The sequence below is a fragment of the Phyllostomus hastatus genome, unplaced genomic scaffold, assembly GCF_019186645.2.
Source record: "Phyllostomus hastatus isolate PE091 unplaced genomic scaffold, TTU_PhHast_1.1 phas_contig_477, whole genome shotgun sequence".
Lineage (NCBI taxonomy): Eukaryota > Metazoa > Chordata > Mammalia > Chiroptera > Phyllostomidae > Phyllostomus > Phyllostomus hastatus.
This window is the reverse complement of record NW_025333889.1, coordinates 1557769-1623947: the sequence shown is the minus strand read 5'-3', so window position 1 is coordinate 1623947 and position 66179 is coordinate 1557769. Positions and strand designations below refer to the sequence as shown.

Genomic DNA, 66179 nt, shown 5'->3' with positions numbered 1-66179 from the left:
CCCTCCAGGCCTAAGGCCCCCCCACTGTGACAGCTCAGTCTCAGCCTGCCACTCCCTTTCGAGGCCACCCCTGCAGGAGGGGTCCCTGCAGCGGCCGGGCCCCACGTCCAGTTGGCGGCACCGAGGCCGGGAGAGCTGACCCGTGAGGCCGCTGCCCCCCCTTGTCCCTCAGGGGCACCCGGGGTCAGCGGGGGCGGGGCTGCAGCCCTTGGCCACCCACCGCCAGGCACCCCTGGTCACCTGACGCCCACACCCACCCGCCGGGGGTCGAGGGCAGCTCAGGGGCTGTAGGGACACGCTCGTGCCCCAGTTTGTCCTGGAGGAACTGCTGAAGTAACTTATTTACTCATTATTTTATTGAACGTTCAGGGGTCACTGCTTGGTTAGAGGTCGCTTTCCTGGCGCAGGTGGCGCTGTTAGTGGGGCCCGGCTGGCTGCTGGGGTAGAGGTCAAAGGGCGCTGCCCATCAGCCGGGTGCCCGGCGTGGCCGCTGAGATCAGGAGGGCGGCGGGCAGCTGCCCAGCTGCCAGGGAGCGGGTCCCACCCTGCCCCTGGCTGAGGACCCTGGCCCGTCCCCAGCCCTGCCGCGCTGCGGTGCCCATGGCCAGGGCCATGTCCAAGCAGGGTCTCTGCCCCGCCCTGCGTCTCCGGTCCCCGCGCATCTGCCGGCCCCTCTGGCCGCTGTGTCCAGCACTCTTAGACGGACAGGGGTCCTCGGTGCTGCCCTGACTCCCTGAGACGTGGGGAACCGGCCCATCTCGGGTTTCCTGGCGCTTCGTCCGGTCTCCTTGGTGACGCCACAGGACTCGTGAACACCCCCAAGCAGCCTGGGCTGCAGGTGCAGCGCCCCGCCCCCACTGCAGCTGAGGGCCCCCAGCCCGCCCACCTGCTCCACCTGCGGCGCCGGAGCGCCGGGCGGGCTCCTCCGCCTCCGTCGGATCCAGGGCCCCTGGGCCCGCATCCTGGGCCCACGGCTGGCACAGCCAGAGGCAGACCCTTGGCCGTGGAGGCTGGTGTGTCCCGTGAGCTTCCGTCCGGAGCTGGGGGAGATGTGGGGTCAGGACCGGAGCCTCCCCTTCCCCTCCCTCAGTGAGCCCCTGGGACGCCAGGGGGAGCCAGCCACTCGCCGCTGGCTGGAGCCGTCCCCCGCCCGGCCACCTGCTGCCCGCGGCCAGGTGTGGCCGGCGGCTGTCAGCTGGGGGCCGCGGCCGCACAGGCTGCGCGCCTGATACAATATTGATGGAAATGCAATATCCAGAGGTCGCCGGCGCCGGCCTCTCTCCGTGTCGGGCTCTGGGGAGGTGGCAAAGGCCTTGAGGCCCAGGAGGGGCAGCCTGGGGACGGGGCTGCCCAGGCGGAGGCCACCCGGCCGGCGGGAGGTGCCCCCTTCGTAGGCGGGTCTGCAGGGCCGGGGGCGGGGCCTGCCTCCCCCTCCCCACTTCGGCCGTGGCCACGTCCTTTGGCTCCCTGGGCACCCTTGTGCACAGTCAGGGCTGGGACAGGGGCAAGGGGCCCCCTGCACCCCAACTCCCTCCTGTGGGGCCCGTTTGCACGAGGTGCTGGCCGGGTGGCCGCAAGGGGGAACTGCAGCCTGGCGGGGAGTGTGGTCCTGCCAGTGGGGGCTGCACCTCCGCACCGCAGCCAAGCGACCCCCCTTCCGTGCGTCCACCGCCCTACTTGCCCCTACCCTGCACTCATTGCCACCAGGCGGTGCAGGCAAGTGCTGCGCATCTCTGAGCCTCGACTTTCCCGTCTGTAAAATGGGAGCAAGGAGCCTAGTTGCAGGTTAGAGGAGGCGCCCACCGAGCGCCCAGCAGGCCCAACTCCCCTCCCCTCCAGGTCCGGAAGGGTCCTAATACCGCTTCCCATTACAGATGGGGAAACTGAGGCCCAGAGCGGGCAAGGGGCTCCCCTGGGCAGCCCGCTCCCCCGGGGACGGGCAGGCCTGGCCAGGCGGCCAGTAACTGAATCTCAGCCGTGGTGACCGGTGTCCGGCACCCCTTTGCGGGTCATGATTTTCCCGGCCCGGGTGGCATTACAGGGCTGTAACCCGGCTCGACACCGCTGTCCTTGATGCATAATGCATGGCCGCCGCCGCGCCGCTCAAATCTCACCAAAAACCAGGGGAGGGAGGCTGCCCGCTGCGGGGAGGGTGCCCGCCTAGGGGCGGCTGCCCAGTGCGGGGGGCGACGCGCCCACTGTCAGGACCCCGCAGGTCCGGACCCAGTGCCGGACGGTCCTCGGGTCCTTGCCGCGTCGGTTCGTGTCTGGGGCCCAAGTGAGGGACATGGGGACGGGGGACACGGGGGTGCCCGCCGCCGGGGAAGCACCGCAGCAGACCCCCGTCCCGGCACGGAGACTCCGCAGTGACAGTGCAGTGAGGCCTGTCCCACGAGCCCGGGCCCTGCAGGCACCCTTCTCAGTGCCTGGCCCCCCCAGGGGCCTCCAGACGCCCAGGCAGGGGGCCCGAGCCCAGGGCTGCCTCCCCAGAGCTGCTGCTGGGTGCAGTCAACAAGGGCTCCGCCCCAGAAACAGGGTGGCAGGAGGTCCCCCAGCCGCGGGTGCCACCTGGGGCCCATTGTCCATCCCCCCAGGTCCCAGACCAACTCCCAACGCCCTGCCTCCTCCCTCTTCCTCCCCCCGCCCGGGAGGGGCAGAGAAGGTTCTTGCCCCTCCCCCCGGAGCAGGTTCCATGGGGGAGGGGCCCAGGGCCCCCAGGAGGGCAGGGAGCCGGGCAGGCGGGGCAGGCGAGCGCGGGCACTGGGATGGCCCTGGGGGGAGGCCCCAGCTCAGCCCTCTGCGCGTCAGCCTGCGGCTGCCAGCTCGCCCCCAACCCTGACCCCACAGGGTCCGGCTGACCCTGGCGGCAGCTGCTAAGCCGGGCTGTGTCTGCGTCACGGACGCTGGAAGGAGACAGGAGACGCCAGGGTCTGGGACACAGGGCAGAGGGCAGGCGTCATGCTTTGTGGGGTGTCCTTGCCGGCCCCCAAGTCCCAGGGTCCCCCGGCGGCAGCTACGCCCACAGGAAGTCTGCGACACCGCTGCGCACCCCGCACCTGGCAGCCCTGTTTTAGAGCCAGCAGGCCTGCGCCCCTCCCCGCAAGCGTGCACGGCCTTGAGAAACGCCGGCTGGGAGAGGCCAGGGGTGCGAGAGGCCCACCGCCGGCCTCTTCTTCCCCTGCTGGGGCCCCTGGACCACGGCACCAAGGAGCAGGGATTCGAGGGGCTTCCGGGCCCGGCAGGAGCCAGGACTGGGGTCCCAGACCCGCTGCGCCCCGGCTGTGGGGCCTCGAGAAAGCCCCTTGCCCTCCCTGTGCCCCGGGGCTGCCTTGGGGTGGAGGTACCGCACGGGGGTTCCCCTGGGAGGTCTCTCCCTCCGGTGCAACCCTGCAGGGAGATCTCGGGTGCCCCCCCTCCCATAGGGCCCACCTCCCAGGCCCCCGCACCGCAGAGGGGTAAGGTGCCTGGTAAGGGATCCCACAGGCGGCCCAAGCCCGCCTGGCCACCTGACACCTTTGCCTTCAAATATTAACGCGGTGCTCCCGTTCCTGGGGGGACGGCCGCGACAGCCCCCGGCAGCGCAGGGCGGCCCCAGCTCCCTGAGCTCACAGCCCGGCCCCTGTGTTGACCAGGCCGGGCACGGGCCGGCGCTCCCCAGCCCGCTGTGCGCTGGGGCTCCCGGATTCCCGCAGGCAGCGAGGCAGGAGGTGCGTGGCGGCGGGCGGGCGGGTCTCAGGCGGAGCTCCTCCTGTGCAGTGGCCGCGGTGCGCGGGGAGCCCTGGACGGGAATGTGACTGAGGGGCTGGAGGAGGTGGGTGTGACGGGCACCCCTAGGTGCTGGGGTGGCCAGCTAGGGAGTCCACCGCCTTGCGGGAAGTGGGGCTGCCCCACCCGTGGGTGCGTGAGGGGACGCCCGGAGCAGCCGAGAGGTTTGCCCCGGCGGGACAGGTGCAGACAGAGCTCTGTGCAGGATGGACATACACAGACCTCTCGCTCCCCACGATGAGGGGCGTCAGGGCACGGCAGGGCCAGCAGAGCACCAGAGGGGGCTCCTTCCAGCCGGGCCCTCTGTCCCACCCCCTCTCCCCAGCAGCACCCTGCCCTCCCCGAGGCCACACCCCACCCCAGGTGCCCGCTGCAGGGAGGGGACCAGGCGCTGTGGTCTGCCGCTGGGTGGGGCGCTCCGAGGGAACACGGCGCACAGCCCTCCTCGCCGAGACGGAGCCGGGGCCGCCCTGCGCCCAGCCGGGAGCCCAGGTGGCCGCCCGCTGAAAGAGGGAGCCAGACGGCCTCCAACGTCCAGCTTCAAACCACAGGCCTCAGGGTCCTGGGAGGCCAGCTGAGGTTCCTCCTGGAGACTCCCTCGGCCACCTAGGCGGGGACGGGCGGAGCCGGGGAGGCGGGCGCAGCCCTCCCGCTGACAGCAGCCGCTGCGTCAGGGCAGCCTTCGCGCCCCGTGTCCCTGGCTCAGCCGGCCCGTGCGTCCGTCCGCCCGGCCAGCAGACGGTCAGTGCCGACACTGAGGCTGCGCGGGGGGCCTGTCCAGGCCAAGGCTCGTTCCAGCTGCCCCCTGTCAGTGCTTGGGGGCAGGAGAGGCGGCGAGGACAGCACGGCGACTTTTTTGGACACGGGGCAGAGTGTGGGGGTGAAGCGTGGGTGCCCTGCGGCCCCCAGGCCCCCGGGCCCAGCCCTGGCGGTCTGTGTCCAGGGGGCCCTGGGGAGGGTGGCTGGGCAGTGCGTGGTGGGTCCCGGGCGCAGCACTGCCGCCGCTCTGAGACGTGCTCACAGCCCGGGGCCCTGCTAACGCTGCTGAGGAGAGTTCCAAGTTCCTAGTGGCTTCCCCCTGAGCCTGGGGGCCTGGCACCGGCCTTGCTCGGGGGGGGGGGCGCTCCAGGGGGCCTGTGTCAGCACAGAGGGCAGGGATAGCCCGGGAGGGTGTGCGCATGTTGGTGCACGTGTGCGCGGGTGCCGTGTGGGGCCACATCTCTGGCCAGGCCAAAGAGACGTGAGCTCAAGCCGGCCACCGGGTCCCGACCCCGCCCCTGGAGCTGCCTCTAGAGGGAGCCAGCGAGCCACACCTTCAGGCAGGGGTTCACGTGGTGGCGGTGGTGACTTTGGGGGGCAGGTGTGTGGCGGCACTCAGACAAGCGCCTGGGGTGTTTGGGGAGCCCTGGTCACCTGGTGCGGGGGGGTGGAGAGACACGGGGCACAGGACCTGGAGGGGTGCGGCCCCTCCTGCTTGCTTGGCCCCCCCAGACCCGTTCCAGGAAGCTGGGGCCAGACTAGACCTCTGGACACCCCTGCCCCCGCCTGGTAGCTCAGGCAGCCCAAGCCCAGGCCCACATGGGCCCCCAGTGACCGGGCCTGTCCCCCCCCCCAGGTGCCGCTCCTGATGGCGCCCCCACCCCCGCCATTTCCCCCACCTCCGCTGTCGGCTGCCAGGCGCCCCCCGGAGGACGGGAGACGGGGCTCAGGTCTCGGGAGCCCCAACTGTGAGTACCCCTGCCCAGGAGGACGGGCCTGGGTGCCAGGAGTGGGCACTGCTGGCCTCACCCTGAGGCCCTTTGGGGGGGCAGTGGAGGGGGGTCAGTGACTGACTCCATGCTGAGGACTGGCCGGATAGGGCTGGGGGCCTCCCGCCCGCCGCCCACCCCCCACCTCGTCCAGGTTTCCTTCACGGTCCCTGCTCTTCCAGAGTGAGGTCAGCATTTCCCACGGTGGGTGCCAACCCCTGCCCGGCCCCCAGGGTCCCTCCGTGAGCTCGGAGCCCCTGGGGCCGGCCCTCCATCAGCACAGTCTCGTGGGGCAGCTGTGCCCCCTCTCTGGGCCTCGCTGCCCAGAGGTACCTCCCTCCCGGAGGAGCCAGGGACATGGCCCTTAAACTGCGGGTCACCTCCAGTTAGGGGACCGTGACCAGCATTCATCAGCGGGACAGAGCCGCTGAGCGAAGTCCGCGGGCCCCCGTGTATGGAGGGTCAGCGTCGGCCCCGGGCGTGTGGTCCTCAGGCAGCCGCGGGGGGCCGTGCGGGCCTGGGTGGGATACAGAGCGTGTTTCTCCTCGGGCCGTGGCCCTAGGTGGTCTGCGGTGGGGCCAGGGGCACTGGGGGCGGCAAAGGGCAGGCCCTGTGGTTGGATGGGCTGTGTCCGGCCCCCAGACCACTGGCTGTAGCAGGGGGGCGGGGAGGGGCGGGCAGCACCGACCAGGGCCAAACGCAGACTCTCCAACCAGCCCGTGTGCAGAGGCCCGAGGACGCCCCCAGGGTGAAGGAGTTCGCCCAGGGCGTTTTTGGGGGGTCAGGGGCTGGCTGGGTCTTTGGCCCCACGTGGGGTGCGGGCCCTGCCCCAGGTCCCAGGTCCTCGACCCCCGAGCCCCTGCGCTCTCCGGGAGCCCCTCTGACTCCGGCCCCTCTGACTCACAGCGGCCGCGTCTCTCGGCCCCGCCTGGCCTGGCCAGCCGGACCAGCCCCTCCGGAGGGAGCAGATGAGCCTCGCGGTCCCCCTGGCGGCCACCACCACCAGCACGATGGCCGTCCCTGCGGTGCGTCCTCCCCGCTCTGCCGCCCCGTGTCCCAAGGCCCCCAGCCAGCTCTCACGTCCTCCTGCCTGGGCCCGGCGAGGTCTCCCTGGGGAGGTGACCCCAGGTCACTCCCTTCCTCCCAGGCAGGGGGGGCCTGGGGTGACCTCTGAACTCAGGGTGCTTCCCACCCCTCCCCCAGTGCTGCTGTCGTGACGCAGAGAAGCAGGCAGACGTCGGTGGGCAGGGTGGGCCTGGCGCCTGCTGCCCTCCTCCTTGGGGCGCCCAGCCAGCCCGGGACCCACAGGAGGGGGCACCCTTCCTTCCTCATCCTTGTCCTGGGCACGGGCCATGACGCTCAGGGCCCCCGCCCTCGGAGGGTCGCGGCGTGCACAGTGCATTACAGGCTCCCACGAGCCCCGAGGTCCAGCCGGCCTCCAGGCTGGGTCCGTGCAGCTGCGCCCGGTCGGGGTCGCCCATCCGCACGGTGTCCTCTGGGCAGCTGCTTCCCTGCCGGACACAGCAGAGCCGTGGAATGTCTCTCCACCCGCACATCCCCTGGGCCCCACGAGGGACACTGCGGGCTCCTGCCCTCAGAAAGCCCACACTGACCAGGCCGGGCGTGCTGTCTGTCGTCTCCCCTGCCCCGCTGGCGCCCCCACAGCCCCTCCTCCCTGGGCAGGGTCCCCTGGGGCCCTGAGAGATCTACTCACACCCTCACAGGGGGCAGAAGCGGCAGTGGGGAATGCCCCAGAAGGGCTGGCCGCGCTGCAGCTGGACGGACTGCCCTCTGGTGACCTGGACGGGCTGGTGCCCACGCGGGACGAGCGCGGCCGGCCCATCCCCGAGTGGAAGCGGCAAGTGATGGTGCGGAAGCTGCAGGCGCGCCTGGGCTCAGACCCGGTGGAGGATGCTCAGGTGGGCGGGGCGGGGCGGGGCCAATGGAATGGGAGGGGCGTGGTCAAATGGGGAGGGGTGGAACCAGAGGTGATGGACAGAGGGGGCGGGGCTTTGTCCTGGTTGGTGGACGTGGAAGGAGTGGGACCCTGATCCCACAGTTGAAGTCCTGAGGCCCAGGCCCCCCACTCCTCGCCCCTCTGTGGCCTCAGTTTCCCCTTCTGCCGCAGTCAGAGGGCTGTGAGCAGTGCCCCGCCCCCTGGGTTACAGGTGTGATCCCCACATGTCCTCTGACCTAGTGGATTGCGTCCCCTCCTACCTGTGCCAAGCCCTGCTCTGGACAGCGCAGGGGGCAGCCCTCCCCACTGGCACCCGTGTTCCAGCGGGGAAGCCTGGGTGTGCAGGGGAAGGGTGACGCCACGCACCGTGGGGAGAAATGAATCAGGGGCAAGGGGAGGGGCCGTTCCGTGGGGTGCTCAGGCCGCCCCTCTGGGGGGTGACCCTGAGCAGGGGCCAGAGGGAGGTGGGGATGTGGGACCAGCGATGCCAAGCAGTGGGACCGGCGTGTGCAAAGGTCCGGGGGTAGAACAGGCCGGCCCGCGGTGGAGCCAGGAGGAGGCGGGAGTGGCGTGAATGGGGGTGGTGGGCAGAGGTGAGGTCAGAGGGGGAACAGGCAGCCATCACGGGACCCCGGCGGCCGGGCCTCTGGGGAGGCTTTGGAGACCTCCACGGAGACGGCTGCAGTTTGACCTGGCTTGTCCCAGGCTCCCCGGGCTGCCCCTGGACTGCAGTTCCGGAGTCCGACCCTAGAGGGAGCCAGCTGTGCTGGGAGGAGCGGCTCCGCAGGGCTGGGCATAGAGCAGCCCTGTGCAAGCCCCTGATGCCAGCCACACGCGGCTGCTGAACTTCATGAAAATGAGATGCACACCGATGCCCGCCCAGCACAGTGGCCGCTCCCGCCCCGGGCAGCCGGGCCAGAGAGTCCGAGCCTCGGTGCAGAGAGTGCCTGGGGCCCTTGGGCACCGGGAGCGAGCCCCCTCGGGGAGCTCCCGCCCAGGGGAGCGCGGCCCCTCGCGGCCGCCCCACTGACCGGCCCTCCCCGTGCCCAGGACGACAGGGGCAGTGCAGGCCGCGTGGAGCCAGCCGCCTGGCGGTACTCGCAGACCCACCAGGCCATCCTGGGCCCCTTCGGGGAGCTGCTGACGGAGGACGACCTGGTGCACCTGGAGAGGCAGATCTCCGAGCTGCAGCTGCGGCGGCGCTGCCAGGAGTACGAGAGCCAGCTGGGCCGGCTGGCGGCCGAGCTGCAGGCCCTGCTGCCCCAGCCCCTGGTCAGCATCACTGTCAACAGCCACCTCCTGCCCCGGGCGGCCGAGTGGGAGGGCATGGAGGCCCCCGGCCCGGGGCCCGAGCCCGACGGCGGCGAGGGGGCCGCGGAGACCGCGCCCCGCGGGCAGCCCCTGCCCCTCTGGTGCAGCCACGTGGCCCGGCTGGTGCGGAGCATGTCGCTGCTGCTGAAGGGCATGAACGGGCTGGTGCAGGGCGAGGGGAAGCCGGCCGCCCAGCCCCCGCCAGAGGCCCCCGCCGGGTCCCCGCAGAGCGAGGCCCAGCGCGAGATCCAGGAGTGCGGGGTGTCCGTGCGGACGCTGCGTGGCAACTTCGAGGCGGCCCCCGGCCTGCCCTGCGCCCCAACCCTGGGGCCCTGCGAGGCGGGAGCCCAGCCCGGGCAGTGCCCACGAGGCTGCTGGCCAGGCCCCCCGCAGCCCCGGGGCGGGGGCCTCCTTGGAGGGGAGCCCGGGCCGGGCGACACGGAGGAGGCCAGCGACTCGGGCATCAGCTGCGAGGAGGCCCTGTCGGAGGCGGGCGCCGGGCACAGCCCCGACCTGGCCAGCCTGCGGAAGGAGCGCATCGTCATGCTCTTCCTCGGCCACTGGAAGAAGTCCGCCTACACGCCCGCCCTCAAGACGGCCGCCTGCAGGACCCTGGAGGCCCGCCGCGCGGGGCCGCGGGCCCAGGAGGCGGCCAGGGCTCCGGGGCCGCCCTCCCCGCTGCCCGGCGAGGGCCCCCGGCTCGGCCACCTCTGGCAGCAGCGCAGCATCATCGCGCACCTGCTGGGCACCTGGAAGGCCGTGCTGGCGCACGTGCCGGCCCGGCAGCTGCGGCGGCTGAGCCGGCGGCCCCGCGGCCTGCTGTCGCCCGAGCAGTTCCTGCCGCACGTGGACGGGGCGCCGGTGCCCTACGGCGGCCTCACGCTGGACCTCTTCATGCTGGGCTACTTCCAGCTCCTGGAGTGCGACCTGCCGGCCGAGGAGCGGAAGGCGCGCCACCTGCTCTGCTTCGAGGTCTTCGAGCACCTGGGCGCCCACGGCTGGGAGGCCGTGCGGGCCTTCCACAGGGCCGTGACCGACGAGGTGGCCGCGGGCCGCCGCGCCTGGGCCGACGGCTTCGAGGACATCAAAGCCCGCTTCTTCGGCCCCCGCCGCGGCCCCGCCTGGGACGCGGAGCCCGGCCGCACGTCGGGCCTGACCCCGCTCGGCCCCCCGCCCCCCACCGCCACCGCCCCCGGGGGCGGCCCGCCCAAGCCTGCGGCGCAGCGGCCGGGGCCCAGCTCCCAGCCGGGCAGCTTCAACAGCGAGGACATCTGTGGCTACATCGACCGCAGCTTCGCCTTCTGGAAGGAGAAGGAGGCCGAGATGTTCAGCTTCGGGGACTGAGGCAGGCGGGCGGGCGGCCCCCCCGGGGGACGGGGGCCAGGGGGGCCCTGGCAGGGTGTGGGATTTCTCCTGCCCACGGCCGGGCAGGCGCACACTCAGCACGCTCCCCGCGCCCCCGGCCCTGCCCCCGACAGGGGTGCCCAGCCCCGGGCTCAGGCTCAGCATCCCTCTCACCACCGAGTCCAGGGGGCCCTCCCAGCTCTCCTTCAGCCCTGGAGCTGACGACCTGCCATCCCAGCCCCAGGCCCCTCTGCCCACTGGTCCCCAGGCCCGGGGCACGCCATGACCAGCTTTCCACGGGCCCTCCGTCCAGCCCTGGTGTCCTGTCCCCCAGTGTCTCTGGCTCTGCGGCCCGGCCATGTCCAGAGCCTCCGTGTGCCCCACATGGGTCCTGCCTCGGTTTCTTCTGGTGACCTCAGGCCTTGTCCCTCCACCTCCCCGGCCTCTCTTTCCCCACCTGTGAAATGGGAGCGGGGCCGCGAGCTGGGGAGAACGGGCCTGCCTGGCCTGGCTGTCCACAGACGCGCCCTCTGGGCCCGGGAGGTGGGCCACACACACTTGCAAGCTGGTCTCACGCAGTCACCTGCTGACACGCACGTGCCCACCCCACGGCGTCCCAGGGGACCTGGTCCCAGAGAGAGGGCTCCCTGGGGGGCTCCTGCCCCCGCTGGACAGCCTCTCCTGGGCCCTGCCTGTGGGCTCCTTGTCGTGAGTGGGGGCATCTGTGACAGGGGCGGTGGCTGGGGGGGGGGCAGCTGGGAGGAGCTCTGAGCACAGGGGACCCTCAGAGGTGAGCCTCGGGCCCAGAGGGCTCATGGCCGGGGTGGACACACACTAGCTGGACCCTGATCACCTGGTGCCACTGCAGCCTTCCCCGTGAGGGAACGAGGAAAGGGGGTGGCCGCCCCCTCAGGGAGCCTCCAGTGCTGCAGAGCGTCTCGTGAGCAGGTGGCGAGGGGGGAACAGAGCCCCACATGGCTTGTCCCCAGACCCCAGGGCAGCCGGGGGGTGGGCCCCACCAGCTGGGATAGTGGCCCAGGGGACTTTGGGGGACGGTGTCCTGTAGCTGCTCAGTGGCCCCAACAGGGGCCCCAACAGGCAGTGTGTGGGGAGGGAACCCTGGGACCGTGCTGTGGCCACCACGTCCCTGCAGCCAGGCCCCTCGTGACAGGTGTTCTGCACAGCTTGGGGGGGGGGCAGCCAGTGAGCTGTTGGGTGGCCCAGAGCCCCCCCGCCCCCGCAGCCAGCCCCTTGGAGCCCCACGGGGAGGCATCAGGTCGGTCGGGCGTGCTGGGTGCCGAGGCCGCCAGGCCCGGGACGGAGGACGAGGGTTTGCTGAATAAAGACTCTGGATCCCGGCTGGTCTGCGCGCCGTGCTTGCTGCCCCGGGCCGGCTGCCGGCGCCCAGAGCGGGTCCCAGCAGGGGGCGCACGTGCTCGTCCGTCCAGTAGGGGGCGTGCTGCCCTGCCACCCTGGGGTCATGGGGGTGGGCTGAGGTCGCCCTGGCCCGGGCCCCTGTCCTGGCACAGCAGTGGCACTCGCCCGCCTGTGGTCACCCTTCACGGAGCAGCTTCCCACGAGCAGGCACCGACCCCGGGCGCCCACGAGTGTCTCCACGCTGTCCCCCAGCGCCTGGCCCCAAAGCGTGACTGAGGGGACTGCCCGGGGCTGGCCAGCGGTGCGGGCCTGATGGGGGGGGCCGGGTGAGCCTGGGGTGGGGGCGTCAGGAGATGGGGGCGTCCGGTGTCTCGGTCCCCGCGGGGTGCCTGCACCGCCAACACCACTGGCGCTGTTCCCAGGGGCCAGGTGGAGGCGGGTGGTGGGCACAGCGTGGCCTCAGAGGTGGCCTGCAGGCCGGGGCACTCGGGATGCCCCTGGTCAGGGGGCCGGCACACCCGCCTTGGACATTGCCACCTGCTCGCTGGGCCTCGGCCTCAGTTTCCCAGCATAGGGTCTGGGCCGAGGCCAGCAGAGGGCATCTCCCGGACACCCTGGGTTCCGGGAGGGCATGGGGTCGGGCGCGCTGCCAGGAGACGGGTGGTGGAGGCTCACAGCCAGGCCTGAGGCCCGGAAGGGCGGGGGGGAGTCCCCTCAGGAGCCGCCCTGCTCCCCGGGGTCTCATGGAGGCACGGTGCTGGGGGGGGGCAGCCCTACTCCCTGTGAGCCCCGGGCCAGCGTCCCAGGTGACTCGATGCCCGGCAGCCTGGGGCCCAGCGACCGGCAGCTCGAGCACGGGGAGCAGGGCCCGCGGCAGATAGACGGCCGGCCGGGCCACACGCGCAGCCCTGGGCCCGGGTGGTGCCCCCCACCCCCAGCTGCAGACCCCAGTGCGGCGACCAGACACAAAGCGAGGTGGAACCTGGGGCTTCCCGAGTCAGGAAAACCCCGGAGACAGGAAGCCCTGCTCGTCCGCTGGCTCCCCGGCCCCTGGCGCGTGCGGGCGGACCCTCAGAGCACAGCCGCACCCCAGGCAGCGGGGGGCCCGAGTCCACCCACCCGGGGGCCGCAGTCCACCCGGCACCTGCATCGGCCACAGGCTCAACACGAACTCAGACAGCAGCCACAGCCCCGGCGGGGCCCCCCCGAGACCCCGCCCCCGGTCATCCCGCCCCTGTGGCCCCCCACGCTGCACCACGGAAGTGACGGAATCACTCCCATGCTGGCGTCACGACTCCCGGCTTCGCTGCTCCTGTCTCTGGGGAGGCTGCCACCACCGTGTGGGGAGAGCCGGGTGCAGAGGCCGCCCACCCGAGGGTGGCCTTCAGGCAGCTCCCTGGTGCCCCCTGAGGACGGATCCCGAGGCGGATCCCCCCAGACACGGCGAGACAGTCCCTGTTTGTGAAGTTTGGACACCAGACCGCGGGGCGTTTGTTATGCCGCCGCGGCCAGCGAGCGCACCGCAGGGGGACACAGCAGCTCGCCAGAGACCAAAACTCTGGAGCGACGGCCCGTCCCCCCGGCGGGTTCTGGCCCCAGAATTCTGAGGGTCCCTCGGGTCAACAGGCTGGGACGCTTCCCCCAGCCAGAAAGGTCTGCCCTGAGAGGAAATGCCACAGCAAGTCCCCGGGGGGAGAAGGGACTGTCCACTCCAGTCCTGAGGGCGTGGTCAACCGAGTATGGGGAGGAAAGGGGGGAGCTCACGGCACCCCGAGTCCCAAATAAGTCCCGGGTGCAGTAAGAGGGGCCGTGAGCGAGCCAGGCGGCAGGACACCCGCAGAGGGCGCGGGCGGGTGGGGTTGGCTGCTCGGGGACAGGCTCACAGCGCCAAGGGGACAGACAGGCGCGGGGTGCAACTGGGACCCCCCTGGAGACAGGGCGTCCCTCGCCCCGGCTGGGCACCCCCCCAGGGCTGCAAAGATGACCACACGCCTTAACTCTCCTGTCTTCCGGGGAAGCAGTCTCAGAAGTGACACCGGGTCAGTGACCGCATGTCGTTTCCGACTCCCTGCGGGGCTGCGGGTCCGTGTTAGGACCAGGTTGCAGGCACGCTTCCCGCAGACCGGTCACAGCAGAGACGCGTTGGCGCTGGTGAGACGAGCCAGGACACGGCGTCTGGGCGCCACCAGGGGGAGACGGACGGGGACGGGCCGGCGAGTCTCGGCTTTCCCGAATCTCCCCTGCATGCACGCGCGTGTGTTGTTTTCGTCGTGAAGAGAAAGCAGCCGCGTGTTTTCAAACCCCGTCTGCTCGGCGGCGACCTGCTGACCAGGATCCGTTTTGAGGCCCGGTGTCAAGTGACCCGTCATGCGAGCCCCGTGTCCCCGGGCGGCCTTCGCCCCGTGCCCAGGCGGGGCAGCTCCTGGCGGCGGCAGCCTCTCCTCCGGGTCCCCGTGGTCCCTTCCTCCGGCGTTAACCCTCGGTGTCCTGCCTGGAAACGGGGTGGGGGGCCGCGGGGGGCAGAGACCGGATTCTGGGTTCCCCTTCCAGCACCCCCTCCACGGGGGCTGGGCACAGTGAGGGCTGGGACATCCAGCGGGTCCCCTCCCCTGACCAAGGCCGGGGGAGGCTTCTGGAATAGTCCAGGGCAGGGACAGGGCCCGGAGCTGAGCGGGCCAGGCCAAGGCGAGGAGCACAGCAGCCCGTGAGGGGCAGAGCGAGGAGGTGCCCGTGAGCTTGTGCTGAGACGGGCCATCGTGCGGGGACGGCGGCGGGGACTGGTGCACCGCTGGGCTGCGCAGGCCAGGAGGGCTCGCAGCCGCCTCCCCAGCAGGTGGCGGGCCCAGCAGCCGTGCTGGAGGGCAGGCGTCCTCTGTCCGGACCCACACTGTGGTGACACCCTCCGCCCTTGAGAAGTCACTGGACGTGACCAGGAGCCGGGTTGTCCCCCGGGGGCCACCCGGGCCTCTCAACGCCGTCGGAGCCCCAGCCAGCCCTGGCGGACACTGATGGGCCTCCCCTGGACACGGCCCCGCCTGCCGCTGCCGCGCCCCCACACACACCCAGACGTGGTGTCACTAAGGCCCTCGTGGGTGAGGGGGCAGCGGCCCACAGGCGGCAGCTCCCACCCGGCCGCCCCAGGCTGCGGCTTCACGCTGACCGCAGGTGTGGGAGGTGCCCGGAGACCCCTCTGGCTGTCCCGGTCCTGGGGCCTGTGAGCCCCAGACGCCAGGTCCCCCTGGGGCCGCTGCCGTGTTCCCCGCTGGCCCCGCTTCCCGGCTCTCACAACTAATGAAGGTGCCGGCCGTGGCAGCCGTGATGCGGTGGGGACGGGACCTCGAGATCCCGAGTCCCTGCCTCCAGTCTGGGGGCGCTCCGGGCTGCCTCCTTGCCTCTCTGGGCAGCCCTCCACCGTGCCGGCTGCCCCTGGCCACCACGGACCCCGGGTGTGAGAGGCCTCTGCTGCCCAGCCCTCCGTGACCGTGACGCCTCCCCACCTGGCGGGAGAGCAGGAGGCCACACAGGTGCCTGCGGATGAGCTCAGAGAAGCTCGTGCCTGTTGGGCCCCAGCTGGGGCCGCTGTGTGCCCCCCGGAGTCCCCAGCACGGGCACCCCTGTCCCCTCTGTCAGGTGGGGAAGCAGAGGGGGCAGCCGCACGGCCAGCCCCCGCCCCACCAGTCAGCCCACGGGGGGGGGGGCAAAGCCTGTTCTGGTCCCGCCCAGGAATGCGTCCTGCCTCCGCCCGGGCCCCGTGGGCGTCCAGAGGGGACAGCGGGGAGGGAGGCGACAGCACCAAACTCCTCCCCCCGCCGGCCCGTCCCTCCCCGCCTCCTGGGCAGGCTGCGGCTAAAAATACGCTGCCACCCCCACGCGGCCGCCCCGCCCTGCAGGCCCCCGGTGCCCCCGCAGCCAGCTGGCCAGCCCCGCTCTCCGGCCGGAGTCTTCAGCACGGGGTGCAGCGTCCTGCTGAGAGGTAGGGCCCGGGGGCTCTGGACAGGGGCAACCGGAGGGGGCGGTGGGGACTGGGAGAGGGGAGTTACGGTGGGACAGCGTGGGCTTGGCGCTCACGGTGCTGGCACTTTGGTGTGAGAGACCCCCGGTCCTGGTCCAGCCCACCCCTGGGTCGAGGGGTGGGAACTTGGCAGGCAGGCCCCACTCCGGTCCGGCTGGGGAGGCAGGCAGGGGAGGCTGGGCCACGGCCCGACTGCAGCCAGGGCCACAGTGTCTGGCGTCCGTGTCCTTCCCCGTCCTGCCCGCTGGGCCGTCCTCACGCCTGGCCCGGACGGGCACCCGGTGGAGGCTCTGGGACCCCCCGGAAACCCCCACCCCAAGCTGGGGCAGCAGGGCGGCAGGTGTCAGCAGGCACCGCTAAGGCCCCTCGTGGCAGAGCGGCCAGAGGGACACAACAATGACAGGAATGCAAGGCCTGGGGGCGGTGGCTGGCCCACTGGGCTCCTGCCAAACCCCCCTTGGGAGGACAGAGCCACCACCCCCAGCCACGGGCCTCCCTGGCGGGGGGGGGGGGGGGTCGGCGGGACGGACCTTGGCCTGGCCCACGGACCCAGCCTGGCCCAGCAGGAGCCCGAGCAGGTCCTCAGGCCCCCGGGTGGGCTGCCCGGGTCTAGGCCTGCTCTGCAGGGTGGGGACGGGCACCCGCTGGGGGGAGGGGGGCTTCAGGCGTCCCCCCCAGCAGCGTGCCATCATAGCTCAGGAGCCCCCCCCCACCAGCCTCCACGGCTCACAGTTCCCAGGCTTCCCGGCTTGATGGTCTGTCCCCACGCTGCACCGCCGGCTCCGGAGGGCACCCCCTGGTGGGCAGACCGTGTCTTTGGGGTGCAGCCCTTCCGGGGGTGGGTAACTCGGGTGGTGGGGGCAGGCCCCCCCGGGCAGACCTTCTCCCTCCCTGGGGAGGCGTCCTGAGAGTGAGGTGTCAGAAGCACGTAAATAAATGTGCTCATAACTAAATCAGCCCCGAGGTGGACCTGCTGAATCAGACGGCGTGGACACTGAGTCACCAGCGCTGCCTCCAGGAAGCTCCCGAGGTTTGTCTTCACCCACCCACACCCGGAGGCGGTGGAAACTGGGGGTGCAGCGGGGGACCCCCAGCCTGGCCCCCTGGACACCAGCAAGGCCATAGCAGGCCAAGGCAGGCCACCTCTCCCATGTCCCCAGTGTCCTCCCCAACAATGGTGGGTTGGGGACCAAGGGGTCCCTGTGGGGGTTGGGGGCCATGGGGACCCCAAAGCCCCAGGGGCCTGCTCCGTGTGGCCCAGAGATGGGGGGGACGGCCCAGGGCTGGGGTTCTCTTGCTGGCCCCACCCTGCCCCCATCTCGGGGCCGTGGGTGGGTCTCCCGCCCTCCCCAAGCCCCAGGCTGGGGGACTAGGCGGGGCTGGGGGTGCCGAGTAAAGCACTTCACACATCAGAGCGCTCAGCCGAGGCTCGTGGGGGGTGGGAAGCACTGGTGTGAACGGCCCCCCCCCCCGCCCCCCTGACCCTGCTCCCCTGTGGCCCCCGCAGCTTCTCCCTGGGGGGCTGGCCGCACCGGCACCGCAGCCATGGTCCGCAACGTGGACGACCTGGAGTTCCACCTGCCCTCGCACGCCCAGGACATGCTGGACGGGCTGCAGAGGCTGCGCGCGCAGCCCAAGCTGGCCGACGTCACGCTGCTGGTGGGCGGCCGGGAGCTGCCCTGCCACCGCGGCCTGCTGGCACTCAGCAGCCCCTACTTCCACGCCATGTTCGCGGGCGACTTCGCCGAGAGCTTCTCGGCGCGCGTGGAGCTGTGGGACGTGGAGGCCGCCGTGGTGGGGCAGCTGGTGGACTTCGTGTACACGGGCCGGCTGACCATCACGCAGGCCAACGTGGAGGCGCTGGCCCGCACGGCCGCGCGCCTGCACTTCCCGGCCGTGCAGAAGGCCTGCGGCCACTACCTGCAGCAGCAGCTGGACGCCACCAACTGCCTGGGCATCTGCGAGTTCGGGGAGCAGCAGGGGCTGCTGGGCGTGGCCGCCAAGGCCTGGGCCTTCCTGCGGGAGAACTTCGAGGCCGTGGCCCGGGAGGACGAGTTCCTGCAGCTGCCCCGGGACCGGCTGGCCGCCTGTCTGGCCGGCGACCTGCTGCAGGTGCGGCCGGAGCAGAGCCGGCTGGAGGCCCTGCTGCGCTGGGTGCGCCACGACCCGCCGGCCCGGGCGGCCCACCTGCCCGAGCTGCTGGGCCTGGTGCGCCTGGAGGCCGTGTCCGGGCCCTACGTGCGGCAGCTGCTGACCACGGAGCCGCTGATCCTGGAGTCCGAGGCCTGCCGGGCGGCCCTGTCCCGGGGCCATGAGGCGGTGAGGGGCGTGGGGCCGGGCGTGGGGGGAAGCTCGCACGCGCCACCTGTGGGGGCTGGAGAGCACGCCGCTCCCCCCAAGTGCAGACTGTGCCCCCGAGTGTGGCAAACGGGAGGGGCAGCGGAACCTAGAAACGATCGTTCCCACCCCCTGCCCTGCCCTGAAGGAGCCCACAGCTCAGGGGGGGAGGGGGGGACACCCCCGGGAACAGACCTTAGGCAGCACGAGAAAGGCCAGCGCTGGGCCGGGGGCGCCCTCACACGGGTGGGCAGTCAGGGAGGGCTCTCTGGAGGAGGCAGCATCTGAGCCGGGCCTCAGAGGCGGGGATAGGAGCTCAGCGGGAGGGAGGGCGATCAGAGAAGGTTGTGCCCAATCGGGTGAGGGACACCGGCAGGCGGGGCCGCCGGCCACCACCTGCCCCTTAGGGAGCTGCTCAAGCGTTTATGGGGTGCAACTTCCCATCTGTGCCGGCGGGAGTGCCGGCGGGAGGCCCGGCGGGCAGAGCGGGTCCTGGGGAAGTGACAGGCCAGGGTGTGGCCAACACGAGGGGCTGACCAGTCCGTCTGCCGCCTGCTCGGGGCCTTGCTCCAGAGGAGACTCCAGCGCCGAGTCTGGGACAAAGGCACAGCTCCGGCCAGGGGTGGGGTGCACCGTGGCTCCGCACAGCCAGGCGCACAGGGCCGCCACGCGGTGGAGCCGGCTGGGGGCCCTGCCCCACCAGGGGGCGCTGTGTAGTTGCCGGTGGTGGGAGGCCTGAGCATCTGCAGTCAAGGCCAGGGAGGTGGTGGGTCACGGGCCCTGGGGCTCCGGATGGTCACTACTTACCATCCAGGTGGACCATGCAGGGCCACCCGGGGCAGGGCCACCCGGGGCAGGGTGTGCGGGCCCAGGAGGGCGGGGCTCTGAGGTGCAGGGCAGGCGTGGGTGGGGCTTAGGGCCGACCCAAAGGCGGGTGCGGGAACTCATCCGAGAGGCAGGTGGCGGCCGGGGCGGGGGGAGCGGCTCCGGAGGCCAGGACACACAGGGGCGGGGTGCCCCCACCGTCCTGAGCTCTGCCGCCGTCACCACACACCTGTGCACATGCACACACACCAAAGCTCACCCCCATGCGTGTGCACCAGCGTGAAGCACGCGCGGACCCACAGCCGCCTCCAAACGTCAGGGCCGCTGCCCGCCCCAGCAGCCACCACCGGGTCCGGGGCCCTGGGCGCGGGGACGCTGTTGCCGCCGCTCCCTCTGACCGCCGCCCCCCTGGCCCGCAGGCGCCGCCGGCCCTGCCGCGGCAGCTGGAAGAGGTCCTGGTGGTGGTGGGCGGGCGGGCCCTGGAGGAAGAGGAGGAGGAGGAGGACGCCGAGGAGCGGGCCCCCCACCACGGGAACTTCGCTTTCTACAACACCAAGGCCAGTGAGTACCCCGGGCGCCCGAGCTCGGCCCGCGGCCCCTGCCGCCTGCCGGGAGCCACCGGGAGGGGCACAGAACAGAGGCCAGGCCTGTCCCAGGTGCGCTGGGCCCGGGGCTGTGGGGGGAGCAGGCAGTGGGGGCCACGGCAGGCCCCTCTCTCTGCAGCCACAGCCCTCAGTTTGGTCCTTTGGGCCAAGGGGCCTCTCGGAAGGGGCTCTGTGGCTGCCCAGAGCACACCGTGCGGGGCGGGCAGCCCGGCCGGCCGCCCCCTCCTGTGGCCCTGCCCTGTGTGGCCTGTGGCCTCGGGGTGTGGTGCCTGGGGCCTGGGGGCTGAGAGCTCCGGTGTCCGACCAGCTCTGCACAGGCCGCTCTACCTTTCTGGGCCTCAGTCTCCACATTCGTGCAATGGGCTCCCCACACAGCTGCTGTGGAGGCCAGCTGGCAGGCAGAGGCCTGGAGACTGACTGCTGGGCAATCCCCACCCTGGGGTGACACAGACGTGAGTCAGGGGGTCACGCAGCCCCCGCCCAGCAAGGCGGAATGACCCGTGTGTTCTGAAAATTGTCATCAACAATAAACAGCCTTCCCCAGGGACCCCCCGAGGTGGCACCTCTCCCCCAGCCCCCCTTAAAAACCCTAACTGTGTGCACTTACGGACTTAAAGATTCTCGTCCGCTCCTCGCCTCAGTTTACCTCGTGGAGCTCCATGGGGCAGGGCGGGTCTGACGTGGGTGTGTCCCTCTGTTCTGAAAGCCACCCCCACCCCCAGCTGAGCAGTGGCTGTGAGACAGACACGCGCCACCTCACAGGGTCCCCACACATCCCCGGAGGTGGGAGTTACCCCCGTTTCACAGACGCAGAACCCGAGGCCGCACAGCGGGCGCACGAGAGCTGCACGTGGGCCGCTCTGCCGGCCGCAGGCCCGAGCCTGGCGCCCGCAGGCCCGGCCCCCAGGAGCACAGACGGGGCTCAGGGCACACGGGTGTGTGGGGCGGGCGTGAGCGAGCGATGCTTCTGTCACGACGCACCAGTGCCTCGAGGTCACGGCCACCCCTTCGGACTCAGGTGGGACCAGTCCACGGGGCCCACTCGGGGGCCGTGGGGTCGACTGCAGGGTCCGTGAGAGTGCGGTCTCTGGACACGGGCCGTCTCTCGGCTCGTCCTGTGTCCAGCCTGGGCTCCAGGGGCCGCCAGCAGCCGGGCCTGGCGGTGAGCATGGAGCACCCAGGGCCACCTCTGACCCCAGCCCCTGGGGGTCACCACCACCGCTGCTATGGCACTGGGTCCCCTCGCCCCTTTGCTGTGAGCGGGGGAGGGGGGGCTGTGGGGCGGGAGCCCCCCTCTCCCCCCGCAGCGAGCCCTGCACGCCGACCCCAGCTGCTCTCTCCCATCCAGAGACCTGGATGGCGCTGCCCCACTTCCCCGACTTCAACAAGTGGGGCTTCTCCCTGGCCGCGCTGAACAGCTGTGTCTACGTCACAGGTGGGCAGGCGGGGGGCGCCCCCTCGCTGGGGGGGGGCTCCCAGCAGTTAGTCAGGACTCTTCCAGAGCTTCCCGTGCTGTGAGAACGAGGACATTTAAAACCCAGGGACCCCGCCTGTCTGACACGGGCCCCAGGTGCCTTCAGAATGCCCCTGCAGCCGAGGCCCCCCACCCCCGGGGGACCCATGGGAGGGCCGAGAGGGGTCTCCCTGCCCTTTTTGACCTCAGAAGTTGGGGGGGCCTGGTTGGGAAAGAACTTCCTCGTGTGTGGGGCATGGAGGGACCTGTCCAAGCCGCCCAGCTGGACGGTGCCACCGAGGTCCCACCTGGCCTGCTGTCTGGCAGCATGGAGGCCCAGCCTGGGGAGAGCCTGGGGAGATGAGAGTGGGACCCTTGGCCCCCCCGGCCCCGTTGGCTCGGTGACCCCGGGCTGATGGGCACCTTTCCCGCAGGTGGCTCGCGGGGCACCAAGACGGACACCTGGTCGACCACCCAGGCCTGGTGCTTCCCGCTGGCGGAGGCGGTCTGGAGGCCCGTGGCGCCCATGCTCAAGGCCCGCACGAACCACGCCAGCGCGGCGCTCAACGGGGAGATCTACGTCGTGGGTGGTGAGGCTGCCCCCCCCCTCCGAGCCCCTCCTGTCCCAGACCCCTGGGCTCGGGTCTCGGACCAGGGTCCCCTCCTCGGGGAAGTCCCCGGGGTGCAGGGACGCACGCACAATGGGTCCTTCTGACGCCCCCTCTGTCCCACCACTGAGCCCCGGCCTGCACACGGGAGCCCGCCTTACCCCGTCCACCCAGCGCCCTGTCAGCGTCGCCCAGGGACCCCTGCGGCCGGACGGGTATTAACAGACAAACTCCCCAAGGCGACCTGCAGGCGACCTGCAGGCGACCCGCTGGCCCCCAGGTCGCTCCTCATTCATCACCCCGAGTGCTGGCCAGCCCCTCGCCCCTCACCCCTCAAGGGCCGTCACGTCCAGGCCAAGAGCAGAGGGCACGCCAGATCCTGAGCCCCAGGGGAACCGGGGGGCCCCAGCCTGGCCCTGCCTCCAGCATGGGCCCCCATGGTCCTCACAGCCGGGCTCTGTGGGGCTGGGACGGGCCACCCACAGCTCTGCCGGGACTGACTCACGCCCCACCCAAGGGCACCCGACCAAGGGACTGGCCCCCTAGGGGGTCCTGCCACCACCCCTCCAGTGCGCCCCGGCTCTGCAGCGTTGGGGGTGGCTGGGCTGGAACAGGAGGGAGTTCCCACCTACGAGTGCCCACACCCTTTCTTGGCCACAAGGCCCGAGCAACTGCCCTCACCTCTCCAAACCTCACCGAGGCCTCGCCCTCCACTGCCTCCCCCTCCCGGGGCACCCTGGGTGGGTGCTCCCCAGCCCTCTCCAAAGCCTGGGCCCCAGCAGGAAGCCCCCCCCCGGCCGCACCCCCGCAGCCTCGCCCCCCCCCCACAGGCACCACGCAGGACGTGGTGGAGGTGGAGAGCTACGACCCCTACACCGACACCTGGGCGCCCGTCAGCCCCGCCCTCAAGTACGTCAGCAACTTCTCGGCCGCCGGCTGCCAGGGCCGCCTCTACCTGGTGGGCTCCAGCGCCTGCAAGTACAACGCGCTGGCCCTGCAGTGCTACAACCCCGTCACAGGTGGGCGCCCCGGGGACGGGGGCGGGTGGCCGCAGGCCCGGCTCGGTGAGAGGGAGGGCGGGGCCCAGGGCCGGGGGTGGGGTGGGGCGCCAGGCCAGGGCCTCTGAAGCCGTAAAGGTCCCGTGGGGGCCCCCGAGGGTGAGGCGCTGGAGACGGCCTGTCCCCCAGGCCCCCAGGCCCCCAGGTCCCCGGCATCCTCCCACCCATCCAGAGAGAGTGGGGCTTGTCAGGGGGCACAGGGGGTTCCTAGCACCCAGGAAAGGGACACCCTCCCCCGTCTCAGATGGGGCGCTGCCTCGGGGTGGGGGAGCCCCGGCTGGCCCAGCCCCCCCCCCGGTGACAGCGGCCCCCCTTGGCCTTGGTGTCCCCCGCAGAAGCGTGGAGCGTGATCGCCTCGCCCTTCCTCCCCAAGTACTTGTCCTCGCCGCGCTGCGCCGCCCTGCAGGGGGCGCTCTACCTGGTCGGCGACAACACCAAGAAGGTCTACGTGTACGACCCCGGGGCCAACCTGTGGCAGAAGGTGGGCCTCGGCCTTGGCCTCGCCTCCCAGGGGACGCCCCCGGGGCCCCTGACCACAGTGGGGAGGGGGGAGGACAGTGCGGGGAGGACGGTGAAGGGAGACGTGAGCCTGGGCCGAGGCCGGGAGCAGGGCAGAGCCAAGGGCGGGGGGCAGGGGGCTGCGGTCCCCGGGGGCCCTGACCCCAGCACGGGCGGCCTGCCCTCCCCGTTGGAAGCGAAACCAGGCTCAGCTTGGGGTGCTTCACAACTGCTGTGGGCCGAGAGAAAGCCCTTCCTTCCTGCTGGCCAGGTCCAGAGGGAGTGAGCCTCCCATCCCTGGGGGCAGTCAAGCGGGGAGCAGATTCTGGTGCTGTGGGTGAGGAGGGGGTAGCCAGCTTCCTGCCTGCCACTGGCCCTGGGGAGAGAGTGGGTGGTGGGCGTCTGGAAACTGGCTCTCGGGGGCCCCAGAGCCCTGGCCCTCCTCCTGTTTCTTCGGAGAAGAAGGAGGGACAGCGTCCGGAGCCCGTAGTGGCTTCAGCTGTGGTCGGATGCCCTGGGCCCGTCCCGCCTGCCGAGAGAGTCTCCGTCCCTGGGGGTCTGAGGGGGAGGCTGTGCTTCCTGCAGCCACCGCAGGCGGACTGCACAGCGGGCCACACGGGGCCTCCGTGGTCCCGTGCCCACAGCTGTCCCCTGGCGTCAGCGCTCAGCTGACACCGAGTCCCCATTACGGCCGCACAACAGGTGCCAGGCGCGCCCTGCCAGGCGGGGCCTTCTCCTCGGGCCCTCTCTGCCGGGCCTCGGCTCACACCACTGCTCTGGGCAGGGGTCCAGCGTGCAGGGTTGCCCTCCGGCTCTCCAGGTCCGGGGCCAGCCACCCGTGGCTGCCTTCACCTGGGGGCCGAGGGCAAGTCTCTCCCTGCTGCCCACCCTGGGCTGTGCCTGAAGTGCCCACGTCCCTCTTGGGCCTCGGACAGGCTGCTGGCCCTGACCCACAGCCCTGTCCCGGGCACCCCTGAGGCACAGGCCAAGGCCGGCGGTGCAGGGGCCCAGCGAAGGGGCCGTGGGGCCAGTGGCCCCCCCACGGGTGTCTGTCAGGGCTGAGGCCACGTCTGTCCCTGCAAGGGAGCCGCTGGGAGTCAGGCTCGGCCGGGGCCCCACGCTGGGAGGCAGTTCTGGTCTCAGGCCCCCCTGCCCTCACTCTGGCCTTCAGAAGTGAGCACCTTTGGGCCCAGGAGAGAAGGGGGGGGCTGGAAGCAGTGTCCTATGCTGCGGGCTGGAGAGGGGGCAGTGGGGTCTCCCCAGAGAAGGGGGAGTCAGGGGTCCTGGCGGGGGAGGGGAGTGGCAGGGCCCCGGCCGCGCCCCCCCCACCGCCCGCGGCGCCCTGACCGCCGGCCGGCCGCCCGCCCGCAGGTGCAGCCCCTGCACAGCCTGCACGAGAACGGCGCCCTGGTGCCGCTGGGTGAGGCGCTGTACGTGACCGGGGGCCGCTGGCAGGGCATGGACGGCGACTACCACGTGGAGATGGAGGCCTACGACCCCGGGCGCGACGCCTGGACCCGCCACGGCGCCCTGCCCCGCCTCTGGCTCTACCACGGGGCCTCCAGTGTCTTCCTGGACGTCTCCAGGTGGGGCCAGCCCTTCGGCCCTGCCCTGGGGCACTGAGCCCCCCGAGGCGCCGGGGACACGGCGGACGCCGACCTCCGAGGTGGGGGGCCCCCCCCCCCGTGCATGTCTGCTTGTTTGTGCTCCTGGCCGGGGCTGGGCTCGGGCCACCGGGCACGTCAGAGTGACCTGGTTTTCGTCTCCCCGGCCACCACACCAGCTCTGAGTGGACGGGCGGCAGGGCCTGGACTCGGGACCCCAAAGCGCTGCTTCTGGGGACAAAGGGGGCTGCCGCCCAGCTTTTCCGAGCCCCGCCCCCAGGAGGGCAGCACCCAGCCGAGGCAGTGGGAGACAGGGCCCCTCTGCCCGCACAGGGGCTGGGGGGCTGGGGGGTTGCGGGGGTGGTCAGTGAAGGCTTCCCAGGGCAGACGAACACGGCGGCCCTTCCAGCCAGGGTTTTCCGTCTCTCGGGCTGGCTCGCTCCCGACAAAGCCGTGAGTCAGAACAGAAGCCCCCGGGGAGGCCCGGGCAGCATGCTGCCGGGATTTCCTGGGAGGCCCCTCGGGCACGTCGGTGGCTTCCTGCCCGGCAGCCCCCTGGGCGAGGGCAGCGGTGAGCCCTACCTCCGGCCAGCAGAGCACGCCTCCGGGGACACGGGCCAGCCGCTGAGCCCTGGGGCCGACGGCCTCACGCAGGCTGGCTCAGGCTTCCCGCTGCTCCTGACTCACCCCGAGTGAGGGGTGTCTGTGTCTGTCACCGAGGACACGCTGAAGGACTCTCACCGGGTGCTGAGTGGCCCTCCGGCTTTGTCACAGGCTCTGTCAGGGACACGGGCCCCGGGCCCAGCCCGGCTGCAGCCCGCACTGCCCGGCTGGGGCCCTGGGGCGCTCCAGTCTCTCTCCCTCTGGCCCCGGGCTCCTCTCTGAGCCCACTGGGGCCCAGAGGCGCTGCTGGCAGCCTGGCTCTGAGCACGGGTCCCTGGGCCCCAGCTCCTGCAGGTCAGGCCAGCTCTGCTCCCAGACCGGCTGCTTCTGCCCAGTTCTCGTGGGACAGCGAGTTCGCACCCAGGCCCCAGGCGCCGAGGGGCCTCCGGGCGTCTGCTCCCAAAGGGGCGCCTGCTCCAGACCCAGGGCCCCTGTGCGGCGGGCGGAGTGGGTGGAAGAGAGGGTGCAGTTGCTGGGACCCCTGGATCTTCTGGGTGAAAGTTCTGGGAAGTGTTTTCCAGACGTTTATTGAAGGTGCCCAGCCAGGGGCTGCTTCACAACGCAGGCCCAGGGGGCAGGGACAGACTTACCTTGACCTTGAACGGGCAGAGTCCCGGCGCCAGGCGGACCTCCGGCCCTGCACACCCCCGGCAGTGGGGAGCCGTCCCTGCGTGGGGGCCCTGATCGCTGAGGGGCCCTATTTGGGACCCCTGGATCAGGCTAACTGTATCCTCCGGGGTCCCCAGAGGAAACACGAGACCCCGCAACGGAAGAGGGTGTAATCAGGGCTGTTTGCACGGTGTGGGCGAGGACTGGGGAGACACCCAAGGGCCAGCGGAGCTGTCACCGCCCCCCTGCCCCAGGGACAAGGGACAGGGCAGGAGCAGGCTCCCGAAAGGGAGCGGGGTCAGGGGTGGATTCGGCCACTGCCACCTGCCCCCCGAGACCCGCTGGGGAGGAGGTGGTGGAGCAGGGACCCGGCCTCACTCTCGTTTCTGCCCCCATCCCCCGACAGTCCCTCCTCCAGCCACACCCAGCCAGAATCAGGGGGGGTAGGTACAGGCCGTGGTCACTGTGCGTGGCGGCCACACAGCCACGTGGGCCCACGGCAGCCCTGTAGCCAAGCACCAAACCCTCCCAGGCACTCCTGCCAAAGGACAGGAATGTCACATCCACGCAAGGAGTGTCCCCAGAGCAAGCTGAGCCACCCGCTTCCCCCATCAGAGCCCCCCGGGACACGAGGACTCTTGGGGAGGTGTGGGCGCGGGCAGCCCCGGAACACCTGCGCGAGCCCACCCAACCCCGGGCCCACGGCAGGGTGGCGGGAGGGGGCGCACCTCTGCCGCCCCGGGGTGCTCGTGTCTGCCGGGTGGGCGCCTGTTGTCCTTCCCGCAGACGACGTTGGGTAAACTGAGGCACCACCCCCCACCCAGCAGCCCCCAGCCCTCGGCGACCGCCCAGTGTCCCCTGTAGCCAAGCCCAGCACAGCCCGCCTGGGCTCAGCGCCGGTCAGCACCCGTCAGCGAGTCAGGGTGGGTGCGGGGACGTTTCCGGCCGCCGCCATGGAACCCGGGTTGTCCAGGACGTCCCAGAAGAGACCCTCGTATCGCTGAGCGTGTCCCGGGACTGGGCGCCAGCAGCGATCACCAGAGTCGGGCGGTGGACACCCCGTGGAAATGTCCGTGATTAAAGGAAGCGGTCACCTGACGGCTCACGGTGGCCGACGCTGACCTCCACGCCGCGGAGGGACTCCGGCTCACTCCAGCCCTCCCGCGGCGAGGCGGGTTTGCTGCGCCGTGCTGCACTTAACGCGGAACCTACCGGCGCCCGGGGGGCGTCCAGGCGTCCAGCTGAGGACTGAAGAGTGACCCAGACCGTGATGAGACCGTCGTGGGGGAGGTCCTTCCCTGCGTGGCACGAACACCCCAGGGCCCACGTGACGTCCTCATAGACCCTCCCGGGGTCGTCCAGGCCAGGGGCCGGGTTGTCTGGTCACAGCCAGCTTGGGCTCGGTGCCCCTCTGTCCCCAGGCGAGACAGGCTCACACTTAAGAATGCGATTCTAAGCCCTGGCTGGCGTGGCTCAGTGGATGGAGCGCGGGCTGCGAACCAAAGTGTCGCAGGTTCGATTCCCAGTCAGGGCACATGCCTGGGTTGCAGGCCACGGCCCCCAGCAACCCCACAGTGATGTTTCTCTCTCTTTCTCCCTCCCTTCCCCCTCTAAATAAATAAATAAAAAATCTTAAAAAAAAAAAAGAATTCGATTCTTAACAACATGGCAAACTGCGCCACGGATGTCCACCCTTGTGCATTAAACTGAGCGGTGAACTGAAGTCAAGTTTTTAAGAATTAATCTATTGGAGGCAGGATAACGATGAACAGAAAACCCAAGAGAGGCCCTGGGCAGGGGGAGGGAGGAGGAGTCCGCCCGGGGGCCTGCAGCCGGCACGCAAGGGCCCTGAGCGAGCTCTCGCGGAGCCGAACTGAGGCGCCGGGCTCCCGGGGGACCCTGACGACCTCCAGGGGCGGGGGCGGGGCGACCCCACGAGGCTTCCTGCGGAGGCGTCCGTCGGGACCTCAGGCCAGCCCAGAGTCTGAGCCTCCGCGTCCTCATCGGTGGGGGGGGGGGGGGGGGGGCACAGTCACGTGACTTGAGAACGGCATGACGTCACCCGATGGGAAGGCTCTGGGAACCAGCAACGGCCGCCGCCGGCCTGCACGCGGGAGGCTGCACAGCGAGCGGACTTCAGGCTCCGCCCACTCTCGGGCGCCAAGGGAGCCGGGGTTCCCAGGACCTCACCCGCCGAGGTCCCTCCTGGGGATGCGGAGGGCGGAGTGGGGACAGCGTGCCAGCCCCGGCCGCTGGGCCCAGGGACGAGGGTCAGTTGTCAGCCGGGCCTGGCGGCTCGAAGGGGCCACCACCCCGAGGCCCCGCCCTGTGCCCCCAGCTCAGCACCTCCACTCTGGGGTGCAGGGACCCCCCATGTGTCCCCGCCGTGGCCCTGTGGGCTGCTGTGGAGGAGGGGCGCCTGGTGCCACAGGAGCCCTGTTCCGGGGGGCTCCCGGCCTGTGGGATTCTTTGCGAAGCCCCAGCCTCCTCTGACGGACGTGGGTTTGCCACACGACCTCAGAGACATGCAGGGGGGTCCACCTGAAGGCCATCCCCCCCACCCCCGCCCTCTCCTGCAGCTCCGGGCCAGGCTGTGTCGTCACCTCGGACAGTTATGGAGCTGCCCTGAAGAGAAACCGGTTTATCTGGGCCCTCTGACGGCACCAGCCCTGCTCACCGTTCGGGGAGAACCGTTGTTTGCACACGGCGATGGCTGGGGTCTTCCCCGCCAGCTTCAGGTAGCCAAGGCCCCCCCACGGGGAGGTGGCGCTGATGTCCCACAGAATCTTAGGGTCACCTGTGCCTCAAATTGGCCCTCTCTGTCCCCACACATTGCCGGTGTCGCCAAGGTGGCAGGGCCTCCCCTCCCCTTCCCAGGGTGCAGGTCGGGCCATGTGGCATCTGGCCCCGAGACCAGCATGCCCTGTGCTCCTGGGCACAGGACCCCAGGTCCCCAGGCCCCGAGCACCCTGGCGTCCGGGCCGGGGGTGCGCACCACCGCCTCCTGGCCCTCACGAGTGCTCCCCAGACAAGGTCAGCGCGCCCACTCTGCAGACCAGCACACTGAGCCTTGGACGGCCTCGATGTGCCTCCTGCAGTGCCCCCTCCGACCTTCGCTCTGGACGGCCACACAGGGGCCCGGTCTGCTGAGCAGAGCCACCGCCGGGTCCCCCGGGCGCCGTGACCGCGCGCCCACGGCCCAGAGCCTCTGTCTGAGGACACCGACGTGGCGTAGTGCCGCTCGCCCGGGGAGCCGCAGCGCTCAGGTGGGCGGGCCCCGCTCTCGGCCCCACAGCACCCACCGTGCATGCAGCCCCCCCTCCAGAGCAAGGCCCCGGGCTCCCGGGCCTCGACCCCAGCATGGGGGGTGGGGGGCTGAGACCCCGAGGATCCCCGGGCTGGCCGGCACCGAGCAGAGCCGTGTCCCCCGCCACGTGGGGCTTCCTGCGTGGGGCTCCACTCACCCCAGGGGGAGGCCGCTCTGTGGAGCAGCCCCCGGGCTCAAGAAGGGCAGGCACGCGTGTTTCCCCGGGCCGCCCTCACAGCCAGACCCCCGGCCACCCCCCCACGTGGGGCACCTGCTTCCTGGGTCAAGGGCAGGGCTGTGTTTCTTCAGAAATCTTCCAGCTGACCCTGGAGCTCACAGCCCGCACCCAGGGCCTAGGGGCGAGCCGTGAGCGGGTGGGAGCAGGTGGCCTCGTGGGCCAGGGAATGTGCCCGGCTTCGCACTGTCCGTCTGAAGGCCGGGCTCTTCCCTAAGGGCAGAGCACCCCCCGCTTGCCGGCAGGGGCAGGAGGCCAGCGCCGGCCCAGGGCGCGAGGGGCTGAGTGGCAGAGACTCGGTGGGCTCCCTCTCTTCTCCAGAGAGGCCAGCACCGTCCCGCGGTGCGGACGGCAGGCCCGTGGAGAGTGCGTTCCCCCGCCGGACCGCCCCCCGGGCTTGCACGCGATGGGCCGTGTGCCCGCCAGGTGCTGCAGCCCAGGGCGGGGGTGGGGGTGGGGGCACAGAAAGCTCGGGATGCGGCTCTCGTGCCCTGACCTCGGGGAGGGGGACAGGCAGGGGCAGGCACTGCGGACGGACCAGGGGCCGGGCACTAACCCCGACGAGTCCAGGGGGCCTCACACACTCAGAGCGCCCACACGGCCAGCCGACCACGAAACTCCCTGACTAGGAGCAGGGCAGGGCAGGGAGTCACGTCCCGGCCCGGGGGCTTCCTCCACAAAGGTCAGTCTTTCCGTCACCGAGCCTGTCGGTCGTCTGTCCATCTGAGGTAGCGCCAGGGCCGTCCCCGCCCGAGGCCTGTCGCTTCTGGTGAGCAGCCGTCTGCCGGAGAGCCAGCCCCGGCCGCCCCGTGCATCCGAAGGAAGGGGCGCAGGAGTGACCTCCCGCGCCGTTAACAAGGACGCACCACCCGGCTCAGGGAGTGGGTGAATCAGCAGGGGTCCCCCTTCAGGGCGCACCGCCGGGCCTCAGCGACCGCAGAGACCGGGCTCACAACCGGGGGACTCTCGTTCACTGGAGCCCACGTCAGTTCAAGACGCTCTCCGGCCTCGCCGGAAAGGACCGTGTCAGGGCCAGCCTCGAGTGCACTTGGCTCCCGTCTCTGGCCCTTGACCCCACCTACGGCGAGGGCCAGAGATTTCTGGAGGCTGAGAAGCCACCGACATCAGAGATGGAGAGCTGTACGAAGACATCGGCAGGACCTGCATCCCTACAAATTGATGTTGAGCTTTAAAAACCCCTTGATTGCCCTGGTCGGTATAGCTCAGTGGGTTGAGCGCAGGCTCGTTGAGCAGGGAGTCACCGGTTCGATTCCCGGGCAAGACACAGGCCTAGTTTGCAGGCCAGGCCCTCAGTAGAGGTTGTGCCAGAGGTGACCACAGATTGGTGTTTCTGTCTGTCTCCTTCCCCTCTGTCTGGAAATAAATAAATAAAGTCTTTTAAAATGATATTTTCTTTAAAAAAAAACAAAATAAAAATAACATTTGCTTGACTATCTTTACTTGTCCACTAACAACGTTAGTCATAACAACCATTATGCTTGTTCTTTGGACCTGGCCCACAACCCAGGCATGTGCCCCAACTGGGAATCGAACCCATGCCCCTGTGGTTCGCAGGCAGGCACCCAATCCACTGAGCCACACCAGCCAGGGTACTTTGGGCCTTCCTCAAACCTCCTATGTATAGCCCAACCGTTACTAACTGCCAATGGCGTATCCCCTCTGTACGATCAATAACACTCTTCCTGGTTCCACTTTGGAAAATGTAGAAGGAATGTTATTGCAGAAGGAAGGCAAGGGGTGTATGTGTTTCTGAGAGGAGTTGAAAGGCAGTAACTTGTCCTAGTATTTGATTACTTCTTTCTTTAAAGAAAAAAAGATTTTATTTATTTATTTTTAGAGAGGAGAAGGGAGGGAGAAAGAGAAGGAGAGAAATAGCAATGTGTGGTTGCCTCTCACACGCCCCCTACTGGGGACCTGGCCCACAGCCCAGGCACGTGCCCTGACTGGGAACCGAACCAGCGACCCTCAGGTTCGCAGTCCGGGGCTCAGCCCGCTGAGCCACAGCAGCCAGGACTAGCTGGCTCCTTCTGAACGAGCAGAAGGAGTAAGCTAACAGGGACGCGGGCCGCTGCAGAAGGACGGTGTCGCGGGAATGCTGCAGAGGGAATCTTCTGCATGAAGGCGCGGCCAGAGAGGGGGCCACGCACTGACCCCGCCGTGCTCCGGGGAGGCCGGTGCGCCGGCCTCACCCGCGCAGAGACCTGTACCGGCCCCGCGGCGACCTGCACGTCCACGTTCCCGGTCACCAGTGAGTCACGGAGGTAGTCAGTGTCCGCCTCAGCGGAGCGAGGGAGGCCGCTGTCCTTTTGCCCCTCGGACCGCACACGTTTGGAACGTCAGAGTGACCGCCTCTTCCAGGCCACGTCAGGGCGCCGGGCGGCTCCAGCCCCGCGGGCGGCGGCCTGTTCCCGCACCCCGTCTCCCGGCGCTCTGCACCCCCAACGGGCCTCGAGCGGGGAGCGGCGCCCCTCCGGGCCCAGAGCCTCTCCCCCCACTTTGCCCTCCCCCCACCGGTGGTGGGCTTCACGTGCTGCCCCCCACCTCTCCTCCCTTGCGTCTGGAGTATACAGCAAGGCGTGAAACCGCCCTTCCCCGGGGCATTTGCTCAACCCACTGAGATTCCGCTTCCCGGCAACTGACATCAGTTCGGTCAGACAAAGTCACAAACGTCCTCTGCAGGTTGGGATGTTCCTGACACAGACACACGTCAGACACGATCGCGGGGCACCCCCAGCCCTGCAGGGACCGCTCCCTCGTGCCAGCGGCCCAGAGAAGGCTGACAGGGCCCCCCCACCCCCGCAGGGCCACCACGGGGCAGGGACCGTCCTTGCCAAGCTCCGGGCCTGCACCCGGCCTCTGGGGCTCTGCAGGCGGTCACTGTGGTCGCAGCGCTGGGTCCTGACGGCCTGGCCCCGGCCGAACCTAGGGCTGCCGCTCCCGGTTGCTGGACCCGCAGGAGTCAGGTGACACCTGAGCACGTCCCATGGGCCGGGACACCCCGTGTTCAGATCCACCGCTGCCGTCACCTCCCGGCCGGACTGGGAAAACCAAGCACCGGTCTCGGGTGCCCGCCAACGCCCAGTAAATGTCGTCCTAGATGAGGGACACGGGAGACTGAGACAGGCGGCAGAGCTGGGTGGTGAGGGCGTTCAGATGTGATCCAGAGTGTTTTTATTGTGTTTTTTAGATATATTTTTACATTTTATTTATTTTTGGAAAAAGAGGAAAGGAGGAAGAAAGAGAAACATTGATCAGCTGCCTCTCATACGGAGCCCCAACCAGGGACCTGACCTGCATCCCAGGCATGTGTGCGCCTTGATGGGAATCGAACTGGCGACCTCTCGCTTTGCGGGGCGACACCCAAGCCGTTGAGCCACGCCGGCCAGGGCTGGGGGGGTCCTTCTGAATGAAGGCCCACGGGAATGTACAGCCTCACGTTCACCTGCCTTTCCCTTTTGAGGAAAATTTGGCCTTAAACTTCCACCCGAGGTTTCGGTCTTGCCCTACCCACCACGGGCTGTCGTTCCGCCAGACAGACACTGGACAGGGGCCTTCCCGGCTCCGCGGGGCCACGTGGTTGGTCATCAGCACGTCCTTCGGGTTGACCTGTGACCCAAAGGGGCACGCGTGGACAGAAAAGGGGCCGCACGCTGAGCCCGACGAGCTCAGGGGCACCAGCAGAGGGGGCCCTACAAACGCAGAGACCGGAGTAACCGGGGGTCTGAACACTGAACTTCCTGATTAAAAGCCAAGTCCTACGGGTGGGCACAGCCTGGGCCTGTGGCTTCCTTGACAAAGGTCAGGCTTTACGTCAGCTGAGCCCGCCTGGGAATGTCAGGGTAATCTCCTCCCCAGGCCCCTCCGGGCCCGCCCACCGCACCGGAGCACCTGACTCTGGGCCTGGGCTGGGGGCTGGGGGCCGGGGGCCGGGGGCCGGTCCCCGCACCCCACCTCCGTGGGTTGGGAGCGCTCGCCGCCAACCACCCTCCCCGCCGAGGTGAAAGAGGGGTGTGCCTCTGTGTTTCACTCTTCCTCCAATCCCAGGGGTCCCCCGGTTTATTTTCTCCTGAACCCTCTAACCTAACACCCATAGATCTCATGTCACCCTCTGAGGCCTCCTCCTCTGATTCTAACGTAACATAAGCTGTAAAGCTTCTATTTTCTGGAGCATTCTTCAGTTCATTGAGATTTCATCTTCCCAGCATTGTTCTCAGTTTGGCTCAAACAAACTCATAAAAATCATCCACGGGTTCGGACACTTCGTGTCTGGAGCATGTAACAGAACCATGGGCCCCCGCTGGACGAGGGGTGGCTCTTCTCAGGGACGGGCCTGGAGTTGAGGCTGCAGGCGCTGGTCCCCCCGTCCCAGCCGGGTGTCCTGAGCGGTCCCCGTGGGCAGAGGGCAGCCCCGCACCCTGGTCAGTCATCACAGGGCCGAGCTCTCCCGGCCTCGGTCTCGTCCACCCCCGTCAGCACAGTGCAGGGCTGGCTCTGGGGGACACCTTCCAGGTCCCTGCAGGGGCCCCCAGGTTGGGAAGAACCAAGCACCCCCCCCACCCCAGCCCTGGCCGGGTGGCTCAGCTGGCTACAGCACGGTCCCCATAGGGTTGTTATGCTGAGGTGCCGGGTTCAATCTCCCATCGGGACACATACAAGAAAGCAACCGATGACCGCATCGGTAAGGGAAGCAGCAAACCCGTGTCTCTCTCCCTTTCCCTCTCCAACAAAACTAATTAAATAAAATAAACCCCACATCCCCAAGCCATGGGAGAAGGCAGCCCAGAGCGGGGAGTCCCCTCCTGGGAAGGGGGCTCTGAGGGTCTTCGTGCTCTGACCGGACCTCTCGGGGCGCTGGGGAGAAAAGATGCCCCAGGGCCGGGCGAGGAGGGTGCCCTGTTTTTTCGGAGAAAAAGCGAAGGGTCCACCGTCAGGAGAAGGGGCTCCCTGAAACAGGAGTGCTGGACAGCGCGCAGGGAGAGAACCCGGAGTCGGCGCTGGAGCAGAGACGCGCTCGACAGGAGGGGGCGCGCGGGCCACCACGAGGGAGTATCCCCCGCCCCCGAGTGAGCCCCGGAGGAGTCCCTGCGGGCACCCCACCCTCCCGGGCGCACCGCCCGCCCCGCGGGCCCTCACACGCCCCCGCTGCAGCGCGCGCCCCAGCCGGGAGGGGGCGCGCGGCGGGAGGCCGGCCGAGCCAGGCGGGGGATTCGAGCGCTTTATATATAAAGGCGCGGAGTCCGAGAGCGCTGGGTTCCCAGACGCCGCGCTGCAGCCGAGAGGGACCGCCGCCCACATGGCCTCCGCCCGGGCCCGCCTGCTGCTCCTCTGCCTCTGCCTCTTGGCCGCCGCCGCCCTCGGGGCCCGGGACCCCGGTGCGCCCGCGAGGAGCCGCGCCCGCCAGAAGCCGAGGCCGGAGAAGGTGCCGCCCGCGGTCGCCCTGGAGAGCCGCCCGAGTCTCGACACCCGCCCGCCGGTAAGACGCCTGCCGTGACCGCGACCCGCCCCCTCGCCGCGGGGACCTCCGGGCCTCAGTTTCCCCGGCCGGAGCCTGCCGCGGTCCGGGGCACAGCGAAGGAGGAGGGCGGCGGGGAGGGCGGGCCGGGGCCGGACTGACGCCGGGCATGCCCCCCTTTCTAACGTGGGGATCGAGACGCTGCACTGCCGGGCCCCGGGGAGACAGGGGGGCTGGGCGCCGCCCCTCTGCCCGGACCCATACCGCAAGGCCAGCCTTGACCTCGGCTCCTGGGAGTCTCCTTCGGCACCAAAGCAAAATTCCGCCAGGCCAGGGGACATGCCGTTACTTCGGGGACAGAAAGAAGCTGGGGAGTAAGTGGAAGTAGCCTGATTCTCACGACACTGGAAAGAAGTGTGAGCACATGACCGACCCCTCCCCCACCCGCGTGGTGGGGTTCCCTGGGACACACAACTACCTTTTTGCGGGTCTGGGGGAAGGAAGTGTGTGTGTGTGTGGGGGGTCAGACTCCCCAGTGACGGGGACTTCTGGACGGGAAGGCATCATCTCTAGCTCCCCGCCCTGCCCTCTCCCTCCCAGCTGGGGTGGAGGCACTCAGGTTGGGGAAGCGGGGGAGCCCTCCGTGGGGTGGGGTGGGGTGGGGTGGGGTGGGGGGTGGGGTGCGACCTTTCCCAGCAGCAGAGCAGCTGAGAAGGTGGTTCGGGTCCCGTGGGATCAAGATGCTTGGGGGCTGGACAACGGGCGGAGCAGCCGTGGGGCCGTGGGCGGTGCCTCTGCGCCCAGCACCCCTTGGGCCAGGGACACCCCACCCGCGGGGGTGGCGGCCAGCCCTTCAGCTCCCTGGGAGGGACCTCCCTGCAGCCGTGTTTTTCCCACCTCGGTGCCTGCCCAGGGGTCGCAGGCAGACCCCTCCTGGCCAGCCGCACCCCGAGGGGCAGGGCAGCCAGCTGGATGTCGGGGATACACTGCCAGGAAGCACAGGGGGGACTGGGGTGCTTCCAGGTGGGGTTCTGGTCTTGGACCCTCTTTGGGGGTCCAAGGTGGAGCCCCTAAGGCTGGAGACCTTTGTCAGCCAGGACAGCTGCCAGCACCGACGCCCCTGCCGCGCCCCCCACCCCCACCCCGCAGCAGGCCCTTCCTAGGTCCCCAGACCAAGTGCCTCTGCCTGTTTCTGCCCCCACGGAGGCACACTGGGGCCCGGGTCCAGGCACAGGCCCCAGGGCCGGCTGTCCGACAGGGCCAGCCCACCTGCCCAGGCAGCCCCGAGGGACCCCGGCCATGGGCCACCCCCGGGCGGTGTGAGACGGTGAGGTGGGACCCAGGTCCCGGTGCTTCTGGTGAGCAGCCAGCAGGTCGGGCCCCGCAGGGCCCACCACCCAGGGAGACACGGGGAAGCCTGAGAGGGACGGAGGCCCCTGGGCCTCCTCCCATGGGAACCCCCACGCCCCCCCCCAGCAGCATGGTGGTTCGTGAAGGGGGACCCGGGTCCCTGCAGAGTCCCCACGAGGCCACCAGGCCTGGCGGTGGTGGGAGACCCGCCTGGCTCTAAGACCCGGGGCCCTCCCATCGGCCACCGGAGTCAGTGCCCGTGACCTCATCAGAGCCTTCAGGCCAGTGTCCTTCCCAGCTGGCCGCCTTGCCCGGAGCTGGCCCCCTGAGGCCCGCCGCCTGCAGGCCAAAGGCCTCCCCCCAGAAGGTTCCTCCCTGGAGCTTCCCTCGGAGTCCCGACTGGTCAGAGCGCCTCCGGGGCCGTCCCCGGCCTGGCGCAGGCCGCCGTCCTGAGGAAATGGGCAGCGCCGCGCCCTGTGTCCAGGCCTGGAGTCCTGACACCCCAGTCCCGGGCCCCCCAAGCCCCCAGCCGGCCGCCCTGGCCCAGGGGCTGAAGTCCAGCCCCCTGGGACTTCGGAGGGTGGAAGTGGGGTGGGGGGCCTGCTGGTAGCTGGAGACCCTGGTAATCAGTTGGCTCTTCCTGGGTGCTTCTGGGTCTCAGCAGTCGGACCCTCTGAGTAACTGCCCCGTGGGGGGAGGTGGAAGGAGCCCGGGCCCTGCCGGCTGCAGAGCTCTGCCCTGGTCTCCCTCCGCCCAGACCGGGGCCCCTTCTTCCACGAAGTCCTAGTCGCAGCGTGGCCTGGTCCTGTGGCCTGGTCCCCGGGGGTCGTCCCCGGGGGCCGTGCTGCGAGGCCCTCACCGTCAACAAGGACGGGAACTCGAGGGTGCTGCGGGCGGCTGTGTTCCAGGAGCCCACCACACAGCCGGCCCTCAGCCTGAACCCCCGGGACACCTGGCTGTGGTTCCTCAAGCACAGTGACGAGGAGGACGGAAGCCAAGACCAGAAGTCGAAGGTGAGCAGGGGGGCCCCAGCCTGCGGGTGTGCATGTGTGTGCACGCATGTGCGTGCACCTGCGGGCCCTCCCCGAACCCCCAGGCCACCACCCTCACCCCTGCACCCCTCGCCGGCCCCTCCCCGGGCACACCCCAACCACATCACCAAGCACAGACCCCCCCCGTGGCCTGGGGTCAGAGAGCGACGGGTGCATCAAGCCGGGGGCCCAAGTGGCCCCGAGTCTGCAGCCCGTTCCTTCCACTCGCTCCGCGCCCCTGCAATGCCAGGCACCCCACCGGCTGCCCGCTCTCTCCTCCCTCTGCGTCCTGGGCGGGGGGGCCCCGGCTGGCCCGGGAGGACAGCCGTCAAAGCAGGGACCCTCACTGCCTTCTCAGCAGAGCCTGAGCACCGCCCCCCCAGGCTGACCTTTACCTCAGAGGTCAGAGGTCAAAGTGGGAGCCCCTTCTGCTTGCCTTAGTGGGGGGTGACCACGGGTCCCAGCCGGCCGATTCAGGTGCCCTCACTCCCGGTTCCCCTCCCAGCCCAGCCCGCCCAAGCCCCGGGAGCCCTGCAGCACCGCGGTCCCGGTCCCGCTGGAAGAACTGCTGGAGGGACGGCAGAAGTGGCAGCAGCTGCTGAAAGGTAGGGCCACCCCTCTGGGCTCAGGTCTCCTGCCTGCGGGGGCGGGGCAGACCCCTGCGGGCGGGCGGGAGGGGGTGGGGGCCGGAGCTGGTGAGGAGGCGGCTCCACAGGGAAAGATGGACTTGGCTGCTCTGTGCTCAGTGGGTGCTCGGGCACCCACGCCCCACCTGGAAGTCGGGGGAGCCCAGGGAAGGCCAGGAGACCTGACCTCAGACCCCTCAAGTGGGGATAGTCCTAGGAGCGCAGGGGCCCCTTGAGCTTTCAAAGTGCCCCTCTGATTCCCCTGCCACACCAGGGCGATTCAAGGCTCCCCCCAGTCGACACAGGCCTGCCGAGGGCGGCCCCCAACTTCTCCCCCTCGTCACCTCGGCCTCCCCGAGGGGTCTCAGCTGCCAGCACGCAGCCCCTTGGCAGGGCACCAGGGGGGACAGCGCCGCGTGGGGCCCAGGCCGGCAGCCCCGGGTCGCCCTGCCAGGCTGGGTAGCTGAGCTGGAGGGCACAGCAGGGGGCAGCAGAGCGGAGCGCACCGGCGGTGTCCGGCACCGTGGCCAGCGCTCGCAGGACTTACCAGGTTCGCCGTGTTACGCAGAGCCTGGTGACAGAGCCTCTCCCCCTTGAGTCCCTCTCGGGTTCACTTAAACACAGCAGCAGCTTCGAAGAAACGGCAACTACTGTTTCCAGTAGAGCTCCAGTAATTACTTACACTCAGCTTCCTTCCAAAAATGAGGGGGCTGGCGGATAGGGCTGCCGTCGCCAATACAGTAGCACCGTGATCGGAGGCAACAGCGCGGAAGGGGCCGTGCTGGTAGCGCAGGGAGGCGAAGCGGGCAGGGGCGCTGACTGTGTCTGCCCTGAGCTTCCCGGTGGCCGAAGCGTGGCCGGAAACAAAGCAGCGGCGGGGTCCGCAGGCACCGTGCCTGCGGGAGCTGCAGGCTTAGAGGGGTCTCCCGTGAGGGGTTCGGGGGGTGAGGGCCACGGGAGGGAGGGCTCGGCGCGCTGGGCGCGCAGCCACCGCTCGCTCTGTGGCAGCTGCGGCGGAGCGGCTGCGCCAGAACGCCGAGCGCCAGATCGCGGAGCGCCAGAACGCGGAGCGCCGGCCCTCCGCGGAGGACGAGGAGGAGGAGGCGGATCCGTCTGTGGTGGCCCTGCTGATCCAGGCCTTGAACCAGGGCGGGCGGGCCCGCATCGTGGAGGCCGCGTTCCACTGCCGCCTGCGCCAGAACGTGTCGGTGGAGCGGCGCGCGCTGCACGAACTCGGTGGCTACTACCTGGTGAGTCTGCGCCGAGCGGCTGGGCGGGGGGCGGCGCAGGGCCCCGGGTGACCGTGTGTGCGCCCCGCAGCCCCGGGCCGAAGGAGCCTTCTACCGCGGCCCCGGCCTGAACCTGACCAGCGGCCAGTACACGGTGTCCATCCCCGGTTTCTACGCATTCGCCGCCACTCTGCACGTGGGTGAGGCCCGGGGCAGGGGTAGGTTGCGGGGGAAGGCTGTGGGCCGGGCGGGGCGGGGGCTGGGGGGCGGGGGGCGGGGGCGGTGACTAGCCCTACCCCCTCTAAGCCCTCCCAGAGCTGCGGAGGCCCGAATTGCCCCGCCCCCGGGGCCGTCTGCGCCTGCTCATCTGCATGCAGTCCCGGTGCCAGCAAAACACGTGAGTGGGCGCGGAGGTGGGGTGGGAGCAGCTCGGGCAGCGGACCGGGCATCCCCCATCCCCACAGCCGCTGTGGCCTGGGAGACCCCAGCGCTCCCTTCCCGGCAGCAGGTGGGGCTGCCTGTTCAGAAGCACATCCCCAAGCTCCCTGGACCCCGCGCCCGCGCCCCCGCCCCCGGGAGCAGGCGCGGACCCCCTGCTCGGAGAGCCCTTTCCTGACCACTCCGAGTCCCCGCTCCGCTCGCTCTCCACCCGCCCGGTGAACCTCACTGCGCGGACCACGCCCCCCTTCCCGCCACACCTGGTCGCGGCAGGCAGGAGCTGGCAATAGCTGGAGAAAGCATGAAGGAATGAAGTTCAGAACTTCTCCCTCTGGTTTTGCAAGCCCCCCACATCGGCCTGATGGGGCTTCCCGGGGTGCTGCGCCCCGCCCCGGGCCTGGGCCACGCCCCTCTCCTGGCCCTCGGCGCCTTTGGTTCTAGGGAGACTGGCCTCCTTTGGGGGACCCAGTTCAGATACCGCGTCCGCCAGACCTGTCCGGACAGCTCCCTCCCTGGCACTGTGCTGGGCCCTGTGTCCGCTGGGAGCACGTGGGGGCGTCTGCAGCGGGGGGCCCGGGCTGACCCTTCCTGCTCTGGCCGCAGCTCCCTGGAGACCATCATGAGCCGGCCGGCTGGCACGGAGCCTTTCACCGTCTCCGTGAACGGCGTTCTGTTTCTGAAGGTGCGGAGCCGGCTCGGCGTCGCCCCCCCCCCCCCGCGCCCCCCGGGCGCGGCCGGGGAGCGGCCTGGCAGGGAGGGGGGCTGGCGGCTGCTCAGGAGCTCCGGGTGCGGCCCCTGACGCCAGGCCTGGGGGAGGCTTGGGGCCGCAGCACAGCCCTCAGGCCCCCGTCTCCAGGTTGGAGACCTCCCGAGTCCCTCACTGGGGGCTGGTGCTCCCGGTGGTGGCGGCGGGGGGTCAGCTCCCAGGCCCAGGCTGACCCCCTGGTGACCTGGGAGCCCCTGCCACCGCGGGAAGCAGGGCACGAGGTCATTTCCCACTCAGGACCCTCAGTGGCAGTCTCCCTCTAGTGGGGGGGTTTGGGCAAGTCGTCAAGGGTGACGCAGAGGTGGGGCCCATGAGAAATGGCGCCTGCACGTGCGGACAACAACCGTTTAATTATCGCCGTGCCCGGCCCCAAGCGCTTTGCATAGGTGACCTAGTTCATGGTCACTCCCGTTTACAAACGGGACCAAGAAGGCGCAGGAGGGCTAAGGAACTTGCCCAAGCGCACACAGCTGTCGGGAGGGGCGGCCCGGCTGCAGAAAGGAGGTCTGGCCTGGTCCTGGGCACCTGGCAGCTGGCCGGGAGGAGTCAGAGGGCTCTGGGTGCGCCCGGGGCCTGGTGGGTCCCCCGAGTCTGCAATGCCTGGGGTCCCCAGGGGGTCTGCTGGTGTGTGGACCTCATTTGGGGTGGCCAGGCCAGAGGACTGGTCGGTCCCACGATGGCCTTGGCAGACAGGTCAGTGGCCAGGCCAGTGGGGCAGGGCCACCCTCAGCCTGGGTGGAGCCAGCCAGGCTCCGAACGCCGCAGTGCGGAGAGGCCCGCTGGGCCCCGGAGCCCTTGCTGGCCCTGAGGGGGGCTCGCTCCCGTGCGGGGAAGGCACCGGGAGGGGCCCGACCCTGTGTGGCCGGCAGGCCTGGCTGACACCCCCTCCCCCTTCCTCAGAGGAGGCAGTACACCTCCGTCTTCCTGGACAACGCCGGCAGCTCCCCCGTCACCGTGCTCGCCGGCTCGCAGTTCAGCGCCGTCTTCCTCGGCGCGTGAGAGGCGCGGCTGCGCAGACCAGGCTGGGTCCCCGCAACCCCAGGCAGAGGCTGCATGCAGGAGGCGGCCCACCGCGACGGCCCGCAGGGGCCTCCACGGCTCCACCCAAGGGGAGGGGACGGGCAGCCCTGGCCTCTCGGGGGGCTCGCCTACAGCCCCGCCATTTCCATCTCTCCATTCGTGCGAGTGTGGGGCCCCTGGGGAACCCAAGAGGTGTGGCCAGGTCGGCTTCGACTTAGGCTGCCACCTCTCCCCCGCCCCCCAGGGCTCCCCAGTCCCGGCCAGCCCCCCACCCAGCCGTGCCACTGGCTTCCCACGGGCTGCAGGGCACCGCCTGGCACTCCCGTTGTGGCCCCTCGGCACAGTGGCCTCGGACACCAGACGGCTGCTGGAAAGGGCTTATGGGGGCACAGGGCGCATCTGGGCCTGGCTTCCAGCTCTTTTTGCTTCTAACGTGCGCCCGTGACCTGGCCCAACCAGCTACAGGACGTGGTTTTTCAGAGGAGCCGCCTGCCCCTCTCTGCAGACCTGTTCACAGCCGAGTCCTTTCCCACCCCCGAGGCCAGGTCACTGCCAGGACCCCCCCTTCCCGATGGAGCCGGAACATCTCTGCGGGCCCTGCCCACCCAGCCAGCCAGCAGCCCCCCATGCCCAGCCACAGCCTAGCAGGGGCCGGCTGGCTGTGGGGCCCTTCAAACGTCTGCCCCGCTCAGGTGGAAGCAGGCTCTGAGCTCAGATGTGGGGGGGAGGAGACCGTGCTGAGGAAAAGCAGGTCCCGAGAGGGCTGGGTGCCATGTCCCCCATGCCTCTGCAGCAGCGACAGGACCCGGAGGCCGGGGGCCACCCCATGAGGGGGCCCGGCTGTCAGCCTACAGCACACCCTGGGGGCCCAGCTGAGGACCTTGAGACCTGGGGGAGAGGGACCGGGGCTGCTGTCCCCTTCACCTCCTAGCTGGCCTCAGGACGACGTCCCCAGGAGCCCGAAGCGTCCCCTCCCACAACTGAACATCTCACTCCCGGCCAGGTGGTCCCCAGAGTCACAGCACCCCCCCCAGCACCGTGCCCCTTGGCAGCCGGGCACGCTTCTCAGTAGGCCCTGCCCCGCCCTACCAGGAAGTGCCAGCCGGCCGTGCCCTGCGGCCCACGCTGTCCGATAAGGGCAGGTGTGGCCACAGATATTTTGGAAAAGCCGGCTGTTACCCTCCAAGGAGCCACAGAGCTCTCGCCTCCTCAGCCCGAGGGCCGCACGCACACACGCCTGGTGTGCTTTGCCGGGTGGAACCTGTTTGTGTAGCTGACACTGCGAAGTGGTTCCGGTGTAAGAATTGTTGCACGACCGTACAAAATCACAAAAATAAAGCATAGTCCTTAAAATGTAGAGTCTCTGCCATCGGGGCCACCAGGGTGGGGTGCGGCAGCAGGCCTGGTCCCCGGGCAGGCGGGGGCAGGCCTCGCCCAGCTCCGGGGCCAGGGCCCTCGGGGAGCCGGGCCCACGAGTCACACACACACCCCCCCTTTGCCCCACGGGGACGCTGGCTGCAGAAACCGCTCTGTCTCCTGACGCTGAGGTGCTCGGGCCCCATCCTGTGCTGCTGCAGCCCCAGGCGGGCGGGCGGCCGTGGGGCCAGCACGGGACAGTCTGGGGGAGGGGCGGGGGTGCACACAGGCGTCCCCGAGGTGCCTGTGGCAGGGACGCCAGTCCCACTAACCGCAGGGCGATAAGGCCAGTGTGGGCTGGGCGGGGGCGGCGAACAGGCCAGCGCGGCTCTGGAATGGCAAGTTTTTAAAATCTTACATCACCCGGAAGTGGGCACTGACCCACAGGCCCGGGAGCTGCTCTCTTGAAGGGAAGTGACGGCAACACCCGTGTTTCACACAGAAGAACCTGGAACGTGTATCTCCCCTTCTTCCAGGTGGGCCACCGTGCATTTCCCCCTTGGGTGTCGGACAGGAGGGCCCCTTGGGGGTCGCTGGGATGGAGAACAGCTCTGCCGGGCACAGCCCCCCAGCCACAGCGGCTCGACGGTGTGGCCCCCCGAGCCAGGTGCCGGCTCACATGGGGGCACCTGCCTGCAAGCCCCAGGACAGGCGGGAGGGGGGACCTCGGGAAGAGGCTGAGCCCAGGCTCTGCCCGCGGCCCTACCTTTGTGCGGAGACTGTACTTTTGAGGGAAGCCCAGGGCCCCCCACACTCTGAAAGGCCCCGCCCTGCCGGGCCCTCATGGGGGGGGGCAGGGGTGGCGTGGGGCGGGGACCGGGCAGCTGCGGCGAGCACAGCACGCAGTGCACGGCCGGCCCCTGGAGCCGGCCCGAGAGGACCCGAGGTGTGGCCAAAGGCGGACACGCTGACCTCTGAGGGCGAGAGCGCGGCAAAGCAGTGAGAGCAAAGACTAGAAAAAAGAGCTTTTATTTACAAGCACGGGAGTCCCACAGGAACACGCACGTGCACACGCACGGGCACGCACCCCGCGCGCCCTCAGTGCCCGATGCGCACCAGCATGACGGTGACGTTGTCGGCCGAGCCCCGCTGCACTGCCTTGCTGGCCAGCCGGTTGCAGGCCGCGTCGTAGCGGGCGTCCACAGCCGGCTTCCCCTCGCGGCTCTGGATCTTCTCGTCCTGCCGGCAGGGAAGGAAGGGTGCTGGTGAGTGGGGCCCTGCGCCCGCCCTCCCCGGAGACAGCACCCCCACCAGGGAGGACTGCCCCCCAGGGCACGCAGGACAAACTGACCGCTGCGTCTCCCAGGCCCAGCTGACGCTGAAGCCGCAGGCTGGCGGGGGGGGGGCCCCGACAATGGGGACAAGGGGTTCCAGGACACGTGCCTGCCTAAGACCTAAAGTGCTGCAGGGCACCATCGCCTCCATCTGGGTGCGATTTATTTTAGAGAGGGGGGAGGGAGGGAGGGAGGGAGGGACACACTGATGAGCGAGAGAAACCCCAAGTGGCTGCCTCCGTGCACGCCCCGACCAGGGACCAAACCTGCAGCCTGGGCCCCGACAGGGAGATGAACGGGTGACCTTTCCGTTTGTGGGACGGTCACCCACGGTGGGGGCCCTGGTGCGGCGTCTCACCTCAAGGCAGGACAAGATGAAGTTCACAGCTTCCTCGGGGGTGAAGACCTTGAAGAGGCCGTCACAGGCCAGCAGGATGAACCTGCAGGACGGGGAAGAGACAGGCAGGGGCTGAGCAGCGGATTTCTCAGACCGGCCAGCAGACACACACACTGGTCCCAGGGCTCAGCAGACACACACTCTGGTCCCAGGGCTCAGCAGACACACACTCTGGTCCCAGGGCTCAGCAGACACACACACTGGTCCCAGGGCTCAGCAGAGACACACTCTGGTCCCAGGGCTCAGCAGAGACACACTCTGGTCCCAGGGCTCAGCAGAGACACACTCTGGTCCCAGGGCTCAGCAGACACACATTCTGGTTCCAGGGCTCAGCAGACACACACATTGGTCCCAGGGCTCAGCAGACACACACTCTGGTCCCAGGGCGCAAAGGCTGGAACTTAAAGCCAATCTGACTTTGGTGAGACGAAGCTGAAACTCCTTGAGTACCACCGCAACAACTGGGGCTGGCCGGGGCTCGGCAGCGACGTGAGAGGGCTCAGCCGAGCGTGGGGTGCCACGCTCTCGCACGCAGACTGGAGGGGAACCCCCGGAGAAGGAACCCGTCTCCACCCGCTGCCGCGAGCCGCTCCCGGAGACGCGGAGCGGGCGGGGTGGCGCCGCACGGAGGCCCCGGGACAACTGCCCGCTTTGCTCTCCGGGGCAGGGCTCCCCCCTCTCAGAGGTCCCGTCCTCTGAGCAGCGGCAGCGTGGGCCTGCAGTTCCGCCCGAGCACCGAGGAGGTCCCTGGCTCTCCCCGCCCCCGCCCCCCGCTGCCACCCCCAGGGCCCGCTCCTCCTCCGCTGACCGGGCGCACACTCGGCAGCGCCCACCAGCCCGCGACCTGGGCCCGGCACAGCAGGGCGCGTGTCCCGGACGGCTCCCGCCCCTGCCAGGGAGGGCACCAGTGCAGCCCACGAAGGCGCTGACCCGGGGCAGCTCTCGGAAGACCACAGGGGCGGTGGGGACACCGCCGAGACCCCGGGGTCAGGAGGAACGCGCCAGGGCGGGGCTCAGAGCTGCGCCCCGAAGGGCCCCTCTGTCCCTGTGCCCTCGCCACTCAGCCTGGTGACACCGTTCCGAGCACTTCCCAGCTCCGCTGCCCCAGCTCAGCCCACCCTGGGCCGGGGCCCGGGGCCTCGTCTTCAGGCACCTCAGGGTGCCACACACAACTGGGAGGCGGTCTCTGTCCCACCCGAGCTCAGCTCGCAATCCCCAGGGCCCCCACCCGTGCGCAGTGAGGCCCAGAGGCCTCAGCGTGGACCGCAGGGCCTGCCACCTCCGTCCCCAGAGTCCCCTGCCACCACCACTCTCCCGCGGCGCCACCACTGGCACCCGCCCGGCCACACTTTCCTGCCTCTGTCCTGTCTCCTGTCAGAAGGCCTTCTTCCTCCCGCGGGGGCCCCCACCCCGCCCCCCACGCCCAAGCCCCGCACGCACGGGCCTCTGGCGGCACCCTCACCTGTCGTTGGGGGTCAGCTGGCAGCGCCTGATGTCCGGCACGGAGGTGACCCCGCAGCGCTTGTACTGCCCGTCCCCGATGGAGCGGGACACCTCCAGCACGCCCAGGACACGCCCGTCCCTGAAACGAGGGGCAAACATTCAGACCCCACTCGCCAGGCCACGAGCCGGACAGCGGGGCAGAGGGAAAGGCTCGGCCTGCAGACGCCCCATCAACCAGCACCGACAGCTCCCGGCTGCAGGCGCGCAGGGGGCTGCAGACCCCCGGGGCCCTCGGCGCCCCCCTGGGCTGCACTGACCCGACCTGCCGGTCTGCCCAAACACTGGGACAGACGGGCCTGGACCAGGTAGGGGCCTGGCTTTCTCTGTTCCTGTATTTTTTAGATTGTATTTATTTTCAGAGAAGGGGGAGGGAAGGGAAGAGGAACATCGATGTGTGGCTGCCTGGCCCGCATGTGCCCTGCCCAGGAATCGAACCGGCGACCCTTGCACACAGCCCGCACCACTCAGCACAGCGCCCCTTCCACCCGTTCCGTGCGTAGGTAGGGGGCAGAAAGACGGGGACTCCACACCGTCAAGCAGAGCTCCGTCAGCAGGGAACCACCGTCCTGGGCTGGGGCCCCGAGCCCAAGTCTGGTGGGTTGGCCACCGCACACCCTCAAACCCTCCGGTGTGAAGCCGGGGGAGCGGCCGCCCGGCTGCCCCAGGGACCTGGTGTGGGCGAGACCTCAGTGCCCGTCCTCCTGTAGCCGGCTCCTCTCAGCCCGCGTCCTCACGGGTCGGCCGTGCTGCAGCCGCAACAGAGCCCCCTTCCTTCCAAGGCCGAGCGGCAGTGCACGGAATGGACCAGACGGCCCGCACTGGCTGACCGAGGCACCCACTCACGGGCACTCGGCCGCTGCCCCGCCCGCCCCCCCCCCCCCCGCCAGCTGCTGTCCGCAGTCACGAGGCTATGAGCAGGTGTGCACGCGTCTGTCCGAACCCCAGCCTGCAGTCCTTCTGCAGGCAGGCCCGGAAGTGGGACTGCTGGTCCCACGGTAGTTCTACTCGGCTCCGCCCACTCGGCTTTGCCCTGTGAGGGACTCACACCGAGGGGGAGGCCCTGAGTCTGGAACAAACGGGAGCTGGGGACCACCATGGCCACCGCAGCGGCGACAGCCAGGGGCCCACACACACCCCTCGTGAGCAGGAGCCCAGCACGAGAGAAGCGGACCCCCACTCCAGCAACAGCGACGCTGACACTACCACTCTAAAGCAGCATCGGCAAATCAACAGTCGTTGGGAACCAGGATTCCCGGCAGAGAGAGCTGTGGCCCCCCCCTGAGCGGGCCGGGGGAGAGCCCCGCGCACTGCTGAGCTGCAGTGAGACCTGCCACAGCCTGAACCGCCTCCCGGCCGGGGCCCTGCAGACACAGAGCCAGTGACACCCTGGTGAGACCACCGTCCCCAGCCCGTGCGCTGGGTTTAAAGATGAAAGCAAGGGTCCCCCCACAGGCCACAGCCACGGTCGCGTGAGCAGGGAGCGCCCCGGGACCCGAGGGCGAGCGCCCGCACCCTGAAACCCAGGCACGCTGGTGTGCGGCGAGTCACGCGGCAAGGCGGCAGGAGAGAGGGAGCGAGGCCGAGGGGAGACGGACACCACCGGGCCCGGCCGGGTGCGGCTCAGGGGGCCGAGCGCCGTCCGTCCCGGCGCGCCGGGTTACCTACGGGTTTGGTCCCGGCTGGAGCGCATGCGAGGACCAACCAACGGTGTGTCAGCGAGTACACGCGACCACCATCGGTGTCTCTCTCTCTCTCTCAAAACCGAACACAGAGGAAGACGACACTGATGGCCACCAGTGCGGAGGGCGACCTCACGCTGCAACGTTCGCCGTGCGTCCCGGGGAGAAGCGAGGCCCCCACCCACCGACGAGGAAGAGCCTTTCTCCGCAGGGGCCCGCGCACCTGACGTTCCCCCCGGCCTTCTGGATCCTCATGCGCTCCTCGTACTGCGTGGGGTTGTGCTCCTTGCTGAGGCTCAGGGCCGAGTGCTTCTGGCTCTCCTCGTTGTAGCGGCACAGGATGGCCTGGAAGACAGGGGGCCGGCGGCCGTGAGGCCGGGTGTGCCCAGGGCTGGCGGGAGGGGACAGGGGCCGCAGCTGGGGCCCGGGAGTCCGCCTGCTGCTGGCAGCCGTGGCCCCGGGAAGGGCCCCAGTCAGAGCGGCACCACAGAGACACCAGCCAGGCACAAATGGAGCGGAGCTCAGGTCCTGAGGGCAGCCGGCTGAGGCCGCCCTGCGGAGGGCCCGCCTCCACCTCGAACTTGCTCCCACCGCAGTGGTGGGGACCCAGCTGTCCCCTGAGGGACATGCCTGGGCTCCCCGGATGAGCGGCACGGCACCCGGCATGGTCTCTGGCTGCCGCGGTCCAGGCTCTCGGGCAGCGGCGTGACCCCGAGCAGCAGGGCTCAGAGGTCAGAGGTGAGACAGGGAAGAGCGCGGTCACCATGCACCGACCCCGTTCTGGCCTGGAGCACTCGCTGCCCGACGGAGCGCTGCCAGCCAGGGGGCGTGGCAGGCAGGCAGGGAAGGGCGTGTCGGGTTTCCAGGCAGAAGAGGCTGCTGCCGTGCCTCCGTCCTCCCCGAGGGCGGACCGGCTCACCTCGGTGGCCGCCCCAGCCCTCGCCCCTACGGAGCACCCTGTCTGGGTGGGCGCATCCCCGGGAACATACCCGGCTGTCCCCGAGGTTGGCGATGTAGAGGACGTTGTCCACAGCCAGGACACAGGTGGCGGTGGAGCCGTCTTTCCAGGCCGGCTTCCTGCGGGGAGAGACGGTGGTGAGGGTCGCCCCGTCCCACCCCACGGGCACAGGGAGCCGTGCTCGCGGGGAGACCGGGCAGGGCCTCATCCCCTGGGTGGACCGCAGGGCGGGCACACGGCGCTCCCCAGGCGGGGCGTCCGTGCGAGACAGGAGCGAAGAGGTGACGCGCGTGCAGGAGAACCACACACACATCCCACCCCCACCCCCACGCGGCCACACTCACTGGCTGGAGGCCTGCCTGAGGAACTCCTCGTCCGTGTGCTTGAAGGTGTCCAGGAGGCACCTCCTCACGGTCTTCTCCACACTGGTCACGTCTCCTGCCACGGGGGCGGGGGCACAGGCAGGGGGAGTGGGCCTCGCCCTTCGTTTTTGACCCAGGACCCAGAACAGCGTGTCTCCGCCCCCACAGGGCGGGCCCCTCGCCGGCCCCACGGACGGGTCCCGAGAGGAGCCCGCCCCCGCCCTGCTCTTCCTCTGCCGCCGGTGACTCCGCTGGAGCCAGAGTGACACGCCGCTGAGCCCCCCACACAGCGGACACCGGGACGGCCGCGTGCGAATTTCGTTCCCGGTCTCACCTTTTGGAAATTTCCTGATCAAGTTCTGATGCAAATTCTGTGCAGCAAATTTTGAGGCGCGAATCCCTCCATGCCCGTCGAACACGGCGAAGTAGGAAACCCGGGTTCTGGGGGCGAGTGAGAGAGCCCGCGTCACCGCCCTCCGCGCAGGCTGCCCGGCCTCGCGGCGGCGGCAGTGAGCACCGCCCACGGGGGACGCCCGCTGCCCGGGCGCCCGTCACTGCGGCGAACGGGACACAGGCGGCGACGCTGATGGAGACACACGTGCAAGTGACTTTCAGGGTATTTCAAAACACAACACACTTGTTTCAAAAATCAAGGTCTATAAACTCTTTCACGGAAGATGAAACTAAATTCTAAAGCTTTTCTCTTTAGATTTTACTCGTTTACTTTCAGCGAGAATGAAAGGGAAAAGGAGAGGGAGAGAAACATCCAACAGCGGCCTCTCTCCTGCCCGCAGCCTGGGCATGTGCTCTGAGCTGGAATCGAACCGGTGACCTTCCAGTCCACAGACTGGTGCTGCACCCACTGGGCCCCGCCGGCCAGGGCCAAGACTTCCTTCTATTTAAACCAGACTTAGTTTTCAGCACCACGACAAGCGGAGAAGCAGTCATTAATCCAGGACGGTCAAAAATGTCTGTGAGGCCCTGCCTGGGCTGGCTCAGTTGGGCTGGGCGTCGTCCTGCAAAGCGGAGGGGGCCCAGTTCGATCCCCGGTCCAGGCGCGTGCCTGGGCCGCGGGCCGGGACCCCGCGTGAGAGGCAGCGAGTGGTCAACGCTTCTCTCCCGCTCTTCCCCTTCCCCTCTCCCTACAAATGAGACAATAAGACACTAAACAAACTCGGTGAGGCCCTGGGGCAGCTTCAGGGTCGTGCTCGAACCCGGACAGGCGTCCAACCCCCGAAGCCCACCTCACCAGACTCGTTCCCACCCCCCGCCTCGGTGCGCCAGAGAGCTCGCACAGATGTGGAACAAATGGCATTACAAAACAAACTGTTTCCAAAAGGAAAGGACAGAAACGGCAATGAGAAACGACACTTCCCCTGCAATGCCTGTTCCATCTGGGAACCATGAGCCATGGGGGGGCGGGGGCTCCCCCAGGCACGGAGCGCAGCACTGCTCTCTGGCGGCAGGGTGCCCGCTGGGCGGGGCACGGCCTCCCCGAGCAAATCCCCCTCGCCCCAGCGCTGCCCCCACCCCGGGACTCTCCTCGAGACCCTCTCCCAGCCCCGGAGCCCACCCACGGTCCTGGGGGGCAGTGAGTGCACACGGAGCTACAGCGCCCCCTCCCATGTGACCGGGATCCCTGCAGGGCCACCACCTCCTGGCGACCAGGGCTGGTCTGCTGGACAGAAGCCACCAGCACCACAGGCTCCAGCACACTGTATGTTAATGAGCAACTAGTGTCAGTTAACGACAGTTTCATGGAGATATAAGTAGTTATTATATATGTATATATAAATCTTTAAAGGTTTTATTTACTCTTGGTCCTGGCTGGCGTAGCTCAGTGGATTGAGCACTGGCTGCGAACCAAAGCTTCGCAGGTTCGATTCCCAGTCAGGGCACCTGCCTGGGTTGCAGGCCACGGCCCCCAGCAACCACACATTGATGTTTCTCTCTTTCTCCCTCCCTTCCCTCTCAATAAATAAATAAATAAATGAATGAATAAATCTAAAAAAAATTGTATTTACTTTTAAAGAGGAGAAGGGAGGGAGAAAGAGGAGGAGAGAAACATCAGTGTGTGGTTGCCTCTCACACGCGCTCTACTGGGGACTGAAGCTGCAGCCCAGGCACGTGCCCTGACCGGGAATCAAACCACTGACCCACTGCTTTGTGGGACGCCCAACCGACCGAGCCACACCGCAGCTCGTGCCACAGCGCACATCCTGCCCGTCAGCAACCACCTCCCGTCCGCCCCCGGCTGCTTCCCCTTCACACCGAAGACCCCGCCCGAGGCCTCACTGCGTTTGGACAGACGGGGCATTTCCAGCTTTCCTCTCCTGACACCCCTCCCGTGCCGGGCTCGCGGAGCCCTCGCTGGCTGCGCTGGCTCTGCTGGGTCAGCGCCCGCTGCTGGGCTGGGGGCCTCCAGCCCGGGCTCCCGGGTCCCAGAACAGGGCGCCGTCCACTAGACTCCCTGCCGTGTCGGGAGAGAGCGCACGCCCCGAGGGCCCCACGGGCGGTCAGTCCCACAGGGCAGGGCCACTAGACCGCAGCGCCGCTGGGGCCTGGAGCTGCACGGGTCTGCCGGGGGCCGTCCTGGGAGCTGCAGGGGGCTCGGCGGCACCCAGCCTCCCTCACCAGAGGCCAGGGACACACCCTCCACCCACAGGGACAACCAGCGCCAGAGGGTGGGCACAAAGCCACCCACACTGAGAGCCACCCACCCACACCAAGCCGCTCCAGGGCTCTGCGCCGGCCGGTCTAACACACGCAGGGCGCACGGAGCCCACAGCTGCGGCCCTGGCCGGGCCGAGACCGCTCCTCGTGCCGGCCACTCACACGAGGGGCGCGGGCACTCACATGAGGGACGCGGGCGGCCTGCACTCCGCCGTGATGTCGTTCAGGATGACGTGGGCGTCCTGCATCTCCTCCCGCTCGCCCTTGCGCTCGGCCACAAAGCCTTTCAAGCCGAAGATCACGGAGGAGGCTGGGGGGGGAAGCAGAGAGCCAATACAAAACGGGGCCCGCGGGAGCCCGGGGCCCAGAGCACACGAGCGGGCGGCTGGCTGTCCTCCCCGCGGGCACACGACTCAGCCCCACCCCTCCCCCGCCGCCGACCACAGCAGTCTGCGGCTGCCCTGGACCCCTGCGGGTCCCAGCGGCGTCGGCGAGGCCGGACGGTGCAGGGGGCAGCGGACGGCACAGGTCAGTGCGGGGTAGCCCCGCGGAAGGGAAGGCACCGGCCAGAGCACGGCCAGAGGGCAGTGCGCAGTCGCGCCCCAGAGGGGGGTCTGCGCGGGGGAGGGGCCGTGCAGGCCTGCTTCTGCCAATCACTCGGCGAAGACAGAGAAGCTCCCGCAGAGAGAAACGTGAGAGGAGTCTGCCCCGAAGGTTCTGGTGGACACGCAGAACCGGGAGCCCCTCCGCTGCAGGCGGGCAGAGAACCTGCCAGGCGGGAGACCCGCGGCCCGCCCTCTGACCGAGGAAGACGCGGACACAGGAGCCACCAGGCACCGCCACCTCTCTCTCGCACCCAGGCCAGCTCAAGCTCGCTTTCTGACCCCTCGGGCCGCGCACACGACAGACAGCGCGCTTCCCCGCCTCCCCGCCACCGCTGGGGCAGAGCCCTTCCCGAGGGGGGCGGGCCAGTCGGCGGGCCTCACCCACCAGCGAGCGCCCGGCAGCCGCGGGAGCCTTTGGGGCAGAAGTCTGCGTGGTCAGGGCTGCGGCTGAGCCCACAGCTGCCCCCCTCTCACTGACCCTTTCCGGGTCCCCCCGCCGCGACACGCCGCACGGGGGCGGCAGGTTCCCACCGCGCTGCTGGCCCGGGCTCTCTCTGGAGGCGGCTGCGGGCCCCACCACAGGGGCGGGGCCACCGGGCCAGGGACGAAGGGGGGCCCAAGGGAGACGGGGGGGCAGCCGGGGAACTGCTGCCCGCACGGGGCCTGGCGAGGCTCCCGTGGGTGCCAGACCTCGGGAGGTAGAGAGAGAGAGGGAGGGAGGGAGGGAGGGAGCTCCGGGTCAGTGTGCAGAAAGGGAGCCCTACCCGCTTCTCAACACACAGACACACAGAGGCAGTGGCATCGTCAGAAAGCTGAGCTTGGTGTTGCTCTGGGTGGGTCTAGGTTATGGAGTCTAATACATGTGTTTTCAAACTGTCTGAAAACCTTTACAAACTTTCTTTTCCACAAGCTCTTCACCGCCATTCTCCTCCTCCTCAGAGGGCTTCCTCTTCTCCCCTTTCCCTCCACTCTTCGCTGGCGGGGGCAGCGGGGTGTCAGGAGACCCTGGAAACGCAGGGAGAGCGGACAGAAACAGCTGCAGGTGGACGGCGGGGGGCCCTGCCGACCAGGCCTCCCCCGAAACCCTGCCCCACCCCACCCTGCCCCCGGTGCAGCAGCCGGCCCCGCGCCCGCCCGGGGGTCTGCGGGGGGCTTCCGGAGGCCCAGGGCCCGCGCGCACACGCGGTGTCCTGCAGCTGCAGGCCCTGACCTACGTGCGCACAGGAAGCCAGCTGTCCCAGACCTGCAAAGGGACCCCTGCTGAACCAGCTCAGAAAGTACCAAGTGCCCAAAAGGCTTGAAATGGGGTAAAAGTCGGGCTTCAGGAGCTGTATGGACCCCGACAGGCAGAGCAGGGCCGTGGAAGGAGGCCCTGCGGCGGGGGAGAGCGCCCGGGCGGGCAGAGAGCACCTGGGCCTGCAGCCTAGAGGGGCCCACGTCCAGATCCCGCCCCACCCCCGGTGCCCCCGGAGGCCAGGCCTCAGCCGCCCAGCCTGCTCCTGTCCCCGAGGGCTGCCTGGAAGTGGAGGGGGACGAGAGTGAGAAGCACCGGTCACAGCGCTTGGCCCACCAAGTGTGCAACCACAGGCAACTGCCGTCACAACCCACGGCCCCGCCTGCCCCCCGGCACGAGGCACACGGCACCGGCGCTGCGCCTGGACGCCCCCCGAAGGGCTGCACGCCGGCGCTCGGACATCCCCCCCCCCACTCACCTGACCCGCCACTGCCGGCCGGCGGGAGGTCGTCGAAGAGCAGGGGTCCCCCTGGCCCTGAAACACAGCAGGACACTCGGTGAGCCCGCAGACCACGGGGACGCGCTCCGCACCGCCCCTCCAGCGGCTGCTCGCGCTGGCCCGGCCACGTGGCCGGGAAGGTCTCGCCCCGTCTGCAAGTCCTGCCCTGGACCGGAGACGAGACCCTGCCCTCGGGGGCTGCGTCTGGTTTCAGCAGCGGGACACTCAAGGGGGCCGGAGGAACCGCCCAACCTTCCCGTGGCGTCTCAGCGCCGGGGACCCCCAGCCTCCGGCCTCACCTGACGCCACGGACCCCGAGCTCGCGGCGGCCCACCACCTGAAACCTCCGCGCGCTGGAAACGGGGGAGGGGGAGGGAGAGAGGCCGAGCTGCCGCCACCCCAGGGCGACGCGCGGACACACACCTGGGAGAGCCTGGAGACTGTACCTGAGTCGGTGCCGCCGGCCGGAGGGAGGTCGTCGAAGAGCGGGGGTCCCTTCTGGGCTTCCTTCCCTAGGACACGGGACACAGACACGGCTGAGCCCCGCGGTGTGCGGCCGCGGCCGCACGGCTCGGCCACGGGGAGACTCCGAGGCGAGTTCGCCGTGAGGTCCATTTTTTCTCCTCTCGTGGGGCAAGATTTATCGTTAGAAATGTTTTCTCCGCCGGCTAACGTGCACGCCGGTTGGTCCCCAGCGGTCACCGCCAACGAGAAAGCAACCGGAGGTGGCCCACCAGGCCTTCTGAGGCCGGCGGGCGTTCTGAGAAAAACCAGTATCTTTCTGGGTAATCTCATTACTGAAAGCAACAAAGAGGTTTAAATCTTAAAAAAAAAAAAAAAAAAAGAATCCTGGGAGGAAAAAAAAACGATTCTAGACCAAGAAAACAACCGGGTGCCGGCCGCGGAGGGACGGACCCCCACAGACCCAGGGTCTGGGCAAACTCCCCCCGACGATGTTCCGATCTGACCGCCACGCCCACAAGCCGCAGACACACGGGCACCGAGGTGAGGCCGAGGGGACCCCGCGCCCCGCCCGGGCGGCCCCCCGCACGAGCCGGACTCAACGCAGACGTCCGGACCAAACGCGGAGTCCCAGCTCCTCCGAGGTAAGGCCCGGAGACCGCGGGCGAGTCTCGCGTCTAAAACCCCCCGACCGTGGCCACGGCGGAGCAGAGGCTTACGTGTGTTCTGCTCGGTCACCCTCTCCGCACAGCACTGACCCACCACTCCTCACGCTCCGACTGCCCCCCAAGTTTCTGCGGAAGCCACCAAACCCCCACGACCCGGAAGGCCGGGGCGGCTGCCCAGGGGCCGGGACGCCCCGCACCCCGGCCGGCCCCGTTCCTCAGGGTTCAAGTGCAGAGGTGCGCCCACTGAAAGACCAGCTCACCCACAGGGTCTCTCGGCCTCCACGTAGAGATGAACTGGGCACCAATTCCACTCTTGTGAAAACAAACATTTTAATGAAAACCTACAGACTCCAAAGAAAGGAAATTTCTTCAGCGGTCTTTAGGTCAGAGGCACCTTAAATGCCCGATCGATCCCTGACCCAGCGAAAAGGAGCTCCTCTGCTTACACCCGACCCGGACGAAAAGCGTCTGCTCGCCGAGGCACACTCCTCCACTCAGGGTCACCCCGACTCGGCAAACACTCGCACACGCTCTCCCCCTCCCCACCAGCGACAGGAAGGCCCCGGCAGCCTGAAGGGCAGCATCCGGGGGACGTCCAAAGGCACCCGGACGGCCTGGCCCGCGCGGCACAGCGGGTTCGGTTCCGGCCAGGGGGTCCCTCTCCCCCAGCCCCCTCACTGAAAGCCCTGGAGATGACGCAGGAGCACACTGCCCACGGCGGCCCAGGAGGCAGGCCCCACCCGCCCAGCCCCCGCTGGCAGGGCGCCGGGGTCTTGTGCGCGATGAGCACCAGCGCAGTGACCGCCCCGGACCCAGGCCCTTCTGCCGCGGGACTGCTGGTCGGGGGTGTGCGTAGCTGGACTCCGACGGGCGCCGAGGGCTGCTTGCTCCCCAGAAAGCTGTGCCGGCGCCCACTCCCAGCGCCCCCCAGGAGAGCGGCCATTTCCCGACCCCCGTGCCAGCACGCCGGCGGTGCGGGCACCCGGCGGGCGGGCAGGCAGCCTGGCAAGCTCCGGGAGGCGGGCTGTGGGCGCCTCCTCCAGGACGGTCGGGATACAGCCCGGGACCACGGTCCCAGTGGGCCACCGTCTTTCCTTATCAATGTGCGCGAGCCTTGCACTTACTGCAGACAGTAACCTGTAGCAACACGTGTGACGATCACTTTCTCCCGTTTCCACTTTTGCCTTCGTGTCACTTTGCCCCGAAGAAATTTTTAGTTTTATACTGTTAAATCCACTTTTATTCTTTATGACTCAATTTTTTTCTTGCTTAACCTTGAAGTTTTATAATTAGTCTAAGTTTTCTAGTGTCTTGACGTCACTTACTATTTAGAGGTCTAACTTGAGGAAGACACGCTTCAGGGTGACCCGCGAGCACAGGCCTACGCGGCCGCCGCAGCTGCCCGTCGGCCGTGGAGAGCAGTGGCGTGGCGACCTCTCCCGAGAGACGACCGCCCGTGACACCACCGCCGAGGGACGGCCCGGCGGCTGTGCGCCAGGACCCCTGAACGTATCGGCTCACCAGACACAAGCTGTCCGTCCCAGAGACACCGCGGAGCCAGGACCGCCACAGGGCGCGGCGTCGGTGAGCTCCGTCCATTTCTGTCCGATACCAGCGGATACACCTCCTCTCTCCGACAAACTGGACCCCCCCCCACCCCCACGGGTGGGAACGGTGCAGGTCCGCTCATGCACCATTCTCCCTTTCCGTCGACCCGAGCAGCTCAAAGGTCGTCTCTCTGTCGGGAGTCCCCGCGCAGAGGTGGGCTGCAACGGCTTCGGGGCGGCCGCGTGTGCAGGCGAGATTCAGCCTCCACACAGGCCGGGGCCAGTGGTGCTGACTCCCACGGAGCCTGGAAACTCGCACCTGCACGCCCGCCCGGCCCCGCTCCCCGGCACCGCACTTCGGCGGCGCCCCCTCCCCACCAACCGAAGGCAGGACCCTCCCCCCGCAGAACCAGGACTGGCGTCCCCGCGGCGGCGCTCCGGCACCTCGGTCTGCGCCCGTCTGGGGCTGCTCCGAGGCTGTGACTGCGCCTTCCTCACCTCCCTTCGAACCGCACACACAGAGGTCTGGGAACCGGAGCCTCAGGTGGGACGTTGGCAACAAAAGGCAAAGAACCGAGCCAGACACACCTGACGTACCCGAGCGGCATGCTATTTCCTCCCCTCAGATGCTGATGTGTGTCCGTCCGTGACATCCACTCAGAGCAGAGCGCACCTCCCGTTTAAACAGCTGTTGGAGTTCGCCCCGCTAAGCCCCGCGCCCACGGGGCGGCCGAGTCGGGAGGTGAGGCCGCTGGGCCGTGTCTCCAAGGACGCCCGTTTCCTGCCCCAGCTCAGGGGTCTGTGGCTCCCGCCCACCCCGTGGAAGGGTCTCGATGCCGCGGTCCGGCCTCACCCTCGCGTCCACACTGCGATGCCAACCTCATTTTCCGTCCACTGTCTCCACTTTCAATTGTATCAGCCGTTGACCACCAATTCTCTGAAACCAGTATGGCGCTTAATTTTTCAAATATCATGGCATCGCCACGGATCGTGGTCTCAGATTCGGCTCTCTTCCAAATGACTGTTTTAACCCGTGAGCCCGCACCTTGGCGATGGCGACTGACGGCCCACCGCGGGGACTCTGGGTCCCAGCCCTGTCCCTCACGGAGTGCTGCCCCTCTCAGCTGCCCAGCACCCCCCCACACACACACCTTGCTTTTAAAACCACTCCCAGCCCAGAGGGCCTGTGGTGGTGCTGGCGCCCCCCCCCACCCCCGCCCCAGTGGGCAGGGCACACGACCCGGCCCCTCCAGGGGAGGAGGGCTGAACACCCCGCAGCGCCCGCCACCCAGCACCGCAGCCAAGGTCCAGGCGCCCTGTTTCTGGTCATGGGCCTCTCACCAGGGCGCAAGGCCCCACGCAGTCACGTCGCAAGAACTAGGCACCTGCACGCACGGTGCTAGATGGTTGTAAGACTTACAGGTGGGGATGGGTCACTTCGTAAGGCACGCAAATGTCTGACCGCTATGTCGTACACCTGAAACTAGTAATGCTGATGTCAATTGCAACTGAAAAACATTGTAAAAGGTCGTCAGGTGCTGCATCATCCCAAGGATGCCTCCCTCTAAGCCACAGGTGGCACACACAAGGCCCGTGGGCCCAATCCGGCCCTCCCCCTCGTCTCATCCGGCCCCGCACCTGGTTTCTACCCGGCGGCGGCACCAAGCTCCCACTTAGCTGTTGAGGAGCAGTTACACTTACACAGTCCTAAAGTTACGTTCGGCCCTTTGAAGGCAACCGCCAGGCTAATGAGAAAATGAGTCTGGCACCCCTGCTCTGTGTCCACCCAAACAGACTCGAGTAGAAAGTTATGGAGATTCTTTTTTAAATGATAAGCTTGTAGGCACATTTGTGAAGCTAAACTCTGGCCCAAACGTACTCCGATACGGCCTGTCCTCACCGACAGTTAAAAAGCCAGCCTCATGCGCTAGAACCATCTAGAACACGAATGGCCAGGCCCCCGGGCTCCAGCACCCGTTAGTCAGAGGCTTCTGCACCAGCACAACGGTCAGTGAGGACAGGACGGTGCCCGGGCCGTCACTGGGAACAATGGCACACACAGACACTGGCTAGGCCAGTCCCATGGGACAAGGCCACAGGCCCGCAACCACGCGCGGAGGAGGGCAGAGCCACCTCCTCTGCCGGGCCCCAGGGCGCAGCACTACTGCCCGCTGGGCGCTCGGGCAAACTGGAGAACCAGATGTTCCCCTCGGAGCACTTCGCTGCTCGGCCTGGGGTCCCTGCCCACTGCAACTGCGCGCGTCTCCCGAGGCCTAAGTCCCGCACCGCCGCACTCCCCACGCTCTTCGGGCACAAGCACCGCCCCGGCCCTCGGCAGCTCCCGGGGTCCCCATCACGTGCACTGAGAGCTAAGCTCTCAGAAGCGCAAGGCCGGTCTCGTTCACCCCAGCGCCCCCGCAGTAGTTCCGAGAAACCTGGATTTTTTTCCCAAGCGTCCCAGGTTTTCGGCCACCGAGTCAGGTTGGGAAATAAGCACGAAACGTGAATGGGCCTCGCCCGATCAAACCCAGGGTGGTCGTAACCCACCGGACACACAGCACTCACAAAGGCACTGGTTTCGGCCGGCCGGTGCGCGGGGCTCCCGCCCCGGCCGCAGCGGTCCGGCCCGTGGTCGGGCCGTGGCCGATGGGGGGGGGGCCCGGCCGGCGCCCCCGACTCTGGGCAGAGGGGGCTTCCTGCGATCCCAGAGGCACGGGGAACTAGCACCACCCGAAAAAGCAGAGAGGCGCAGAGGATGCCTCACAACCACGAAGGATGACGCTAGTGATGCCTCCCAGCTGCGGGGCAAAAGCAAAACAAACCCTGAACCCACGCCCGCGCGGCATCGCGCTACACGAGGGACAGCGGTTTCGACGCGGGCCGGCGGGCGGGGCCCGGACGACGCGCCACGTGCGAAGGCGGCGGACCCCGCGCGGGGCCCGAGGGTGGCGGGCCTGGAGCTGGGCGAACGGCGCGGGGGGCCGCACACAAAGGCCGCGGCGGCCGGCGCTGCCCTCGGCCGGTGCTTCCTACGCAGCGAACATGGCGGAGGCTCCGGGGCTCGCGGTACGCGCGCTGGGCCGCCCCGGGGCAGGCCGCGCTCGCTCTCCTGCTCCGCCCGCCGCCCGCCCCCGGCGCCGCGGGCCTCCAGGCCGCCGCCGGCCCACTCGCCCGCCTGCCCCCTTCCCCTCGCCAGCAGGGCGGCCACTGGCTTACCGGCAGCAGGGCGCGGCGAGCGCTCGGGCTCCGGCAGGTCCCCGAACAGGTCCATAGCGGAGGCTGGGCGGCGGCGGCGGCAGACGCGCAGCCCGGGAGCGGCGGCGGCCTCCACACCCGGCGGCAGCGGCTGCGGCAGCGGCGGCGGGGCGGCGGCGGCCTGGGCGCTGTCAATCACCCGAAGGCGGGCCAGGAACGCCACCAATCGGCGCGCGGCGTGGGCCGGCCGCCCCAGAGTCCTGAGCGCGGGAGAGGCAGGGCGGTGAGGGGGCGGGGCGGGGCGCAGGCGCGCAGGATTCTGGGGCGGTGGGCTAGACGCCACGGCTGCCATTTTTTCCCTCGCCCTGCGGTTCCCCGCTGCTCCGTGGCTACGGCGTCCGCTCGGAGGAGGCCGGCCCAAAGAGAAATGCCTGCGCTCAAGAGCCCCTGCAGTGAGGCCAGCTGTCTGGGGGACTTCCGTGGAGCTTTTCACGTGCGCCCGCCCGGTCACCCTCCCCCGCACGGGGGGCGAGACTCCTCCGTTCCTGGCCCATTCATTGTAGCCATGGCGAAGCCGAGGCCGGATAGAGCGGCCGGGCGCGTTAGAACTGGGACCAGCTGAGATGCAAGATGGACAGGAGGCATTCCTGCGGCAGGTGGGGGGAGCAGGCAAGGGCGGCTGCCAGGGGATGCTGCAGAAAGGGGCGGAGGGCTGTTCGCCTATCCAGGTGTGCGCCAAGTGGGGCCACGTGTTAAACCCGAGAGGCCCAGGGGAGGCCTGCCTGGCGGCCTTACAAAGCTCGGAGACCTCGAGTCTTCAGACACGGGGTGGTCTGAAATTAAGACTTAACTGAAAACAAGTCACGGTAGGTAGCCATGTCCCAGGTGGGCATCTTCCCTGACAAAGGTCAGACTTTCCCTTAACCGAGCCTGTCGTCTTTGCGCAGGTGTGATAACACACCGTTGGAGTGTCAGCGTATTCGGGGCAGTGCCCTCTTTCCCAGACCCCTCGGGGTGCAGCCTCCCTCCAGAGCCGTGTTCCCCGCACACTGGCCCTGCGTGCTGTAAATATGGACTGTTACCCGCCCTGTACCCGCCGCTGTGAATGAAGCACGCGTCTCTCTGGTTTACTTGTTATCATTTCAGAGACTTCCCTTTCTTTTCTTTTTAAATAAATGACACGAACTGTTGATACCTCAGATTTCTTTTTTTAAAAGATTTTGTTTATTTTTAGAGAGGGAAGAGAGAGAGAGAAACATCAATGTGCAGTTGCTGGGGGTCATGGCCTGCAACCCAGGCATGTGCCCTGACTGGGAATCGAACTTGCAACACTTTGGTTCGCAGCCCGCGCTCAATCCACTGAGCTACACCAGCCAGGGCGAGACTTCCCTTTCTTTGCTTTCTACCAGCTCCCTAATCTACCACCAGTGGATTTCCTGTAACCCCCCTTATACATCCACAAGCTGCAAAACTACCCCCAGCACCTGGCATGTGATAGTCACATATATTGATTGGTTGGATGAGTGAATAAATGAATAGATGAATACGTTCATTTTTTTATGCCCAAAGGACGTGGCATAGCCCTCCCACCTCCGGCGTGTCCAGGAGGGCAGAGCTGAGGGGTCCTCCTGGGCATGTGCTCAGAACTGCCCAAAAGCACCTCAGTAGTTTGCTCTCACAAATGATCATGTTTCTGATTGGAGATCAAGGAAGGAAAGCACCTGATGTCCCACGACACTGGCTGCCTGTATGGGGGTGGCATTTTCCAGTTTTCTGCAACAATGGTGCTCATCCTACATGCTCTTCTGAAACGTGTCCTTGTCACTCCTCCTGTCACGAGGCAGCTGTCTGTGCTCTTTGAACCAGAGAGTGGAAGAGGTTGTTTATGATTTCCAAGGCAAGGCCATCAAAGGCTGTGCAGCTTTGGCTTGGTTCTCTGGAGACAGTTGCTCTGGGCAGTCACCAAGGAAGTCCTACTACCGAGGCTGCTGTGCTGGGGGACCATGTGGGGGCGCTGTGCTCAGCCACTCCAGCTGAGCCACCCACTGCTCACCTGGCCTTGCCGGGTTTGTCACCTTGCGCATCCTCAGACGGCCCCAGCCCCAGGCAACATCTGACCTCATGAGAAGCCCCAGGCCAGGCCTGCCTAGCACTTAATTCCTGACCCACAAAATAATGACCAAAATGAAGTGGTTGTAAACTGCTAAGCTTTCAGGCACCTAGAGTGCAGCAGTAACTTAACTACCTGTTACACAGGCTCATTTTGTGCCCTGAGTGTTGAAAGAGTCGCCAGTGACCAGTAACTGTTGTTTTCCGTGGCAATGGGGAGAGGGGCCTGACAGCAACTCTGGCCCGGGAAGTGTGCGCAAATGTCAGGAGTCTCACGCTGTGCAGAGTTCGTCGATGGTGTGTTTTACGGAGAGCCATGTCCTTTAAGGAGGGGACCAGGAACGAAAAAGCGGCCATGTCAAAAACCCGACAAGCTCAGGGGCCACACGGCAGGCCTGACCAGCTCAGTGACCCAAAGTAACCACACAGCGTGGTCGGATCACAAACCCCTAACTGGGCAGGCGATGGCGGGCAGTCCTGTCCCAGGCCTGTCCCTTCCCAAAGGTTGATCTTGAACTTCAGAAAGCCCTGTCCATTTGTCGTATGCACCTAGGGTAACACGTCAGTTATTTCCCTTTTATCCCTTGAAGTCACAACCACTAGCACCAAGGAGCACCCGTGTGCTGTGCGCCAGCTGTGCTGTACCCACCCGTGTCCAAGTGCATTGCTCCACTTTCCCCACTTTCCCCGTGTTCCCTTCTCCCGCCTCCTTGACCCACCACCCTGACTTCAGGTAACCCACCCCACCCCTCCCCTCTCCCCCTTTGATCCTAATGTACAAGCTAAGGTGCACAGCTGCCGTTCTCCGGGGGCATAGTCTCCATCCGCTGAGACTTCCCTTCTGGGCACGCGCACAAAAGCTTGGCTCGTGCAAACGTGTAAGGCTTTCCCACGGCTGGGTCGGGGCAGAGAACCTGGAATCCTGAGCGCTGGTTTGGGGCCGGGCGCCAGTTAGATGACAACTCCATGTCACCTGCCAACAGCCTCTGGGAGGGTGACACTGCCCGATACAGGTCTGCAGAAGCCTCCCCTGGGATCTCAGGTGAGATCCGGTTAGCGCCGGAGAGAAAAGTCTATGACTATTACTACGTGGTCCCTGCACCCATAAGCCAGAGTGGGAAAACCTCGTAGGACATGGGACACGTGTGTGTGTTTGCATGTGTGCACCAGTGCACACACGGAGTGCAAAAAAGCGGTCAAGGACTCCGAGGGCCCTTGCACCTGACGCCCACAGAACCCCCTCCAGGGGCGTCCTTCGGGGTGGAGGAGGAGCACAAAGCGGGGATGTGGGGCCGCCCTGCCTCTGTGAGGGACAGCGACAGGTCAGGTGGGTGGTCCAACAGTTGGGGCGGGGTCGTCTCACACGGGTCTTAAATGCCAAGACAGCCAGTTTGGCTCCATGCCGGAGCCATTTTCTACAGCTGGGAAAAACTCTAAAAAGTGTCCCACAAATAAGGGCACGAAGGGGCACGCCCTCCCCTGCTACCACCCTCTTAACAGTCTGTAACTTTCCACAATCACAGACCCAGCCAGTGTCACAGCAGAAAGGGCCCCGAGGCCCGGCACTGTCCCTCTTTACGTGAGTGGGGCAGTGGGGCCCACTCTGAACCCCCTTCCCAGATCCGGCTTACTGGCTTCTCGTCTAAACGTGGCGTGCCCCAGGGCACGGCTCTCGGTCCTCCTCGGCGCACTCTCTCCCGAAGTCACACCCACTCAGTTCTCCGGCGTGAAATACACCCGAGTCCCGCTGGCACGTCCGTGCACATCTCATTTCCCGTCTGGAGACTCGCACACCCAGCCCTGGCTGTCTCCTCAGGGCCCCCACCTGGGTGTCCAACAGGCGACTCCAATCAAACCTATGCGGGCCACAGCTCCTGCTTCCTCTGGGAGCGCCAGCGCTCCCTGGCCGTTCTCAAACCACCGTCCACCGCGGGGGCCCCCGCCAGAGCCGAGGAGTTGGCGGTCCAGCCTGGACTCCTGCCTGTCCCTGCTGTTACAGAAACACCCCCCCGACCCGGGGTCTTGCCTTCTATGGCTCTTCTCCGCCCCGCCCACCGCCGGGAGGAATGGGGTTCTCAATGCCAGAGCAGGTAAAAGGAAAGGAAACGTTTAATTACAAGTTGCACAGGTTTAGAACAATGGCGGGATTCTGCCCTGAAATCTCGCTCCCTGCAGAAACGGAGGCACACCCACAAACACAGTCCCGCCCTCCCCCTCTGCCCGGCCGGGCCAGTCAGAAGTACCACCTTCCAGAAGGAAAAAAAGCACCAGTCCGCAGCTCACTCCTCCCGGTTCCTCCCGGTCATCCGCGCTGGGCTGCCCAGGGCTCCCCCGGTTCCCGGCACCACCGGCTGTGTCGCCACAATCACGGTCTCCCAGTCTTAATCCAAAACCACGTGGCACCTCCTCGTGGCTGGCAGGCAAGGGTCCTTTCACCCGCTATTGACCCGCGTGGGTCCCGCACTGTCTCCCGCCTCACGTGGCGGCCCGCCTTTTAGTTTAAATCCCAGCCTGGAACCGCCTCCTAACCCCATCTCCGACTCCGCCCACAACCGACTCCCCCGCCAGCACTCCCCTGTGCGCTGCCTCTCTGGGCGGCCACGGTGAGCCGGGGCAGGCGTGGCTCCCGGGCGCCTGGGCACGGAGCCTTCCAGCCCCCAGGCCAGACCCCGCTCTGCGCCTGGATGCTCGTGCAATCCACTCCCCCCTTTCGGATAAAACCCTTCCCGTCTGATAAAGGACAATGGGCGAAGGTCTCATCTTCTTGTAGCTACTTCCGGCTGGACCTGGCTGCCGGCCTACCTACCCTTGGGCCCGGGTTTCCCTGAAGGAGTGGGGAGGGGGGAGTGGACAGACAGTGGCCTTCCCGTGACAGGGAGGACCTTGCAGAGCCCGGGTCAGTGGGCTGTCACCGGGGAGCGGCAGGCTCGGTGTCCGAAGGCTGGCGTTACTGGACAGTTGGCATCCTTGTCGTGTTCTGGAGGTGACAGATTTAGGAGGGTTACGGTGAGAAGGCACGATTAAACCACAGGCACCGAATGACAAAGACAGGGACCAGCCTTCCGTGCCCCACGTTAGGAGGAGGACGGCTTCCCCAGAGGGAGGAGGAGGGGGGCGTGCGAGGCGTGCTACCTGTCCGAAGCCCGCTGCCCACCCTGCTTGGCTCGGGCCCAGGGGGATACTTTAGGGTTTTCCCTCCCTTTAGATTTTGGGGCCCTTTCTGTCCAAGCCATCAAGACAGAAGAGGGAAAACCAGTTCTAAAGGGAAGCCCACAGACCGCCCGAACCCTTCACCAACCCAACCACTCAGTTCAGCCAAACCGTTGAGTCTCGGGGGTCGATGATGGAAAACGGGCTCCTTAAGTGAGGTCTTTATTGCAACCAGTCACTCAGGCAATGAGGTCATAGGCATACGGCCTACAAAAACAGAACACAGGTTAACCCACACAACAATCCCCAAAGCGGTCTCTGTGCCTGTGAGACTGTCTGTTGGGAAGACATCCTATTGCAAGGCCCTTCCTGCAATGACATTCAGCAATGGCAGTTTGACAGGTCCTTCATACCTGTAGACGGTACATCTTTGGTGATATTACAAACTCAGTTTTAACTTTTAAATGAAAACAAACTTTCAAGGCAGTTAGCTGTGTTATTCTGATGTCTAATACTGAGCACTGTGATTTTCCGTGAACCACGATTTTTCTCCTTAAGATCACCCTCACTGTTATTAAAGGGACTACTTTGAGTCCCGATTTTAATTTTGACTGTTCGTTTGCATAAACACACCAAGAGCAGCCTGGATCACTTATGATCTTTAAGTCTGCTTTGCTGGAACTCACACAGGGAACCTTTAGGTTGACTTCTCAGTCCGCCCCCACTTGGGGAACAGAAGCAGAGCCACACATCCGCCATCTGGCTTCGCCTGGACCAGTTGTTTCACTCAGATCCTTGAGGCTTCCGTTGTGCCTACAGGTTCCTTTTGGCCATCTTTCAGGAAAGCAACCTTCATTCCTTCCCTGGAAAGGCTGCCATGAACTGCACAACCAACCAAAGTACCAGGCTTTTCTCGTGGGCTTACGCTAGCTTCGCAAGTCAATCCCAGTTCCTCAGGGCTTTCCGGGGACGACCAGAACCCATACATGCCTCCCTCAGGCGTGACATTTCAGTCAAAGTCTTGGTTAACAAAACCACTATTCACGACTGGTCTTATTGGTTTTCTGCAAAGAAACCTATGTCATCACTCACTCCTTCAGAATGCCAAATTCTGGAGGGATCAGGTAGGGAGAAAAATACAAAGTGTGAAGGGAAATCCTTTCCCTCCTGATATCCACCAGGCTTCTCAAAACTTTCAC

At 68.1% G+C, this 66179-nt stretch overlaps 4 protein-coding genes and 1 long non-coding RNA gene across 7 annotated transcripts in view; 4 read left to right on the top strand and 1 right to left on the bottom strand.

The window, feature by feature from the left end:
- The window catches only part of ESPNL (espin like), a 19886-nt gene extending 9081 nt beyond the window's left edge, over window positions 1-10805 (top strand). Inside the window, exons 6-10 of one of the 2 annotated variants that reach the window (XM_045845568.1) lie at window positions 5381-5474; window positions 6217-6234; window positions 6420-6538; window positions 7238-7432; window positions 8521-10805. In XM_045845568.1, coding sequence (XP_045701524.1) covers window positions 5381-5474; window positions 6217-6234; window positions 6420-6538; window positions 7238-7432; window positions 8521-10125 — 2031 coding nt within the window. In that variant the 3' untranslated portion in view covers window positions 10126-10805. Of the gene's footprint in view, window positions 1-5380; window positions 5493-6216; window positions 6235-6419; window positions 6539-7237; window positions 7433-8520 lie in introns of both variants that reach the window. The other variant, XM_045845567.1, reaches the window with a different exon arrangement.
- A 4556-nt stretch (window positions 10806-15361) lies between these two features.
- Window positions 15362-25287, top strand: KLHL30 (kelch like family member 30). The gene is made up of 9 exons (XM_045845573.1): window positions 15362-15475; window positions 16472-16544; window positions 17022-17833; window positions 19096-19237; window positions 20630-20716; window positions 21169-21324; window positions 22173-22361; window positions 22736-22881; window positions 24270-25287. The coding sequence occupies exons 3-9, from the start codon at window positions 17060-17062 to the stop codon at window positions 24519-24521; spliced, it is 1746 nt and encodes a 581-aa protein (XP_045701529.1). The 5' UTR covers window positions 15362-15475; window positions 16472-16544; window positions 17022-17059; the 3' UTR covers window positions 24522-25287.
- Window positions 25288-34602: 9315 nt separating this feature from the next.
- On the top strand, window positions 34603-41342 carry ERFE (erythroferrone). Its single transcript, XM_045845575.1, has 8 exons — window positions 34603-34810; window positions 37048-37152; window positions 37676-37775; window positions 38805-39046; window positions 39117-39225; window positions 39332-39422; window positions 40067-40145; window positions 41130-41342. Exons 1-8 carry the CDS (start codon window positions 34631-34633, stop codon window positions 41226-41228), a joined length of 1005 nt encoding a protein of 334 aa, XP_045701531.1. The 5' UTR covers window positions 34603-34630; the 3' UTR covers window positions 41229-41342.
- A 2273-nt stretch (window positions 41343-43615) lies between these two features.
- On the bottom strand, window positions 43616-59916 carry LOC123823168 (ILK associated serine/threonine phosphatase). 2 transcript variants are annotated; one of them, XM_045845578.1, is made up of 12 exons: window positions 59743-59916; window positions 54296-54385; window positions 53829-53885; window positions 53002-53121; window positions 51695-51821; window positions 49173-49279; window positions 48821-48914; window positions 48508-48595; window positions 47742-47863; window positions 45799-45918; window positions 44298-44379; window positions 43616-43844 (listed from the first exon to the last, which is right to left on the bottom strand). In XM_045845578.1, exons 1-12 carry the CDS (start codon window positions 59795-59797, stop codon window positions 43704-43706), a joined length of 1203 nt encoding a protein of 400 aa, XP_045701534.1. In that variant the 5' UTR covers window positions 59798-59916; the 3' UTR covers window positions 43616-43703. The 2 variants fall into 2 exon arrangements, with proteins under 2 accessions (XP_045701534.1, XP_045701535.1); XM_045845579.1 differs by having other exon boundaries at window positions 54296-54361.
- Window positions 59917-60056: 140 nt separating this feature from the next.
- On the top strand, window positions 60057-60915 carry LOC123823181. Its single transcript, XR_006786488.1, has 2 exons — window positions 60057-60587; window positions 60669-60915. It is a non-coding gene; the product is annotated as an uncharacterized LOC123823181 (long non-coding RNA).
- Window positions 60916-66179: the final 5264 nt, after the last annotated feature.

Excerpts from the sequence above, each read along its gene's own strand:
- ERFE (XM_045845575.1), top strand. The coding sequence starts at position 34,631 with ATGGCCTCCGCCCGGGCCCGCCTGCTGCTCCTCTGCCTCTGCCTCTTG. Across the intron at positions 39,226-39,331 it reads CGCCGCCACTCTGCACGTGG|CCCTCCCAGAGCTGCGGAGG; the intron begins GTGAGGCCCGGG and ends ACCCCCTCTAAG. Across the intron at positions 40,146-41,129 it reads ACGGCGTTCTGTTTCTGAAG|AGGAGGCAGTACACCTCCGT; the intron begins GTGCGGAGCCGG and ends CCCCTTCCTCAG.
- KLHL30 (XM_045845573.1), top strand. The coding sequence starts at position 17,060 with ATGGTCCGCAACGTGGACGACCTGGAGTTCCACCTGCCCTCGCACGCC. Across the intron at positions 17,834-19,095 it reads TGTCCCGGGGCCATGAGGCG|GCGCCGCCGGCCCTGCCGCG; the intron begins GTGAGGGGCGTG and ends CCTGGCCCGCAG. Across the intron at positions 22,882-24,269 it reads GGGCCAACCTGTGGCAGAAG|GTGCAGCCCCTGCACAGCCT; the intron begins GTGGGCCTCGGC and ends GCCCGCCCGCAG.
- LOC123823168 (XM_045845578.1), bottom strand. The coding sequence starts at position 59,797 with ATGGACCTGTTCGGGGACCTGCCGGAGCCCGAGCGCTCGCCGCGCCCT. Across the intron at positions 51,822-53,001 it reads GGAAAAGAAAGTTTGTAAAG|CCTCCTCCGTGATCTTCGGC; the intron begins GTTTTCAGACAG and ends TTCCCCCCCCAG. Across the intron at positions 44,380-45,798 it reads CAGCTGACCCCCAACGACAG|GTTCATCCTGCTGGCCTGTG; the intron begins GTGAGGGTGCCG and ends CCCGTCCTGCAG.